General features: G+C 36.2%; 5 protein-coding genes across 10 annotated transcripts; 3 read left to right on the forward strand and 2 right to left on the reverse strand.

The window, feature by feature from the left end:
• Positions 1-2,222: 2,222 nt before the first annotated feature.
• LOC110625778 (epidermal growth factor receptor substrate 15 homolog) lies at positions 2,223-9,553 on the forward strand. Of its 4 annotated transcripts, none has more exons than XM_021771417.2 (17): positions 2,223-2,380; positions 2,548-2,713; positions 3,320-3,370; positions 3,446-3,682; positions 4,034-4,132; positions 4,213-4,268; positions 4,652-4,763; positions 4,949-5,107; positions 5,409-5,648; positions 7,124-7,336; positions 7,497-7,700; positions 7,785-7,910; positions 8,032-8,325; positions 8,414-8,512; positions 8,588-8,967; positions 9,077-9,109; positions 9,252-9,553. In XM_021771417.2, coding segments are annotated over exons 2-17 (2,424 nt in total). In that variant the 5' UTR covers positions 2,223-2,380; positions 2,548-2,593; the 3' UTR covers positions 9,253-9,553. The 4 variants fall into 4 exon arrangements, with proteins under 4 accessions (XP_021627109.1, XP_021627128.1, XP_021627119.1 ...); XM_021771436.2 differs by having other exon boundaries at positions 3,452-3,682; XM_021771427.2 differs by having other exon boundaries at positions 2,548-2,710.
• Positions 9,554-11,621: 2,068 nt separating this feature from the next.
• On the reverse strand, positions 11,622-13,907 carry LOC110620801 (GRF1-interacting factor 3). Of its 3 annotated transcripts, none has more exons than XM_021764680.2 (4): positions 13,707-13,907; positions 12,883-12,959; positions 12,250-12,334; positions 11,622-12,158 (listed from the first exon to the last, which is right to left on the reverse strand). In XM_021764680.2, the coding sequence occupies exons 1-4, from the start codon at positions 13,773-13,775 to the stop codon at positions 11,955-11,957; spliced, it is 435 nt and encodes a 144-aa protein (XP_021620372.1). In that variant the 5' UTR covers positions 13,776-13,907; the 3' UTR covers positions 11,622-11,954. The 3 variants fall into 3 exon arrangements, with proteins under 3 accessions (XP_021620372.1, XP_021620381.1, XP_021620391.1); XM_021764689.2 differs by having other exon boundaries at positions 12,824-12,959; positions 13,707-13,778; XM_021764699.2 differs by lacking the exon at positions 11,622-12,158 and adding an exon at positions 12,676-12,790.
• A 1,298-nt stretch (positions 13,908-15,205) lies between these two features.
• LOC110620620 lies at positions 15,206-17,443 on the forward strand. The gene is made up of 2 exons (XM_043954682.1): positions 15,206-15,402; positions 17,173-17,443. Exons 1-2 carry the CDS (start codon positions 15,280-15,282, stop codon positions 17,266-17,268), a joined length of 219 nt encoding a protein of 72 aa, XP_043810617.1. The 5' UTR covers positions 15,206-15,279; the 3' UTR covers positions 17,269-17,443.
• Positions 17,444-17,815: 372 nt separating this feature from the next.
• On the reverse strand, positions 17,816-22,012 carry LOC110622897 (leucine-rich repeat receptor-like protein kinase PEPR1). Its single transcript, XM_021767613.2, has 2 exons — positions 18,749-22,012; positions 17,816-18,636 (listed from the first exon to the last, which is right to left on the reverse strand). The coding sequence occupies exons 1-2, from the start codon at positions 21,789-21,791 to the stop codon at positions 18,314-18,316; spliced, it is 3,366 nt and encodes a 1,121-aa protein (XP_021623305.1). The 5' UTR covers positions 21,792-22,012; the 3' UTR covers positions 17,816-18,313.
• A 14,606-nt stretch (positions 22,013-36,618) lies between these two features.
• Positions 36,619-38,884, forward strand: LOC110621938 (growth-regulating factor 7). The gene is made up of 4 exons (XM_021766244.2): positions 36,619-37,227; positions 37,368-37,538; positions 37,662-38,028; positions 38,120-38,884. The coding sequence occupies exons 1-4, from the start codon at positions 36,918-36,920 to the stop codon at positions 38,757-38,759; spliced, it is 1,488 nt and encodes a 495-aa protein (XP_021621936.1). The 5' UTR covers positions 36,619-36,917; the 3' UTR covers positions 38,760-38,884.
• Positions 38,885-71,323: the final 32,439 nt, after the last annotated feature.

Here is a 71,323-nt window from a genome sequence, read left to right on the forward strand (position 1 = left end):
TTCTAACGAGTTAAAGCAAGCGAAGCTTCTCAACGTTCCTGAGAATTTAACTAAAATCGGAATTTTCAGTGGCATTGTTAGAAAATAAGTCTCAATGTAAGAATCATTTTGGCTTCAAATCATTGAAATTAACCAGAAACTATATAACACTCGGTTGACTAGCTAGTTCAATTCTGCAAAAATCATTGAAATTAACTAGAAACTATATAACACTCAATTGACTAGCTAATTCAATTCCACAAACTAGGGGGGAAAAGTGTAGTAGTAGTAAATAGTAGTATGTGCACCTTCCCTTTGGAAATGCTCTTGACAAATCGCAGCGACCGGCTGTCCTTTGAGCTCCCGTTTCTTTCATTTAGCCAGCAAGAATAGCCCAAACTCCCTCACCAACTCAAACTTCACCCGAAAATTCTTCGCGTGGCAAAAACTCTAATCCAGCTGCTTCTTGCTCCCACCTCCCTCTCTGTCCTCCGGTATTGGCACCTCCTTGGCGGCTTAATCTGCCCTCGGGCCTCATAATAGCCATAATCACCTTAGCCGGAGACTAAGGCGGCAACGACTTTCTTCCTGGATTACCTGCTAGACAAGGAGATGGCGGAACTTCGGCCGGAAAGGACTTTGGAATGCGCTGGCACGAAGGAGTTAAAATGTGGAAGGCGGTGTCTCCGTCGGTTACAGTCGGAGGTGGCGATGAAGGTGCTTAAAGTGGTTCGCGCGTGATTCCATCATTTTCATTTACTCCATCGTCGGACATGGAGGTGGTGCTAATGTTAGTTTGATCAATAAAAATAAAAAAGGTCAGTTCATCGGACGGCATAGAATTTAGCTAAGACAAAATTTACAATCCAAGTTTTCTACAGGCGAAACAATCAAAGGGCAGTAGAGAAAAGAAGAGAAGAGGAAGGACAAGGAAATAAAGCTAGCGTTACAGTGATTTTAACATTCATCAGAAAAAGGCTAGAAGCCGACGTGAAAAAAAAAATCCAAAAAAGAGTATAGCCCAATTAAAAAAAGAAAAAACAGAAAAAACGCAGCTCAAAGTTCAAAACCAGTCCTTAAAGAAAGGTCCACTAACAAAAAAAATCATAACAGGCAAGTAAAATCTGTCACCCAAAGGCATCCATACTATGTTTGGATGCCTGGAAAATAAGGGAGAAAAGGGAAATTTTAAAGATAATAAAATTGAGACATAAATGTAGTATGAATTCCAAAATTATATGGATTCAAATCTCAATGATCAAGATTTGGATGAACTCCATAAATTTATTTTTCATACAGTAAATGTGAACTTTGTTCAATACTATTACTTAGATAACATTCAAAATAATTTAAAATTTATTTTTATATGATGCAATTATGATGACTCCAAAAAATCTAATTATCCCATTTAAATTGTTTTTTAATATTAAAAAAATAGTTAAATATATATTTACTTAGTGTCAAATAATATAATTACAATCTATTAAATACATCAACTTACTTATGGCATAACAATTAAACAAAAAATTAACTATACAAGCAATGATGTGTCAAAAAAAATTTCCACTTATTATTAATTAAATTTTAAATTTTATTAATTATGCTCTATATTTTTATAAAAAAATAAAATTATTCTAGTCTAATTTTTTTATAATAAATAAATATTTTTCTGATAATAATTATAAATTATTTTCTATTTCATAATACTAAAGTAATTGTTTGATATTTTAATATTTCATAATTTGTTCTGATATTAATTTTTCTAATTTACTCACTCAATTTTTAAATACTATTATTCTAACTGAATTAAAATACAAAATAATATATTAAAAATATTACTAAATAGAGTAAAAAACAACTAATATTATCTTAGATCTGTAATTTTTTTATATAAATTTCTAGGTCTAATGAATCTTACTAAATATTAATATAATAATTAAAATAATAACAAAAATAATTTAATTTGTTATGAAAATACATTCCTTAATATATTATTAAAAATTTAATGTAGTAATTTTGTTTCCATATTATTATTATTATTATTATTATTTAAAAGATATACTTATCTATTAATTTTCAACCTCAAATAAATTTTTTTGTACTTTTCTAAAAACAAATCGAGGACATGGAAGAAAGACTTAAAGTTTGACCAGGACTGGCAAGCAAGCGAAACTTAGAACACAGAAACGTGAGATACACACGCAAGTACAGCGCGTGTAATCATCATGTCTTAGAGATGAAGTTGCCCTATAAATGGCGGGAGCCTCCCATGTATCGAAATTTCTTTCCCAATCATCTCTCTCATTCTCTCTTTCTCTCCACCGTCAACTTTTCACTATTTACACTCCAAGCCCCTGCAAAACCCTCCAATCTTACAAAACCCCACAAATCTTCACCTAAGGTACTCTCTTCCCCTCTCTCTCTATATCCCATTTTGTTTTCTATTTCTCTCCATTGTCTTTCATGGTCCATTCTATTGGTATTTTTTACAATTCTAGGGTTTCAGTTGATCTCTTCATAAAACTTAGGGTTTTTTTCTTTTTTAATTTTTTTATTCTGCGTGCTTAGGTACCGGAGGAGAATTGGAGTAGTATTGTTGACTTCTGCCGATTTAATGGAGGCCGCCGCCGGTGTTGTCGCCTCACGCGGTGGTTCTCTGCCGATGTCATCGTCTAGGAAGGAGTGGCGTGCCGTTTCTGACCACCATTCGGTTGGAACCGCAGGCGATGAGGTGGTAATCTACTTATTTTGTTTTGTTATGTTATGCGTTTGGGTTGGTTCGATTCCTGAGAAAAATGTTGGAAGTTGTAGAGGAACTGAATGTTTGTTGGCTAGGGGTTTTATTATTATTTAGGTATGGTACATAATTTGATGCAAAGTGTGTTTCCATTGATTTTATCAGCTACCAAACTTGGAGTTTGGGATCCTCATTCTTTTCAGTGATACAAACAGAAGGCTTGATGAGAACAATTTGGTTTTGATATAGCTTTACACCAGGCCTTTGAGGTAACCTGGTGTTAGGGTTTATTGGCTTATGTGTTCACTTGTAATTAAGTGGACAAATTTGAACTTTTTGATACGGGCATAATTAATTGAAATTAATTTACTGTGATGGAAAAATTAGTCTCCAGTTGGTTGTGGGAACTTAAGTCCGGTGTAGAGTTTCTTGTTAATGAATGTTGTCCTGTTATATTATATGATCAACATTGAAATTAACCAATATTTTATTATCAAACCTTGGTTGCTTTTTTAATCCATTTTCTGGGTAATTAGTAACGTTCCTAGGATGCATTACATGTATTGATTCTTTGTCATTAACTTAAGGACTTGTTAATCACAGGAATTGGACCGGCCAAATTTGGGGCAATCGGATGAGAGAACTATCTATGAGGTAATATCTTGTTGTTTTGAATGAGCCTTTGGTTTGATGGCAATGGAAAGTGAACATGAGTTTGATTTTATCAAGGTGCAGCGTGCAAGAGAACCTGCTGATGTGGACTTCTGCTCAATCAATGTGAATGGTAGCTTGGACAATGACATTATGCAGCAGCGAATTCATAGTATTACTAGGCAAAGAGAAGAGCTTCAACATGTGGAGATTGAACTTAAAGCTCAGTTGATTTCGAGATCTGAGATCCTGGAAATGCAGCACAGCTTTGATGCTCAAATCAAAGAGCATAAAGATGCTGCTGCAAAACTTAAGGTTGAAACTTTTATGAGTTTTGTTTTCTGAGCTGGATGTTCATAGAAAAGTGTATTGAGCTTAAAACTTGTTATTTTTGGAGTAATTTTCTTTCTGAAGAGGAAGATATTAAGTTGAAATAATAATTTTGTATTGACATAAACCGTTGGATCAGATGTGTGAATTTCGCTGCATATGCACTAAATCCTTGTGGTCTGCTGCATGAAATTTTGTAGCATGTAGCCATTGAGGTATATTACGGCTCAAAAGTTTCTTCCAAGTCTGTAGAGTCTAAATAGTGATAACTTGATTGTTTCTCTCTCACATCATTTTCACCTTATTTCTTCTTCTTCTTTTTTTTTTTTTTGGCAGGAACAACTTCATGAAAGGGAACAGGCCATACATGAATTGGAAAGGGGAATGGAAGAGAAAGATAGGGAATTGCATGCTATTAAATTGGATAATGAAGCGGTTTGTTCATGTGTACATGGTGATTTTAGATAAAGCGTTTCTGGTGAACTGTGTGAAGTATTATCTCATCTCATTTTCAGGCCTGGGCCAAGGAAGATCTTCTCAGAGAGCAAAATAAAGAATTGGCAACATTTAGGTATGCATAAGTGCAATTTCAACATCACTTTGATCCTTAGTAACTTTACATTGTTTTTTGGTAATTGAGGAAAGCCCCATCTTTTTTAGAGACTGTAAAGTAGAAACTGTACAACTGAAGTAAAGGTCCCCAAGAAGGCACCATTGTTGTCTATTTAGGGCTTTTTTTTTTCTCGTTTTTGTCTTCTTCTGTTGGTTGTATTTCTATTTTCATTTTTTGCCTTGGTTCAAACCTGTACAATAAAATGTTAATTTTCTAAATTCTCACATTTGGAGGTCTTTTTATATGGATATAAGGACAGTTTACAATAGACAGTTAATATCTATGTCGTAATAATCTTGTTTTAATCCTGTATGAATCAACTGGGACTGCTTCTTCTGCAGAAGAGAGCGGGATCATTCTGAAGCTGAAAGGGCACAGCATATACAGCAAATACGTGACCTTCAAGAACTTATTCAAGAAAAAGAGAGGCAGATTCTTGAATTGCAGGAACAGGTCTATTGATTGGAAGTTTACATACCTGGTTCTCCATTAAGAGTACATTTTGTGGTGTTCATTGAAAATTTTAACTATAGAATTATAATTTGTATTTTTCTTGGATTCTTTCATATCTAACTGCTGTTCATAAATTATTTAACAGTGGGGGGATCAGTTTGGCTAATATTGATGTTATCTTTCAGCATAGAGTTGATCAGGAGACCATATTTTTGAAGGATGAACAATTGAAAGTGTGGATCGCACGTGTTCAAGAGATGGATGCCTTGCAATCTACTTTACAAGTTGAATTACGAGAACGTACTGAACAATATAATCAGCTATGGATGGGTTGTCAAAGACAGGTTGATTTGCAATAAGATCTTTTGGCACTTACTCAGATGTTTGCTTTTTATCACATTTGTGTGTCCTGTTTGCTTGCTTCTATGCGTATGTCTATGAGCTTAATAGTTTTACTCTTTTTGTTGGCTGACAAATCAGTTTTTTCATTTTGCTTCTGATATTTGTTTTAATTTCTTGGCATACTCTAATATGCAGTGTAGAACTGATTAGTACTTGACTCCTTTCTACATGATAAACAAATGTGTGCTGCTAATCTTCTGGCCAAAGGTTTATTTATTTGCTTCTTTGGATTGTTGATGTCAGTTAGCAGAAATGGAGAGACTTCATTTGCATACTGTACAACAGCTTCATCTTGAGCTAGCTGATGCAAGAGAAAGGAGTGGACCCTACACTGAAGAGTCACGCATATCCCAGACAAACTCAAAGGATATGTCAAAGTTTGGTCAAAGCAATGGAAATCAACTAGATGTTAATGCTAATGGTGCAACAAGTGCTAATGATGGACCACTTCCAAATGGGAATGCAGATAATGCATCAAACCAGGTAATATTGCTTCGCATTGTGGTTTTTTTGTTGCCGATAAGTATCGGATGTCAATGTCAGTGTGAACCTCTGTGAAAATTTTAATAATGATTACGCATTTGTAGTGGGTATGTACAGTGAATATCTCCTCTTCTATTAAACATGACTGTGGTATATTGGCAGTTCAACATTTTAATGCATTGCATATCCTCTTCTTTTAGCGGGTTCCATTGCCATCCATGTTGTGTTGCTCTACAAGTACAAATTTAACCTCTTAATAAATTTGTTACTGGCACTGTCTAACCCGTGTGGAATTTGCAATATGTCCAAAAAAGAAGAAGATAAGCTTAGAGAGGTCCCACAATAATTGATATGAAAACCAGATAAAATGAAAAAATTTTCATCTATGTTATGCATCTTCAACCCATTAGCCAAACCATAAATTGTTGTTGCTGTATGAAAGATTACATGTTAGGATACGTTTTTATGACATGGGAGCATCTGTATTGGTGTACAAAAATTAGTTACCTCATTTCTGTCATTGGGGCTAGTGGCAATTGGCATTTATATTAGGCACCTCCCATGCTTTTTCTGTGAATTGTACTGGTAGTTTTGGTTATTTTCATGGTTTTTCGACAAACTTTGGTAACTATAAAATCTTATAATACTGTTATTATTGAAATATCGGTATGTTTTTCATGGAAAAATTCTGTAATATGTGTAAATGTAGCAACTGATATTAAGGCTATTAACACATCAAAGAAATACTAGTTGGGGTTTTCACGTTGCTGTAACAATGTCTTCAGTGTTCATGTCTGTTTGCACCTTATTTGATAAAAAATATTAAGGATGCAAGTCTAGAGATAAAGAGAGGGGGATGGGCTGTAGATAAATAGAAAGATACAGAAGGGGTTAATTTCATCAAATATGAGGTATGAAAGTGTGGACACAGAGATGTGCAATATAAAGTTAGACCATGGTTTACTCAATGTGTAAGTAGGAGAGGGTGAAAATAATTAGGAAATATGACCAAGTAAACCCTAAAGTATCTGAAGTTTGTTCCTTGATAGGATGTTTTTCCTGGAAAATTAGTAACCAATACTACATGTACATGTGAAAAACTTTGTTCCATTTGTTTTATGGAAATATGTTCCGCATTTTCTGACTTTTTTGCACTCAAGAAAATTGATCAATGAAAAATGTTTCTTGGTCAAAGAGAAATTAATTCATTACTCTTACTTTGAGAATCTTATTAATACCACTAAACTTCTTATATATAAATGTACTAATATCTTCATTTCTTTTTTTAACTTTGCTACCAAACAATTAAAAAAAATTATTTTTGCTGAAAATATTTTCCATGTTTTTTATGTACAAGCTATTTTCCATGAACAAGTGGAGGCTTAGTTGATAGACTACATGTCAGTAGCAAAGAGAATCCTAGTCTAGTGTAATGCTGTATTCATGATTTCCAATATTGTTGTGCTCTTTACTAGACCAACCATGTTGCTGGTGTCCCCATTGCCCCATCATCTTTGCTTGGGATGCCTACCTACCTTCCGCCTGGACAGGTTACTGCATTGCATCCATTCATTCTACATCAACAGGGAATTCCTCATTCTATGCCATCACATGTTCCTCAATCTCATGTTGGGCATTTTCACTCAATACCAGCAATGTCATCTCTTCCACAGTGGCAGAACCAGCAGGTACTACCAGATTGAAATATCCTTTCTGCCTACTTCTTGCATGATTTTGTGATATTAGTGTGTATTTCTTTCCATTTCTTATATGATGAATGTGTGATCTTGTGTAAGTTATTTTACCTTTGTTAATGTTTTGAATATTATTATTCCTCATTTTTCTCAGGTTGCATCTGAGGGTGCTCAATTATCTACACAGAATCCACCGACTTCTTCCCAACCTGATCATAACCTTATGGGATCAGATGCAAAGTATGAGTATGAAATGTCTGTCAACGGACAAGGGTTCCGTCCAGGTTATGTGGATGTCCACAATAGCCAAGTGACAGAGCCTGATCCTGTAATCTCATCGTCTACTGGGGAAGCACAGGTTCTGCATATTTACATTTGCTGTCATGTGATAGAGACTTGTGATCATCATTGATAGGGTCTACTTAAATGCTTTCTGTTGCAGGTCCTTGAGTCAAGAGATAGAAGTTACATGGTTGCCTCCCAGCCTGAGCAGCGCTTACAACAAATTTCTTCCCAATTTAATGATTCCTTAAGACTGAATACTCTTGATAAGAACAGTGAAGCAAAGGTTCAATGCTTTGTTGCTCTATATTCTCTGCTTTTCTGATACCGTTGGTTGCTTGTTTAATTCAAAAGAAGCTTGTGAGTCGGTCAGAGACCTGACTCAGGATGAACTTGAAATGTTGCAGGAGCAAAATGTTTTCAGTGATCAGGATTTAGATGGCCAAGTTTCAACAGAAGAACAACCAAGTCCTGCCAGTGCATCTTTGTCTGAAACATCAATGCATTCAGTTAATGTTGGTGAAGCCACAATCAATAATGGGACTGTAGTAGGTTTGTCTGAATCGTTGATCTCAACCGGGCAGGCAAATGTGGTTACTGTTGGAAAAACTTCAGAGACTTCCCTCCTTGATGAAAGATCTCTGTTGGCTTGCATAGTTCGCACAATTCCAGCTGGTGGTAGAATTCGGATCAATTCAACGGTTTGTGTCCATAAAAAATAAATTCCTCATCTTAACTCTTTTTTTATCCTCCCAAGAGTTGATATAGTTCCTTGGTGTCCAATTACAGCTACCTAATAGACTAGGCAAGATGCTTGCACCTTTACATTGGCATGATTACAAGAAAAAGTATGGAAAGCTTGATGAGTTTGTGGCTGGTCACCCGGAAGTGAGTGCCTGGAATTTGAAATTCTATATTAGACATCCTCATTTTATATCTGAGAATTCAAATTTGTGATTTCAGTTATTTTTTATCGAGGGCGACTACATTCAGCTTCGAGAAGGAGCTCAAGAAATGATAGCCGCGACGGCAGCGGTTGCTAAAGTTGCAGCAGCTGCTGCAGCATCGCATCCTTACTCGTCATTTTTGCCTTCTGTGGCTGTTACTCCAATGGCACAGTCTCATCGACTCAAGAAAGTTCCATCAATTGACTCAAAACAACTTAATGGTGTTAGTTTTGGCAATGCTGGGGGTGTCTCAAATGTAAAAATATTGAGTAAACCGAAAGAATCTCAGGAAATGAATGGACCAGATTTTGATAGATCAAGCATAAGCAGCAATCAGAGCAAGGGTTCACTTCATGGGAGGTCCAACTTGAATTTTGCTGGGAAGCAGCAGGGCAGGTATGTTTTCAATATTTCCAAATACTGGAACTGTTTTTGAGTGGGCATGAAGTTACATGCAGCTGTGGCTGAAGGGCTTATTAAGTTTAACGTTATTGAATCATTGCAGGACAACTGGAGCTGCATTAACCTCTGGAAGATAGTAAGTTTATTTGGCTAGTAGCTTTTCACATCAAACATTAGGGTTTCTATTATTATTATAATTATTATTATTATTATTTTATGGGCATGGATTTCTTAATTTAGTCGAGTACAACTAATAAAGTGCGTAATTTGTGGGACAGGAGGAAACGTGGAATCATATAGATAAAATATAAAAGAATGTTGAACAGGTGTTGTGATGGAGCGCGCACAAGATGATCTGCGGTAGAATGGGCGTACTGCCAATCGAAATTGCCAACCAGCTTTTGCTTATAGAATTCTCTATTGGACTGCTCAGTTATTCTCTTTAAATTTATGCCTTTTTGGAAAAGGGGAAAAGAAAACATTTGTTTGCGTGTGTTTTTGTGATCCAAAATAGAACATTCCGACTCTTTGCAGTAATATTCATGCACAAATTTGCATGTGCATCTGGTAGCTTTTTCAACCTTTGTTGGCTGTGGCTGATCTGAGTGATTTTCTTTTCTTCTCTCTTTTATTTTTTGGGGCCAAAAGAGTTGCATTAAATAGAAATAAGCTAAAGCCCAAGGTCCTTGCACAGTGGACATAAAAAGCCTGAGGTAAGAGGAAAAGGAGAGGCTATTGGAGGTTCAACAGCTTATCTAGACAAACGGCCCAAAGTTTCTAAATACAAAACCTAGTTGCCAAAAATGCATCCGCAAGGCTCGAAAGTAGCCGCCGTTTGGTTGCAGTAGAATCAACACTGCATAATTCTTGTATGTACCGGTGGCCTACAAGCAGAGAAACGACCATCGACACTGAAGGGGGTGGTGGCCAGGAGCTCTTTGGTACAGACAATCTGTCGGGTTGGTCACCATGAGGCTAGGGATATTGTTCATCAACTGAAAACTCAAAAACCTTCTCGCCAAAGCGGCATGAGCTCTCAGCCCAATGGATCACAGCTAGCCATTGTGCCAAGCCGTTGTGAGTCGGCCCCCGGGGGTGAGAAATATATCAGAGTTGTTGCTACTCACCATATAAAACTCAAAGCACTTTCTACCAAAGCGCCATGAGCTCACCTATGCAAATGGGGAGATAAACTCTCTAGATTAACTAAACTTCATCTTCAGGTCTCCGAAGGACTTGCAACTAAAAAAATTAAAACTATCTATATATAACCAACTCAGTAGTATGGAGGGAATAACCCACTAATCGAGCTAAGAGGAAAATCTTCACTGCGCAGAGGGATAGAGGAGGCTATAGAACTAGCAAATTTAGGGACTTGACCCCAAAAGCAAATAGAACACAAAAAGTGGAGAGCTTCCTTGTCTAAGAATACTTTGTAAAGAGAGAATTAGAACTAATGATGTAGTAGCAAGTGGTTTTCTGCTGAACTTTTCCTCATTCTATTTCCCTGAAGAGCCCCGCAATAGAATAACAACGCATAGGATATTATTTTGATTCGAAGATGTTCTGCCAAATTAATAAAACAAAATTAATTGATGTTTCATAAAATCGCACTTTTTCATTTTTATAATTGTGGGTATATGTCCAATAGTTAGCGCCGGTCTGATTTTATCACAAATTTGTCTATCCAACTTGTTACCTTACAGCAGGGTCTCTCAATCTTGATTTAAATTTTGGTTCGGGAAGTAGAAAATTTGTCCAATATCTTTTTATCTCAAAACTGAAGAAAGTTGAGTTAGACTCAAAACTTGATTGGTTTGCTCTAGCTGGTTGTAGTCTGATAGAAAAAAAAAAATTTTTTTATTCCAAATTAGATTTTGGTCTAATTTAATTTGGATTGTTTGGGTTTTAATTTAATCCAATGGTTGGTAAATCAATTGCACTAACTAGATTTAGTTTAATCGAAGAAGAAAATGGTTTGATTTTGATTCTGAGTAGTTTTGATCGACTTAAGATTCGAACAAGATGATGGCCAGGAGTCTATAGCTAAGGCCATATGTATGAACTTATTTAGATCAGAATTTCCCTCTATTTCTATCTAAAAGTTGTAAAAAGCTGCAAATCCAGTAATGTCAGTTTAGACATTTGATCGAACACTTTGAGTGAAAGCATAGCAATCACCTGCCTAGCTAGCGATTCAAATGGTAGGCTCCCTTCTCAGCCACATTATGAGCTTTTAGTGAAAAGTTTCTACTTTTGTCAAATTTAACTTAAATATATCTTTATATTAAGATATTTTTTATTTTTTTCTGATAATTTAATGATTAATTTAACGTAAAGATTTTAAAACGACATATATATAAGACAATTTCCTTTGCTACTAGATATAGTATAGTGTAGCAGAATTCTTATTGACATTATGCTAGGCTGCAACTTATATTAAATAAGTGGGATCAAATTTTAAAAAAATTGTAAATTCAGGTTTTTTTTTTCAATCATTAGGTATTTAAATTATTTGACCTAGCAATGCAAGTACAAAAGGAGGGATTGAAATATATGTATAAATGCAAAAACTGACTTAAACATGCAAAAGCTTCTAATTTCCTTTTAAGGAGAAGTAAATTAAAAAAGCACTTTGAAAACTAAAATGGCAAAGAGAATGATAGAATACCTTGTCCAGAAAAATAGGAAGGAGACCAAGCTTAGACTTGCAAAATCTCTGGACAAGGGATACACTATAGAAGATAACGATATTGAGGTTTTGTTGCTTACAATATAGCAGCTTAAGCATTTCTCCAGTGAGATTATGCTTGGAGATGAGGGGCAAAAAGAAGCTGCTTTTTCCCATGTACAGATACAACTAGCCTTCAGAGATGTACCAGTGCACTTGGAAGTCCTTCAAAACTATAAACATTCAAGAAAAATGGCCAAAGATGGCCATATGAGTTGGTATCGTCTGCTTTCATACGTCCATACCTCCATCATTCATGCTGGGCATCTCTCATCTGCCGCTGTGCGAGGTGCTGCTGATGGAGGTGGTGCTGCTGCTGGAGGTGAAGTGGCAGCTGCTGCTGATCATTGATCTGGAAAGGTAGTTTCGGAGTGAAATATATTGGTTGCTGAGACATTGCAACTTGAGATGGTTGAATGTAATGCTCTTGTTGCATTGTGGACTGAGGGGATGTCTGCAATTTTTGACAGAAGCAAATGTTGCAACATTCAAAAAGCAAAGAGAAAAAGAAAAGTACTTTGGGGTGCATTCATCGGCATTTTCACCTGAGAAGGCATTGTTGTCCCTTGTGGTTGGGCATCAGCTATTCTAGCTAGGTACATCAGGTTCTGCTGTAGCTGAGCTTGATAACTGGATCATTCGCAATGTCATATGGCCAAATATACCAATATGCACCATGTAAAGGTACAATGAAATTGACTAAATGCTACAAATATTTCTGATTTTAGTAGTCTTTAGATTTCTCTAAGCAAGAAAGGAGATTAGCATGCTTAAATGTCGTGAACATTTAGCTGAGAGGTTCTCTGCACTGCTCTTTCTTACATTATTCTACATTCAACTACATCTCAAATAAGTATAACAGCTTATGTATCTTCGAAACATCTAAATGAATAGTGACGGATCACAGGCTAAATTGAACATCTCAGTTAATAAGAACTTTTGCGCTAACATTCATATCAAACTCAACATACCAATATCTTCAACATGTGAGAATACTGGAAACAGTCACCACATCGATAAGTTGAACACGTGTTAGCACAATCGACAATATGAAAATCACTTGCTACTTTTAATGATGGAAAAGAACTGCAAATAAAGTCCAAAGTATGCAAATCATACCATTGGGTACCATAACGGAAACAAAGAAAAGTGAGCATTCTAGTTAGTTCATCACTCACGAGGCACATTCAGCAAACTTTCCCATATTTTGGTTCTCCAGTATAGCCATAATTAACTGCTTATTCTCGTCCAAGTACTGCATAAAGCATAAAGCATAAATAAAACATCATCATCTTAAAATAATAATCAAATTTGTGATTTACATTTCTCCTCAAAAAACTCTGATTTACATTCTCTCCAATATTAGACGTGGTACAAAGCAATCAAAAGAATTTGGCCAACGCTAATAGCTTGTGAGTAGTGCTATGACAATTGATATATTAATAAAATGTAACTGAGACCCACATCATATGAAATAAGGAGTTAAAGGAAACATCACACAAATAAATTAAAACCCAATACCAAAAGTTGAGAGGCCAGCCCCTGAAAAACAAAAGGGAAATGTTGAATCCCAGGGAACCAACATTCCTTGGCAAAACTTGCTTCTTACTCAAACAGTAGTACTATCCGATTCAGATGCTCCATTTCTATCAAACAAATCCTTGATCAGAAGGTTCACAAGTCTAATCAGTTCTTTTTCTTTTGCAAAATGGGTTATAATAAAAATCGCTTCTTTTTTTATTCAAAAAAAAATCTAGACGTTCAACAGCAAAGAATTAGGACTCAATAAATCAAGGAAATACCAACTTCCAATCAGAAAACAATTAAGAGAAAAGGGAAAAAAAAAGTTTTCTGAATTTAAAAACAAAATCTAAACGATAAAGGGATCCTACCACAATGCATGCAAAAGCAAAACCCATTATACAATATAACCAAACACAAAATCTACCTATGTGTAAAAGATAAAACCCATTACACAGCAAATGAGAAATGTTGTTAATACCTTTTGAATCTGCTCAGTAGTAATGTTGAGTGAAGGGTTCAACATCTGTGGCTGTGGTGTCTGTTGCATTCTTAACCTTCACAAACTAAAACCCAAGACCCACTAAAACCCTAACCCGACTCTTCTCTGTCTGCGAACGAGGAAGAAGAAAAACTAGACAGAAAGGAAAAAAAAACGTATGGATAGATAGAATCAGATAGAGACCAGTGCAGTGTGACTGACTATATAGGATACTCAATTTTGGTATATTTTGATTTTGGTCACTAAAATTTAATTTTTATTTTAAAACTTTTCAAATTTTAATTAAATTTTTATTAAATTTATTCTTATTTATAATTGTAGTTTTCAAATTAATATGAATTTTAATTAAAAAAAAATCTCCATCTCCTATTATTTACTTTTTTTTGTTATATATTTTCTATTTTTTTCTTTCTTAAAAATATAGAATTTTCTTTTTTAAAATATATAAAAATTTTAGAATTATATAAAATTATTATAGCTATCCATAACAAAAAAATAAAAATAATAAAATAATAAAATATTTTTTATTGATATTACTTATACATTAATTAATAAAAAAAATTAAAAATAATATCTTCTTTTTAATAATCATCGTTATTGTATTTTTTTAATAACATTAAAGGTATATAATATATAGGTTTTATTTTATTCTATTTTTTTATAATTTATTATTTTAAAGTATTTTAAATATTAAAATTTTATTCTATAAAAATAGAATAATAATTATTTAAAATTAATTTTGTTATAAATATATATAAAATTATGTGAATAACTATTTAAAAAATATCCATTAAACTTTAAAATAAAATTATTATTGATAAATAATTTATTTTTAATAAAATTTTATATTATTATTTTAAACATAAAAATGTTATATATTTAAAATAAATTAATAAATAATATACATAATATAATTATTTAAATGTGAAAATTTCATCCATAAAATTATCTAAATTAATATTTAAAAATTATTCATTAATATTTAAAATAAAATTACGTTTAATTAATATTTTATTATTAATAATTTTTTGTGTGATTTAAAAATAAAATATAAAAATATTAATTAAATTATTAAAATAAAATAATCAATAATTAATAAATTGTATGAATAAATATATAAAAAAATAAAATAAAGAAAAAGAGAATAAAAATAGAAAATAAATAATAAAAAATATTTGTTTTATTTATATTAATCTAAAAATTTATATAATAAATAAAAAAGAGTTTAATAAAAGTAAATTAAAATTTAAAAAACTAAAAAAAAATAAAATTGAATGGTGAAATTAAAAATATATACAAAAAATTGAATAATTTTGAATGAAAATTATCTGTCAAAAAACTTTGCGGAAGCTCGCGGAAAATAAACAATCCAAGAAATTTAAACGACGTCGTTCCTTCAAGCAAATAACGGGTAAAGAACCAACCGTTTGTCATGGCCATTCTGTAGTGGTATACTAAGCGGCGTCGTATTAGGAAGAGGTAAAAGCGAAGCTATGCGGAACCGTTTCTGCATCGAAGAGAAGAGACAGAGATAGAGACGGTGTGAAGAGAGATGGGTTACGTATTGAGGGTGAGAATGGCGTCATTCTTCGCCGGAGCAGCAACGGCGTCGCTTCTGGGATTCTACGTTCTTTACAAGGATTACAAGGTTGCCCATGAATCCATTTCTCAACAGGTTAGTACCCAAGAAGAAAAATAGAAAACCCATACTTTCTCTGCTCTTTTTGTTTTTAATCCTCAAACATCTGGAGAAAACATTAATAGACTAATATTTAGGATGTGGGGTTTTTGGATTTTTCTTGTTATTTCGCTTTTGAAAACGTAAGCAAGTACTTTTACCTTGTGATCCAAAGTTAACTTATCAATTTTATTGTTTCAAAATAATAATAGAACCTGTCGATTCTGTTGGGTTATTAATGGATTTCAATTTCTAGAGATGTATTTAACTTGGTGGAAGATTTCTTTTGTATTGGTTCAACAAGAAAAGTTAAGGTAAACCCAGAATCATAGTTGTAGACTGGTAGTTTTTGTTTTTAAATATATGTTTTCCCCTTGTAGTATAGTTTAGGCATTTGAGCTATTCTTGTTGGGAGTGATCGTTGCCTTGTGCACGTTTAGCCAGCAGAAATGAGGGTAGGCTTTAGGTTAGGGTGAGGCGTTGAATGGATTGTTTGTAATGTGGACGAATTGGATGAATTTGGTGAAGAAATGTGGAGATTTGAGAAACCTCAACAAAAGTGAACTGTTTTGTGGAATTCTTCTGAGCCACATTGCTTGATCTTATGTGCTTTTTTATGTCTGAACAGAAAGCCCATTTCTTTCAAGTTTTAATGTCTATGCTCAATTCCTGCTTTGATTTATTTGAACTTAGTATGCTTGCTGATGATATTTGAGTTTGTTTTCCCCCTTTTTCTGTGGGGTTAATCCACTTAAGTTATGGATCTTCTTGCTGCAATCTTGTTTTCTGACTTAATGTCTGATGGCGTTTCTTGTAGCCGCCTAGGGAAACTCTATAAGTTACAGCCTATGTTTTGCTTGGCTTAATTACTATGCATGTAAATGCCGAATATTTTATGGGGCAATTTGATTTTTTTGGTCTCTTATTCATTTTCATCATAAAATATTTACAATTAGTTATAGGCAAAGACACACATGAGTAGACTTCAGCATTCACAAATCAACTTGAAGGTGGCATTGTCTATTTGGATGACGATAAGGAATTTAGTAAACTGGGCTCTCTGTGCTGGTGAGATTGGCAATGAAAATGTGGTCCAATTTTATTGCTTTCTAGTGGTTATGTAACAAATTTTGCCTCTTTCCATTCCATGGTCAATCTTTTTCATTGACACGGTAATCCCACTACATATATTTACAAGGTTGCTTTGTTTTTTTTTGTATGGCGACAGATCCAATGTTGCATCTCTTTGTATTTCTCATATATCTATCTTTCTCTGTCTATAATTCATGTGAGTGTTTATCTCTATATGTTGCTCATTCAGATAGGGTATGATATATTTGGTAGGATGGAATCCTGGCATTGTTTGATGAGAATTATATGTTGCCCCATTTGAATTAGGACCTAAATATTATGTGCTAATACGTTGCCTGCTATCTAGCCCCACATAAGTGCAGGTGTATTTGATTTCTCCTTGCTACATGAAGAGTGAGATAATTGACTGAGAACAGAAACCCATTATTATTTGAATGTTAATGTCGACTTCTTTTTTTATTTTTTATCAATTGAATAATGAGAATGCAGTATTTTTGACAACCTGAACCATGTCTCCAAGGGTAGGACTTTGATTCCCTCCTTTAAGGGTTCCCCACATTTTTAAGGCTATATTGGGTTAGGTATTTATCTCAATGGATGAGGGCACATGGATGGTCTTTTTGTGTGCATGGAGAAGCATCAATATGGTACTTATTTTGTTTTATCTTTGATCAGGTGAAAGGCCTACATGATTCCCTGGATACAAGGATCTCTGCTTTGGAAACACTGAAACAAACTGAAGCTTCTCAACCTGCGCAGGCAACAGAGTAGATGTCTTGGGGCATTCTACTAGTTCTCACCTCAAACATGTTTTTTCTATTTATGCAATCAATTTCCATGTAGTTTTTCCCCCATCTTAAAAAATAATTATTACTTGAGATTCCCTGTATGAATTGCAACAATCAGTTGACAAGATCAACCTGAAAACACGAGTTTGCACTTTTTCTGTTGGTCGAGTGCTGCATTCAAGCGTTGAAGATTTTCAAATTTGTATGCTGTGGTGTAATTGCCAGGAGTTGGGAGTTGCACCATGTCATTGAATCTAGCCATGGCTGGTTATTAGTTTGGTGCATATAGAACTCCATGAGAACAAATTTTGGGTGGCAGATAACTGGACTTCAAATAAATTTAGGTTCTTTGAAAAAAATATTCATGTTGGATTCATATTTTGTGTCAGGTATTCGCTATCTAATTGGTTTATATAAATAATTTATAAACAGAAAATATATTTCATAATAAAATTTATAATCTTTGAATACTATATTTAAAAATATATAAATCATTAATATATTGTGGTGTTCGGATAATGATTATCAACTTAAATAAGTTTGGAAATTGAAATTATTAATCAGGTTGGGAATTGGGATGGTGTACATGTGGAGTAGTGGAAGAATTAAAATGCAAAATATAGAAATAGTGAAGGATTAAAGTGTAATTTGGCTAACCCCCCTAAAGGACTTTCATAATTATCCCAAGATCCTGTAAAGTAACGCTAGGAGCCTCAAATTCTAACCTGTTTTGATACAGACAAAACATCAAGCCTGGATCACATGGTATGCGTCATTCATCCCCAAGGTCGTAAGATTATGACAGGTTTGCTTATTCATTCCAAGGACTGATACTATGAGAGAAGATAAGATCATTAAAGATATTGATGGCAACTGAACTTGAAAAGAAATAGTTACAATATCTCTAGGCATTTTACTTTCATCAATTCATAATTTGTCATCTAACATCTTCCTGTTCTGCAGTGGAAATCACCTCAGTGACAACCAAAAACTTCTGGGTTTTTTCTATTATTTACACATGTTTCATGTCAATTGTTCAACTTGATAAGAGAAACTACCATGTCTCTCATGGAGGGTCTCACATCAGGCATTGGTTCAGTGCATTCAAGCCCCAATTCTAACAATCTCAAAGCCTTTTGCTGCTCATCTATTTCCCACAAACTGATTTGCTCATCCAGGAAACAAATGTACTCATCATTTTCTTGCAGCTTCTTCCTTGTCCAGGCGACAATATCCTGATCTTCTTCAAAGCTGGGGTCTACTGGCAATTTTCTGCAGAGAAGCTCAAGTAAAATGACTCCATAGCTGTATACATCAACTTTCTCCGTCAATCGGGTGGCATATGCATTTTCTGAATTGTGGATAAGGAGCAAGAAGAGACCATTTTAGAACTTAAGCTTCTACCTTGAAAATCTAACATAATGAAGTAAAAGCATAGTTTAATATAGTAGAATGCAGTGTACCTGGTGCAATGTAACCCAATGTTCCTACAACTGAAGACCTTGTGCTCAAATCAGATTCAGAACCAAGGATCAATCTTGCCATCCCGAAATCTCCAATCTTTGGTTCCATTTCGGAATCCATCAAAATGTTATCTGATTTAACATCTCTATGAATAATCTGTGGCAGACAGTCATGGTGAAGGTAAGAAAGGCCTTGAGCAATTCCAAGAGCAATCCGATATCTGGTTTCCCAGTCCAAAACCAAGCGAGGTTCGTGTTCGTGCAGGATATTGAAAAGTGTTCCTTCAGGCATGTATTCAGTAACAATGAATCCATATCCATCTTTGATGCAGTAACCAGCCATTCTAATTATATTTCGGTGCCTTACCAAGCTCAAGGTTCTCATTTCAAGGCTAAAGTTTGTCTCGGATAAATTCACCTTCTTGACAGCCCAATGCTTCCTGGTGTTCATAGATTCTGTCCGGTAAACTGTCCCATGCTTCCCCCTCCCTATTACATACTTCTCGTTCCAGCCTTCAGTAGCACGCATTATATCTTCAAATTTCAATTCTTCTGGTAAATCTTGTGTCACCGATTGACTTTCATGAAGTGATTGATCACGGTGGTATTTTTGCTGAAGGCCTCGAACCAGTATAACATAAATCAGAACACAAAGCAATGATACAGAAACAACTGCCCCAACAACTATAGCAGCCAGCTGATACCTTCTTGTATGGCCATCTCTAGCTTCTCCACAGTATCTTGCATCACTACCTAGCAAACAAAGTTCAGGATTTCCAAGGAAAGACCCTGGATATGAAACCATTATTTTCATCCATGTAGCTGGGAGTTTCCCTGAGAGTTGATTGAATGATACGTTTACAAAGTAAAGAGAGATCATGTCGTTCAGTACTGCCGGTATCTCACCAGAGAAACCATTGCTTGAGAGATCAAGAATCTGTAACTTGTCTAGATTGCCAAGGCAGCCAGGGATTTGACCAGAGAGCTTGTTATGGCTCAAATTAAGAACTGAACTAAAATGCTTAAGATTACTCAAACTACAGGGAATAGGACCTTCGAGCTTGTTATCAGAAAGCTGCAACTCAAAGAGATTTTGAAGGGAAGCAAAAATGTCCGGAATTACTCCACTAAGTTTGTTCTCTTGAAGGAGAAGGCTTTGTAATTTTACCCATGAAGTAATCTCCGTAGGAATTTTCCCTGAGAGCTCATTCTTACTTAGGTCCACTTTAATCAACTTTCTGCAACTACCAATGTCAGAGGGAATATTCCCTGTCAGTCTATTAGAAGCAACTCTTAAGATTTGAAGATTTTCAAGCTTTCCAAGCTCAGCAGGTATAGCACCAGATAGCCTATTTTCTGAAAAATCAATCATTGTTAGATTGCTCCAATGACCAAATACTGGAGGTATGTTCCCTTCGAGCAAGTTTCCGCGAACCACTAGAAACGAAACCCCAGAATTCCTTTCCAAATCGGCTGGTATACTCCCTTGCAGAAGGTTGTTACTAATAACCACCCTCCTAAGGGACGAACATGTTCCAAAAACAGTTGGAAAACTTCCATTAAACTTGTTATCCCCAAGGGCTAGAACTGAAAGATTATTGCCATTGCATATGGTAGAAGGAATTGGTCCATAGAGGTGGTTACCAGTTAGATCCAGTTTAACTAGACCTGGAGAACTTTTCCCAATATCAGAAGGTAACTCTCCAATAAGATTATTATGAGCTAATGAAAGAAAGTTGAGTTTTTTCAAATGGGCAATTTCTGAAGGGATTCTTCCAGATAAACTGTTGTTATACATGGCCAATTGGACAAGGTTACTCATTCTTCCTATCTGCCAGGGAATGTGGCCTCGAATTCGATTATTGAACATAAAAAGAACCTCAAGATTCTCAAGATTACAAATTTCAGGAGGGATATTCCCACCAATGAAGTTATTCTGAATCCTGAGTTCAGCAAGTGAAGTGCAATTTCCAAGCTCAGGAGGCAATGAGCCATTAAGCTTGTTATCAAAGAGAAATAGACTGTTCAGATGTTTTAGATTTCCAATTGACGGAGGAATCTGGCCAACTAGATTATTACCAGAAAGAGCAACAACAGTTATCTCAGAGCACTGACCTATCTTCTCAGATATGGTACCATTGAGCTTGTTCCCTGAAAGAACAAGCTCTTGCAAATTTTCAAGACCCCATAAAGTTTCTGGAATCTCCCCTTCAAATTTGTTATCATCAAGATAAAGAATTTCAAGTTGCAAAAGACTCTTGAAAATCTCTGGTACAATGACACTTTCAAATTTGTTTTGAGATGCTATAAACACGGTAAGATTTCGGCAGTTACTAAGAGAAAGAGGCAAAGACCCAGAAAATGCATTCCCATGAATCCAAAGATCATTGATTGCACAAGAAGGTGAGAAATCTGATAATGACCCAGTTAAGTTATTTGTGTTCAGATACAGAAACTTCAATTTTGGCAGTGAAAATACTTCACTTGGAACCTCACCACTCAAATAATTGTTATAGAATCCTATGTATTCAAGCTTGTAGCAAAAGCTTACCTCAGGAGGAATATTACCAGAAAGAGAATTATAACCCAAGTCCACCCGTAAAAGCTGCTTTGATTGAAAAAGCTCAGAAGGAATCAAACCTTCAAAACCATTGTCATTTAGAATAATGGTATTCAAATTTCCACAATTTCCAAGCAACTGGGGAATAACACCAGTGAAATTGTTTCCACTGAGGTCAAGAGAGACCAAATGTTTATGGAGGCAGAGATAAGAAACAGAGTTGCTCAAGATCCCAGATAGACCAAACCCAGAAAGATTCAAGGCCTTAACTTTAAAGTTCTTGGTGGAATAGCAAGTGATTCCGGGCCAATGGCAAGGAGAAGAAAGTGAATTTGAAAAATTCCATGGCAAGAGCTGCTGAGAATGTGGAGGAAGACTGTCACGAAACTGCAGAAGATAAATTGCAGAGGGAGGCAATGAGAGCGAAGAGGATAGAAAAGGGATAAGAGAGATGAAGACAAAATATGGAAACAGCAAGAACATGGTAAAGGATTTTGTTGCTAAACATGGCAAGGGAAGTGTGACATGTTTTGTTTTGATTTTCTAGATTGGTTTAGAAATTATTTGTTGCATCAGCCATTTGTGGGTTGAACAAAAATATCTCCAAATGGAGGTTTTCTGGGTGCTGCTGCCTGCTTCTGCTGTCTACTAACTGCATTCTGATTTTGTTCTTTTGCTGCTTTTGAGGAAGCGGTGCTTTGGAAGTGGAGATGGGCTATTAGCCTATGTAAAAAATATATATATATATTTTAAAAATTTTTAAAAATTTAATAAGATTTTATCTATATTTTTAAAGAAAAATTACTTTTTAGTCCCTGAGATTTAACGTAATTAACACTTCTGTCCATCTATTTTGGCGACCCAACACTTAAGTCCCTCACTTTCTCTTCCGTCCAAATTCGTAGTCCTTCCGTATATTTAAACCGTTTGGTCAAAGAGTTAAAAGTGAGAGGTGATAATTTTTTCCAAAAATACCCTTCTCTCAATGTGAAATTCCTATTTTTTTTTTCTTTCATGTTTTCTTCAGTTGAAGAAAAAGAAGAAGAAAAAGAAGAAAAAGAAGAAGAAAAGAAGAAGAAGAAGAAGAAGTTGCAGAAAGGGTAGAAAGAAGAAGAAGATGAGGCATTTGGGTTTGAGTTTAGTGAGGATTAATTTTGTCAATTCCCATATCCCAAACGGCTATTTTGGATGGAAGGACTACGAATTTGGACAGAAAATAAAGTGAGGGACTTAAGTGTTGGGTCGTCAAAATAGAGGGACAGAAGTGTTAATTATGTTAAATTTCAGAAACTAAAAAGTAATTTTTCTATTTTTAATAAAATTGTTAAAAGTATAAATTATATTTTATTTAAATTATATTTATTTGTAAAAAAAGAAAAAAAAAATCTTACCCATATTTTTTATGATGGTCAAATATTAAATAAGCTTACAACTTTACATTTAAATCTAAAAACATTTTAATTTATTAAAATATTAATTTTAAGAAATTTTTAAATTGTAATTCTTTTTTATTTTAATAAAAAATAATATATAAGTTTTTAATATTTAAACATTACATAAATAATATTTTATTATTGAATATAACATTTTATTATATTAGAATATATTTACCATTCAATCTAAAGTTGTGAGTCTATTTAATTAAAAAATTAAAAATAAATTTATTTATCTTTTGATAAAATATGAAGGTAAAGGTAAAACTTATTTTCTTATGAAAAATGCTTATATCGTTAAAAAAAATAAAAAATTTACATAATAATATATTTTTATTGAATAATTTAAAAATAAAAAGTATTAATAAATTTATATATAAAATAAATTTTATTATCAAATTTCAAAATATCTCTTTTAAAAGAAAGAAAATTATTTTCATAAAATTGAATAAAAAGAAAATTATTTTTATTAAATGACTTTATTTTCAATTTAAGTAGAAAAATATTTTTTGTAACAAAGGATAACTTTATTTTTAATAAAAAAATTTCAATTAACAATTTTTTAAGTGGTTTAAAAATTAAAAAATAGTTCTCAAATAATATTTTTATAAAAAAATGGAATTTAATAAAAGAAAAAGCAAACCCAATAGGATTAAAAATAAATTATTATTTAGTCTTTTTTATAATATAATATTTGTATTTTAAAATATATAATTTATCTTTTTATCATTAACTTTGTTAATAATTTTATTTTCTTTTAACTTTTAATTAATGAATTGAAAAGCAATCACTCAGACATAACATTTAAGAATAAAAATATTCATAAAGATAATCTTTTGAAATATAAAATTAAAATAATTAATTTCAAAACTAAATAATAATTTTTACACTTGGATTCGAAGAAAAGATATAGCTGCCGTGCAAGGATTACTTCAAGTTGGGGAAGAATGATGTTGCTCACTGCTCACCATAGGATTAATCACATGCTTATGGGCCATTGCCATTTGCCAATTAGTATTTATTGGTCTGTTTTTATTTCTATGAATTTATTAAAATATTTAATTTTTACTTTATATTTATTACCAATTAGTATCAACTGCATTTTTTTTTTATTGTGTTTCTCCACGACTTTTAAATGGGATTGTGAATAAATACATTTTTGTTGACTGATCGATGACTATTTAAGAGATTTTTTAAAATTTATCTTCCCTTTTTCTTTATTGCAGTTTAGTTGTGCATGGTAGACTTTCCTTTATCTTTCTATGAATTGTGGTTAAATTTTAGAATTTCATTTTTTTTCTGATATATAAGACACTAATTGTTGGGTCCTAGAATTTTAAAGTCCTAGAATTTTAAGGATCAAAACTGTAACTTTTTAACAGTGAAATTTTCGGAAAATAATATTGGAATAAATTAATGTAAAATATAAGTAAGTTAAGGGTCTATGGAAATTCTGAGTTGTGCCTTCACTCCTTGTAGACCGTCTCCCTATCTACAAGGGAGGTAAGAAGTATTGTAACGATTGTGTTGATGGTAATGTATAATTATTATTTTGCCATTGGAATAAAATAAGTAGTGTGTTCATGAATTCTCGTGTTTAGTGCTTATCTCTTGTGTCTATCGGGAGGCTTCTGATTGGATGATGCCTGTAGGCTTCGTTCTTCGTTTATATAATCTTGACTAATCAGGGTATTTATGTTCACAAGGTATCGAGTAATTCTTAAGTCTAGCTTGGCCAGAAGGTGTTCAAGCCAAGTGTCGCACGGTCCCAATTGGGTGTTGAAATGCGGGCCTGTGACAGTTCGTATCAGAGTTTGAACAATCTACAAGCAATGTGGAAGTATGATGAAGTTGGTCGTATGCATTGATGCCCTTGGGAGGAGGGTGGATGATCTTGCCCCATTGTCTAATACATTTGCCACCCAAAAAGGGATGGCATGAGAGATTGTTTCTGTTTGCCTGCGCATGGTGGTGCTAGAAGAGAAAATTGAGCAATTATTGGCTGTGATAGGCAAATTGTCCAGACGTGAGGGGGAGCCCACGATGGTGGAGCCAACCCAAAATCCAGCTTCTCGAAATGGCACTTGGTAAGGTGATCTTGAGACAAAAGTGAATAAGAATGAGGCAGTGGCCTCCTGAGATAGAATTGAGGCAGTGGTCTCTTTAAATAAAATTGAGACAGTGGCCTCCCTGAATAAAACTGAGTAGTGGCCTCCTTGAACAAAATTGAGGTAGTAGCCTCCGGTGTATTCTGCTAGAATTGTACCGCAACGTTGAATTCGATATGGGAGAAGCCTATGGGGATCACTCTAGAGATGAACTGGAGGATCAAATAGCAATGACGAGAGTTGTAGTCTAGTTCCTATGAGAGGGCTGATGAAGCAAGCCCAGCTGAAACCAATGGTAAAATTTGCTAGCTAATATTAAGATGGATGCCTATGAGGTAGGCAATATTGAAGGTCTAGAAAAATAAATATTGGCGCGATGCAAGAGATGTGTTGGAGGTAAGTGATTTCCTCTCCATTATAAATTTATTTTCTTTGGTGCTATTGAAGATTGTTGTGTAGATAGGTTGAAAGTTGTATCCATATGTTGGATCAACAAGACTTTCCGATATAGGAAGCTAAAAGGAAGATTTTATGGAATGGGATATATAACTTATACCCACGAGATAGCGAAGAGGATATGTAGATGCAATTTTACTCTAAGAACGTGACATTTAATCCTCGAGGGAGTTGGTAAACTCTAATATTGAGTTCATAAGTAAAAGTATGCAAGTGACATTTTCATATCTCGTTGGTAACATAAATATGTGTTGGAGCTTATTGGATTAGATGATTTTAGAGATGGTTGAACCCTGAGACAAAGAATGAGTGTTAAAGAAATGTAAAGAAGGATTGTACAGTGCTAGTGACAATTAAAAATTAGTCAGTTAGGCTAACACGGAGTCGAAGAGAAGTTCAACTCTCGACATCTCATTATGAGCACAATCCAGACAGAGGAGTTAAAGCGATAAGTGGAGGAGCCACCAAAAGTGTCAAACATGATATAAGGCATAATATGTGTTAATCAGAACAAGCTGGAGCGAAGGTGATAAAGGAAAATTTAGTAAACAAAACATTATGAAGGTAAAATCGTTAAGTATTGTGAAATGTTCTTCATGGAAAAGCTGCATTAGGTTCCAAATTGCCTATGTAGAAGTGCTTCAAGAGGAAGAAAAGACCTTGTAGAGAAATAGAGGGAAACTCGATAGGGAGAAAACATATAATAGGAATCAAAGGGTTATTCAATGTGGATGGCTTATGCATTCTTGTGTTCTCAGAATAGTGTTATTTGCGTATAAGAATACATCGAACTGCTAATATTGATGAGGGTGGAGCAGTAAAGGCTTTCACAAACATTATAATTATATATAATCCTAGGAGTGATACGATAGCTATAATGCTTATATAAAAGGGATGAAAAAAAAAAATATATATATATATATATATATATATATATAAGAGTTGAAATGAGCTTGTGAGAAGATTGAGTTATGTAGATACGAGTATCAAGGTAAAAGTAATAGAGGCAGTTGCAGGTACTAAGGTCGTTGACCAATGTGCCATGGGTACAGTCACATCAAAGCCAAGATTAAGGGTGCAATAAGATAAAGTAAGAGAAAATGATGTAGTCAAACTCGATACATTGAGCATTGTGATAGGTCCTTGAGGTATCCATTCAATTGGAGACTTAGAAAGGTGAAATAAATTTGATGAGAACCCTCTTAATGGTTTGAGGTGTTAACAACAGTGGATCTTTACAAGGACTACAAAGGTGATCTCCATTCCAATTAGGGAAGATCCTGTTAATGGAGAGAGTGTTTGGCATGGAGTAAGAAGAGCATAGTTAATGCATGCTTACATCAATAGTGGCTATTCAACACAAGTAGATCAAAAGTAAGCTTAACATCGATTATCAACGTGTAAGGCTGAACATTGGTATTGCTAGTTTCTGAGTAAATTTATTATTTTCTTATTATAGTTTCCTTTTGTAAAACAATATAAGCTTGATTTGTAAAACAATATAAGCTTGATACTTAACTTGTGCACAAATTTGTTTCCTTATGGTTGACATATTTAGCAATAAAGTGGTATTGGTGCTAAAGTGAAATTTCTATACCAAGGGAGAGCTCGGGTTACTAACTTTAAAAAAGGTAGAAAATGGGGGACAAAGAAGGAAGAATGGTGTTATACAATGACAATCAGAGACATGGTTTTCTATCTAACCAATGCGAACCGAGAAGCAGAACGAGTGCGAAATTCCAAGAGAGGGATTATTGTAAATATCTCTTGAATTTCTTGTAATGTTATATAAGACCAATTATTTTGCATGTCTTTGTGTGGTGAGAAATCAGATTCCTTGTGACCTACTTGATGAATTTATAGTAATTGAAGGTAAGAACATAATATGTTTTCTGGCTGTTTCAAATTGAGTTTGTGTCCCTTAGATAAACAGAGAAGAGAATGCTACTATTGTTCATGTGTAAATCAACTTATTGAAACTTATAATCAAGTACAAAAAGAATTCAAGAATACCAACGTAGAAAAGTACTGCGAAGGAATAAGAGGCAATTAAGGATAAAAGAGTATCGAATAATGTGTGCCAGTGACTAAGCAATCATGATGGTGGAAAACATGTTTACTTTTCAAAGAGTTAAAAGCAACCTTTCAAGTTGCAGTAGAAAGAAGCTCGTGTAAATTTGGAGGAGGCGGAAGATAGGAGGATCATCATGCCGATTAAAGTTTGGTTTCTACTCGGGGCGATACCTAGGAAAAATGTCAAAGGAGCTACAAATGAATCAAGTATCAATGGAAAACCACAATTGCGACAAAGCTAAGAAATCACACGATGAATAACAAAATAAAAATAGAAGATAATTAGAGAACAACGCAAGATATGACCTTGGAGCTAGACAACAAAAGTGTGGTATCCAAGGTGGTGATCATTAGTAAAGTCCTAGAGGTAACTTAGAGTGATAAAATGGTAATGTGAAGGAACCATCAACCTCTAATCTGGTATAATGTTTCCTAAATTTCTTGACACATTTCATTACATAAATTGTTCTTGGATATTTTGATAGTTTTTAGTTGAGTTCTTTGTGTGAGGGACTCGAGAAAATTTGAACTAACCGATATTGATCACATATATTGTGTAGCTATCTGTAAGGAAGGAAATGGAGTATAACATGGTTTTGTTAGAATTTAGTTGGGTTTCAATCAAGTGTTGAATAAGGCATAAAACCCATGAGACCAACTGAGATAAAAGAAGGGCGCCAACACAAAAGAATGTCAAAGAGGATTAAGGAACATACTTGTAACTTGAGACCAATGGTTATGGGGTTGCCACTGGCAGAACAAAGGAAGTGTCTCTTATCAATTCATTATTGTTGAGTTAAAATAGTGTTGTTATTTGTTTTGGATAACATGTTTAAGTAATTATTATCTTAGGAGGCTAATGACATATCTTAGGAGATTAATGATATTTCTTATGAGACTATTACAAATATAAAGAAGAAAGACTATCAACACTTAAGGAATAGGCATAACAGGACGTATGAAGGAGGAAACAGGGTAAATCAACGTCAAATCTAGCTATACAGATTTCTTATGGCGTAGTGCGTGTGGATGAGATGAGAACATCCTGCAATAGAGATTTCACAAACCTAGTCATCACTGAGAACCAACAGTCAACAGAGTTCAGTGCATAATTTCAAATAGAGGATTGAAGTATCCACCTCCAAACACATTTGCAGAAGATTGTGACACTAAAGAATAGAGCATCTAAGACCAAGTGTTCGATCAAATATCAATTTTTGTGCAAACAACATACAAAAGAACCTATGACAGCAACTCCAAATGTGATAAAGAATTAAGTGTCCAAGCAGAAGATTGAAGAGCTCCGAGAAGTTTAGTCGACAAGGACGTCGACCATTTAAGTGGGGGTGAGTGTTAGGGTCCTAAATTTTCAGGGACCAAAACTATAATTTTTCAATAGTAGAGTTTTCAAAAAATAATATTGAGATAAATTAGTGTAAAATAGAAGTAAGTTAAGGGTCGTGTCAGATTTCTATAATTCCCTTTAGATTATTTATTTAGAGGGATGTGTCATTTGAGACATATTGATATCTCCTCCTGCCACAAGCCAAGTTGTTCTTAAGACTCTTTAAGGGGGAGTGACTAGTCGGCCACCAGCAGGGGCCGGGCCCAGTTGGCTACTGTAGGCCTACGAAAATCCTGAGTCGTGCCTTCACCTCTTGTAGACCGTCTCCCTGTCTACAAGAGAGGTGAGAATTATTGTAACGATTGTGTTGATGATAATGTATAATTATTATTTTGCCCTTTGAATAAAATAAGCAGTCTGTTCATGAATTCTCGTGTTTAGTTCTTATCTCTTGTACTTACTGTGAGATTTTTGATTGGATGCTACTTGTGGACTTTGTTGTTCGCTTATATAATCTTGACTAATAAGGGTATTCATGTTTATAGGATATCAAGTGATTCTTAAGGTTGACTTGACTTGAAAGTGTTCAAGCCAAGTGTCGCACAGTCCCAACTAGATGTTGAAATGCGAGCCCATGACACTAATACTATCCATAATGTTTTTTAGATAATTAGTCTCTCAAAGATTGAAAGAATTAATGAGTTTTGTTCACTGGTTGTCGTTCTTGTTGACTCAAACCATTTTACTCTATATATGTTGTTTTATTCTTTAGCTCGAGAAGTTATTGTTTGTTAAGAAACTTCGTTTCTACTTTGAAGATCTAGTTTTCTCTAAATCTCCTTATCGCTCTAATAGTATTAAATGGGAATTAACTTTAACAAAAAACATTACATTTCTCATGTTTGAAACACATTTACATTTATTCATTTAATATAGTACTTTTTAATATAAATAAAAACTTTTCACAATAATAAAAAGAATATAATATTTTTGATGATTTAATTTTTATGTTTGAAGTTATTTATAAAATTTTCCTTTAATTGTAAAATTATTTATTCAATTAGTTATATAAATTTTTAGAACATTGTTCAAAGGTTCCTACTAGATTTGTTTTTAATTATTAAAATTTAACATGATATTTTTATCTTTTATATTTTTTAAGTAAATCAAATAGTAAAATAAAAAAACCTTTGTGAGTGAAGAAAATTACTAACTGAAAAATATGCTTTAGAGTTAAAATGATTTTCATAAAAATTATGAGAATTAATAAAGATTTTATTATTAATAATAAAAACGATAAAAATACTTTATAAATTAAGCATCCATAAAAAACAAGTTTGAAGTGTTTAAAACCTTTCTATTAAGTATTTAAAAAGCTTTTGTAATTAAAAAATAATTTTACAACAATAAAAAATAAATAATAAAATATTTAATATTTAATTAATTTAATTAATTTTTTACGTTTTAATTAATAAAATTTTTTGTATTAGTATAATTAAATAGTAATTTTTTATTTTAAGTAAAAAAATATTTTTTATTATTGTCTGAACTGATAAGCGGGCCCATTGAATGATTTTGTTGAGGATAAGATCTTCTCTTCTCAGCGGCTGCACCCTCTCTGGACATATGGTCACAGTCAAGTAGACAAGGGTTGGTGCGGGTTTGAATTTGAAATTGCTTAAAACTTTGGGTTTGACTAGAATATTATAAATTGAATTAGATTAATTCAAATTTAATTTTAGTTAAAAATAAAAAATTTCCTTTGAAAAATTGAAATATTAATTACTAAAATTATATTAAATTAAATAAATCAAATTAAAATTGCAATAAATCTTTTAATTTGATTTTAATATATAACTTTGTACACAATTCTTGAGTTATTCTTATATATTGAGAATAAAAAAAAATACCATACAAATCACAATATATTATATATTTATTATTTTAATTTGATTATTTCTTCATTAGTTATTATCTAAAGCACATACTATTTATAAAATATATTTATAAAATATATTTTAAATGTTAGTTATTATGACTGCTGCATTTGGATCACAATCGAATTCTTATAAAAGAGTTAAAGCCAAGATATATAAGAATTTATTATGCATACTGAACCATTAGCATACAATTCTATTTGTGGTTTCAAACATCTTGATCTTATTAAATTCATAAGAAAATCCACAAGAGAGGGATAGGTCAGAGTCTCATGACAATTTAACACACTGAAACATGATTATGGTTTGAAATGTTGAAATCCGGCTTATTTGATTGGATGGATCAATAGGACTACATACTGCTATGTATTTAGAATTAAACCCATGTAAGTATACGAATAAAATAAATAATTATTTTGTAATGAAAAAAAATATCCATACGTACGGCCTAATATAATGAGAACAAGCCGTTAGAAGATAAAAAAAGATATGTGAAAGAAAAAAGGAAAGTAGAGACCGACTTTTTGAAAAAAATTTATTTTTTCTTAGATTTTAGATTATTAATTATATATTTATTTAATTAATAAATTACATAATTAAAAAAATATAGATAATAATATTATTATTAGTGCAATTTTAATTTTATTATAAGCATAATAATATTATAATTTTGTGTTAAAGTTAATATTCAAATTGAAATTAAAATAAATTTGAAACAATAAACAAATGTACTAAAATTATTTAATATTTAAAAATTAAAGAATTGAAAATATAATTCAATTTCATAATTAAAACCAATAAAAATCGAAATTCAACACGGCAACACCTTTAATTTCGTTTGAAATTAAAGTGCATCTATGTCGCTGCACCGCATGTCGGAAGCGGTGCAATCGGTTATGCCTTTTGAAACATTTGACATTTGATATTATAACGAGACAAAAAGTACTTTGCTAACCCCTCATAGATTGGGGGTTAAATGGAATACGCTAGATTCATATACGGGTGAGCAGTATTCGGTTCAAATCGAAAAAATCGATCGAACCGAATCGATTTGAAAATTTAATTCAGTTTTTTATATATTTTAATTCGATTCGGTTTTTAATTTTAAAAATTTTGGTTATTTCGGTTCGGTTCGGTTTTGATCAGAAAAAAATCGAAAAAACCGAACCGAACCGAACCGATTAGTAATAATAATATGTTTTTTCAATAATATATAGAAATTAAATCATATTAAAATTAAAATATTTTAATTAAATTTTAAAATATTAAAAATAAAGTGTAAAAAATAAAAAAATTATTAAAAATCGAAACCGATCAAACCGAACCGAATCGAACCGAATCAGTCCGGTTCGATTCGATTCGGTTTCTGACCAAAATTGGTTCGGTTAGATTTTCATAAACACTCAAATTTCGGTTTTTGGTTTATTCGGTTCGATTCAATTTTGAACCGAACCGACCGAATGCTCACCCTAAATTCATAAGAGCTGTAAGTAAATTAAGTTATTTGTAAATTATTTAAAATTTAATTTTATAAAAATATGATAAAATTTAATTTAATTTTTAAATGAGTTGATTTTAAATTTAATTTTTGAATTTATTTATTAAACGAGTTAAATTTAAATTTATTAGTATTTAATTTATTAAAATTCGCGAGTTTATTTATTAAAAAATTTATGAATAAATTCGTTAAGAGATTCGTAAATATGTTCATTAAAAAATTTATGATCAGATTCGTTAAGAGATTTATGAACAGACTCGTTAAAATACTCGTTGAACAGGTTCATTAAGATATTCAATTCGATTCAATTACACTCTTATTTTATATGAATTAATTATATATTTTTTTAGTTATTTAATTCATTTATCATAAATATTATTAATTTATATATTTTTATTTTTAATTTTAATTTTATAACTATATTATTAGTTTATATATTTATTTTTTATTATATATTTTTTTTATTGATATTTTTTTAAAATTATTAAATTTTTTAATAAATTATTATTATTATTTTATATATATTTGTATAATTATTTTTTTATTTAATATTATTCATTTAATTTTATAAATTAAATTTTTTATAATTTAAATATAAATTAATATGATTCTATTGATAAAATTTAAGTATAATGTACATATATAATTATATACTTTAAATTAATTATATTTATATTTATTTTATGTATTATTTTATATTTATATTATATAAATAATATTTTTATATAATATAAAATAATTTAATATAAATTATATATTAAAATAAAAATAAATAATGATATATGAATAATCAAATAATAATATATCAATAATTAATTAATGATAATATATTAATAAATTTTATATAAAATTATCTATTGATATTAATAATAAAATTATATATATTTAATTAAAATTATATAATTTAAAAAAAACTTTCTCTTGTTTATATATAAATTTATATATTTATTATATATATTTCAATTAATTTTTTTATGTAATATAAATATTTAAATAAATAATTATTAAATTTAGTATTATATGGTTGATTTTATATTAAATACATTTTATAGAATTAATTAAAATTTTTATAATTAATTTTTGAATAATAAATAATATTTAATATTATAAATAAATAAATAAATATTTAAATATTAAAATTTAAATTAAAAAATTTAATTAAATTAAAAATTCACTTTTATTAAATTAGTATGCATTATTTTACATATAAAATATTTAAAAATTATTGAAATAATATCCTTTTCTATATTAAAAATTTGATAAAATTTATCTATAAATAAAAATTTTATTTTTTATTATATTTGAAATTAATAATTTGATTACAATAGACTTTAATTAAATTATATTTAATTTTATTAAAATTTCTTTTAATTTTTTAGTTTAAAAGTTTAATATTTAAAAATTTAAATTAATTAAATTTTATTAATGAATTTTTAATCAAATTTTTAATTTCAAGTTTAAATTAGATTTGTTATTAATTTAAATGAATTTTTCACGAATCAAGTTCGAGTATAGTATTTAAGTTTTAAATTAAATTCAATCTAAATATTAGAATTTGAGTTGAATTTGAATTTTTAAAATTTTTTAATAAATAAATTTAAATTTAAACTTTATAAAATTTGATCTGACTCGATTCGATTACGATCCTAATCGATTCAGAGAATTTTTTTAACCAATAAATACATCGCATTAAGCAAGGCCCATCGTGCTAAATACATCGATAATAGGCAAGAGCTGTATACAACAATTAGAAGTATGTCTAAGTTATTTTAGAATTCAATTTTATAGTATATATATCCATATAAATAAAAAAGCTCATCTATTAAAGTAAAATTTAAGGCCTGTTAAGCCAACACAAGCTTAACAATACAAGTCCATTCACTAAGGAGCCTTAAAAACCTAATTATCTTCAAATATTTTAGAAACTTTATTAAATAGTTACTACCATCACAATTCTACTGTTGCAGTTAGAGAAAAGAGAGGCCGAAGCTTCAAAATCCTTTTCTGTTAAGAAAATCAAAATGCTGAATACACAATAATATAAACCCTATTTTGACAAACCAATCCGTCTAACGTTTTAGAAAAAGCAAAAAATATCGATTCAACACAAATTTAAAAAAATATACTAAATACAATAGTCTTTCGTTTGAACTTTTTTTGTATAAACGCTAACTACTACTATTGATAACAAAAATAATTTCATAGCAGTTTCAATTTGTTACGGTCATAAAGCAGTCGTTAGAGTCGATTTATACTTCCATATTAGTTCACTGATCATCAAATTCACCCATAATAATTAATTAAAGTAAAGAATCAAAATTCAAATACCGTTAGTCTAGCGTATTGCAAATATAAATTTATAGTAATTTTCATTTTACTATACTAAATTTGTACATATAAAAATAACAACTGCAGCGAAATAAAAGAATACAATGAATGAAAAATATTTTAAAAGAACAATCAGAGTATGAGGGAAAATTTTGGCTTATGGAGGATTTTCCTTGTTAGCTGTGGTGAGTTTTACTAGCTAGTAGCTCTATAGATTTCTCTCTTGGCTAGGACAACGTTCTACACCTACATGTGCTTCACGAGTGAGCTACAGAAGACTCTTTTCTTGACTAAGGTTAATGACTTGATCTTTGATTTTGGTGCTTCAAAATGCTTTTTCATTTGCCTTGTGCTGCCACAAATGGTTCTCTTTGTTGATTTCACTCTAGGTGGAGATGAAACTAACCTGTTTTCTGTAAATTTGATTTGATTTATACTGAATTAACAACTTGCTTTACATCAGCAATATTATGCTCTTTCTTTCTTTTTTATCTTTTTTTGAAGATAAAAGATATTAATAGGTTCAACAATTACAATGCCAAAGAGATTTCTCGGCTCTTGCACCATGACATAAGCCCAAGTCTACAAGGCAAAGCTCAGCTTGAGGATCCCCTAATCCCTAGCTTGTAGAAAGAATTATGTGGATCATACCCCTTGAGACCATGTAGATTGAGGGACTAACAGGTCATCCAAGACAGAAAAGAAAAGACGTACAGAGGCACAAGACCTTAAGATTCAAAGGATTCAAAACCAGAGAACCTCAAAAACCATAAAACAAGCACATCATGGCCACGCCTTTGCCTAAGCTAAGGAAAGTGATAAATAATTCCATAAAAATCAACTACTTTGAATAGAAAAAAGGATGACCGTTTCCAATTACAGAAGACAAAAGACAACAAATTAACGGTCGTCTAAAATTAAAGATGGCAACAGATCAGATATTTTTAAATATCAGATCCGATCAAATCCTAATAGAACTGTTTAAAAAATAATATCTGTTGGAGGTTTGGATCGAATTCGATTTTTATGTATAGAGTATCCACTATTCAAACTCGTTTATATAAATAATTAATTTAATATAAAATATATATTTTATAATAATATTTATAAATTTTTTTATATATTTTTATTTAAAAATTAAAATTTAAATATTTTTTAAAAATATTAAATTTTTTAAATAAAAATTATTAATGAAAAATATTTTTATATAAATTATTAATTAAAATATATAAAATTAAACGAATCGAGATTTTATTCAAATAATAATAATCGAATTTAAAATGAATTGAGTTAATTTAAATTAATTTTTAATCGAATTCAAAAAAAAAATTAAATATTACTAATATAAATTAAATTTAATTTTAAATAGTTTAATTTTCACGAATATAAATATCTATTTATATCCCTAAATAAAACCAACTAAAGATTTACAAGTTTCTTTCTCAATTAAGGAGAGAAAGCAATTAGAAACTTTCAATAAAAAGGAAAAAATAATGAAATTATCTTTGGAAAAAGAATCCATCCATTAATCATTCAAAGAGTAATATTAAGGAGACTTCACATTTCCAATCAAACCTACCCTCCAGCAAGTGTACATTGAATTGTTTTGTGAATTGGAAAGTACGAGAGTTGACTTCACTTAATTGAGTTGCAGCAGCAGCATTCATAACAGCAGTAGTAATTCCTCAACTCTCACTGTCCACCCCCTCATTTAATTTTCTTTTTTTACTCTTGGTTTCAAATTGAAGAAAAAGTTTGCTTCCCAATTCTTGATCTTTTGTTGTTTTCCTAAATAATGCATCACTTTATTAATTCAGTCATTAAATGAATATATGAGTCATTTATAAATTACCCTTTAAATTATAAAAATAATATTTTAAAGTTTGATTGATGAAAAAATTTAAATTGATTTTATTTGGTTTTTGAATAAAAATACATTTTATTTATTAATTAAACATGAGAATTATTCTAGATATTTTTAAAAGGGCAAAAAAAAGAGGGGGGGGAAGAGAAGAAATCCAAGGTGATGGGGTTAGTACAAGTGTGTTGAGGTTCACATGCACAAGAAAACGATAGATGCCGCAATAATAATGAAAGAGAGTGTAGAAAGATAAGACTTGCTTTTGCTATTTTGTCTCGTACCAACTATGGTGCGAATGTTGGAAGCATGGAGGCAAACCAAATGGCTACAATGGCGGCAACCCATTCCTATATCATCACTGCCCATTCATTCACTCTCTCCCACCAACTAGAGAGAGAAACTTCCATCACTTATGGGTCTCAATAAGGTGGTCTCCTCCTTTAACAAAACCCCATAACCATAGAAAAGTTTTAGCTTCCTTTCTTCTTCAAGATTCAAGCAAAAAAAGAGGTTCATGGTTGGTTTGATGGGAAAGGCAGCAGTTTCCCAAGTTCAGAAAGTTTTTTCATTATGGCTACAGATGGCTTTAGCTTTGTAGACAAGGTAGAGAGAAATAGTAATAGTAGTAGTGATTGTGCTAGGACTGTGATGGTTGATCAATATGATCACTACCATCCATTTCCATCATGTGGATTAGGTGGTGGTGGTGGTGATGGTCCCACACGGTACATCAATAGGTGTATCTCTAGTGATATATACGATGTTGTTGTCGCTGGTGGAGGCGGTGGTGCTCCTGGTGGTGCAGCAGATGGTTTAAGAACTCTGCAGCCTTTTGACATCTCTCCATCTCAAACGGCTATCACTGCCTTCAAATCCCCAGGTGAAAAAAAAATAAAAAACCCTTCATTTTTTACTTCTCGTTACTTTTCTAAGTCAGAAAACAGATCAAGTTTGTTCTTAATAATAAGAGAAAAAGAAAGTGAACTGATTGAAGATGCTGTTGATATGTATAAATTTCAGGAATAATGGCATCATCTATGGGGTTTCCTTTTACAATTGCACAGTGGAAAGAGCTTGAGAGACAAGCTTTGATATATAAGTACATGATGGCCTCTGTTCCTGTGCCTTCACATCTTCTCTTTCCAAATCCAAGAAATCTCGACTCAGACCAGGCTGCTTGTCGTTCTTCTTGTAAATTACTCATGCCTTCTTTTTTGATTTTCTGTTTTTCTTAATCATTGGCCAGATGGGTATTCGAGAAAATCCCAAAAATTTCCAACCTTTATGCGTAATTTGTTATATATGGTTATGCAGTGGGTGGTGGTCTTAATCTCAAGTTCACAAATGGGGCAGATCTACAACCGGGGAGGTGCAGGAGAACTGATGGGAAGAAGTGGAGGTGCTCAAGAGATGTGGCTCCTGATCAGAAATACTGTGAGCGTCACATGCACAGAGGCCGTCCCCGTTCAAGAAAGCCTGTGGAACTCCAAGCCAACACCGATATTAACAATAGCAAGAAGAAGACTCGTTATACTCCTGCTATTTCTGCAGAATCTCCAGTTCCTGCTGCTGTTGGTTCTCAATTTTTAGGTACCATTTCGCATCCATACCTCCAGGCTAGTGACAAAGTTGCAAACTTTGATGCTTCTCTGTCCTTTGCTTCAGCATTCAAGGAACCCAGGTAACATTTTTCCCCCTTTTGAATGATAAGCCAATAGAAGAAAACTAAATATGCTGATTTAAAAAAAAAAAAAAATTGTTGCAATATGAAGGAGTTTAGAGTGGTTGATAAAAGGAGAACCTGCTGATCAACAATGGCACCATGGAGGAGAAGCTCTGAACTTGAACTCCTATGGGAATTTCAGTGCAGGAGATGATCAACAGAGCAATCACTCTACTTTATTTCTCAATGGTACACCTAGAGGTTTCATTGATGCATGGTCTAATGGAGCATCAGATGACCAGAGTGAAACCTCGAGAAACACTGGTTCTGGCGTTTCCTCAAATGGGAAGCTTTCACAATCCTCTCTGTCCCTTTCAATGGGAGGTTTCAACAGCATGGATGACGAAAAGGGTCAGATTCAAATGGGTTTAGGCCTAATAGAATCAGACCAAAATCGTGAATGTTCCACAAAATCGCTGGGTCTGGCCCCTGCTTCTTGGACAGGGGCTACGCCTGGTGGTCCTCTGGCAGAAGTCATACAACTGAGTTCGGCGAACACTGGTAGTCAGTCATCTCCAGCAGCTGAAAATGGAGAATCTGGGAGCCCTCCAGCAACTGCGGTTTCTTCGCCGTCTGGGGTTCTGCAGAAAACACTTGCTTCGTTTTCAGATAGTAGTAGCAATAGCAGCCCAGTAATGGCGAGTTCTCAAAAGGCCAAATCTGAGATTGGGCTGTTGTGGTTGAATTGATGAGACATTTTATAGATTAGATTTTCATGCTGCTTTTTTTTTTTTCTTCATGCGGTTGTTTAATGATTTTGGCTTGTGAACTTGAACTCTTCCATGAATTTTTATTCGGTGAATTTTGAAATCAATATATGCATATTTTATCTTCGTAGTTTGTATTTGATTCTTACAGCAAGTTTGGAAAAAAAGAACACAAAAAAGTTCAAGTGATTTTTTATAAAATTTATACATGAGTTCAATTTTTACAGTGAAAATTTTAAATTGAAAATAATTAAATTCGTTTATTTTTTAAAAAATAAAATATAAAAAATACATTTAATTAAGTTTTTGCTATACCCGCCATGTCAGTGAAGGAAAACCGATTAGGAGCCATCAATTTGAAAAAAAATATTAAATTTAATCATAATTCAAAGTAATTTATTTGTTTTATTTTATTTAAACATTGTTTAAACTCAAATTTTATATTAGACGTGCAATAAAATAGTTAAAATTACTATTACATAGAACAAAAGGAGGTTAGCTTGTCCACCCGTTTTTCGATTGATTATGTGAAAGTGATTTATTGATTTATCCATCTTTGTATTCTCTCTAGTTCTTTCTGATAAAATTTTTTAGGATTTATATTTTTGTATATTTTAATTTATATCCTGCTCGTCGCTTTGCGATATGAACTTAGCTTATTCAACCTCCATTTTTATTACTTGTTGTTTCTTTTCCTTTTTTATTTCTCTGCTTTGTTCTTTTTTTTTTTTTTTACTACACCATATTCATTCTTCTTATCCTTAGCTTAATTGAAAAAAAAAAATGAAATTCATATGAAAATATAAAAAGCTAACAAGAATTTATAGAATTCAAGATGCACCGAAGGGGAGCTAAAAGAAATATAAAAAATAAGAGATGTGAATTTTTAGTCGTTGGAACTATGTTACGTTAAAAAAAAAAAGAGCGTAAGAACTTTGTGTTGTATTTCATGTCAATAAAACATGATTATACTCTTAACTAAACATTTTAGCAATGTATTTTACATATTCACATAAAAGAGATGATGGTTTGGATTTTATTATGAGAGTATTTGTAAATTAGAAAAGTAAAAGATATATAAAAATAAAAGAAAAATGATATAGGTATTAATATTAATTTATTTGCACCTTTTCAAATCAATCAAGGATTTCACGACTATTTAATAATGACTAGACATTTCAACAATATATTTTACATGTTGACAAAGAAGAGATGATAATATTGACTTTAATACGAGAGTGTTTAAAAATTAAAAAAGTGAAAGATGCACGGAAGAATGAGAAAGAAATGAGATGGCCATTGGGATCAATTTATTTGCATCCTTTTAAGTTAATGAAGGATTTCACAACTATTTGAACATAATGTAAAAAAAACTAAATGACATATTGTATGATTTCAACAATAAAATGCATATCATAAGTGAGAAAGATAATTTTAAAAGATTCACAGTAAAGTGAAGAGCAAAATTCTGAGTTTTAACATGTATAGTTATTTCTCCATAGCAAAAGTAGTTTCATTCAATTAGTGAGGAAGTGAAATCTAAACAGTGATAAACCAATATCACAATAGATTTGGTTTAAATTTCATATTTGTATATTTTAAAACTTATCTTTTGTAACTGTATTTATCTTTGTACGTAGTTTATTTAAAGACAATTGCAATATAATACAAAACACGATTTCTCCCATCTATTTCTCTCTTCCTATTATGGTATCAGAGCTGTAAAAAGTATACTTGCTTTTTTCGATCCTAAATCACTTCCGCTTCTTTAATTTGTTTCTAATTTTTCTATTGCTCTCCATGTCTTCATCAAGTCCTATAAGTTTGCCTCATTCTAATGGCATAAACTTGATTTCTTTCAATTCTAATAAGTTTCCATTGAAACTGTCTGCACAAAATTATCCAACATGGAGAGCATAGGTTCTTCCTGTTCTTCGTGGTCAAAATCTTATGGGTTATGGGTAATGTGGATAGGTCTTTGCCACCTCCACCTGCTTTTACTCAAGTCGGTGAGAATGACACAACAACCTTCACCAATAAGTCAGCAACAAGAGTTTTATCTCTTCGTGAAAAGTTATCAACTGCTAAACATGATAACAAATCGATTTCTGATTACCTGCAACAAATAAAAAACGTCGCAGAAGCTCTTTCAGGTAATACAGTTTCTGATGTGGATTTGATTGTCTATATTTTGAATGGTATCAGATTAGAATTTCGTGACATAGCAATAGCAATTCAAGCTCGTGATACTGTGACAAGTTTTAAAGAACTTGACGATAAACTTTTGACTCATGAAATATATCTTAAGAGTACAGATTCCTCTTATGATCTTGTTCCATTAACTGCTCATAGTGTTCAAAAGGGTTCCTATCTCAAACAGAATTATCGATCTAATGGTCAAGATAGCTCGACTGCTTATGGAACCAGAACTGGTAATATCTCAAATTCTTCTAACAAGATTCAGCCTTCTGCTCGTTATAGTGTTCGTACGTCTAGTTCATCATGGCATCAACGATTAGGTCATCCAGCTACAAAAATTCTCAATTATATTGTGTCTCATTTTTCTTTATCAGTTTCTAAAGTTAATCAGATAAATTGTGATTCTAGTCGTTATAATAAGAGTTATCGACTCTCTTTTGGTGTTTCGTCATTGTCGAGTTCTCGTCCTTTATAATTATTATATTCTGATCTATAGGGTCCTGCTCCAGTTCAATCTAGAGATGATTATAAATATTATTTGATCTTTATTGATTATTATACTAAATATATTTGGTTTAATCCTCTTCGAGCTAAATCTGATGTTGCTATTATTTTGTCAGTTTTTCAGAAATTGGTTGAAAATAGCTTTTAAACAAAAATTGTGTCTATATATATAGATAGGGGAATGGAGCTTATTGCTTTAAAATCTATTTTTCAAGCTCATGGCATTAATAATCTTCAAATGCCCCCTTATACTCCACAACATAATGGAGCTGCTGAACATAGACATTGTCATGTGGTTGAAACTGGGTTAACTCTTCTTCATAATACTTCTTTACCTTCTGAATTTTGGGTTTATGGATGTCGTGCAGCTGTATATTTGATCAACAGGTTACCAACACCTACTCTAGATTGTTCTTCTTCATTTCTTAAATTGTTTGGTAAAGTTTCAATTTATTCTGATTTACAAATTTTTGGTTTTCTTTGTTATCCATGCATTCGTCCTTACGCAAAACACAAATTCTCTCTTAAATCATTTTCGTGCTTGTTTCTTAGTTATTCCTTAAATCAAAACGCCTATCTTTGCTTCGATTATAAAAATAACAAGATGTTTATTTCTTGACATGTCGTCTTTGTTGAGGATCAATTTCCTGGGCATTCACTTGATTTGTCTGCGTTAGATAATTCTGGTTGGTATGATTTTGTTTCTGACCAGTTTGTGTTGTCAAATTCTAGTACTTCTGTCTCATTTCAATTGCAGGAAAATTCTGGTGCAGCTGTTGTTCTACCTTTTTCTGCTGTAGTAGAACCTGTTTCAACGTCTTTAGCTTGTTCAGGTTCCACTTCCAGCTTCTCCAATCCATCTTCATCGAGTTCCTCATCCTCCAGTCATTCTCCATTACTGTTAGACATTCCTGGTCAGTCTTCTTTGCCTACGAATATTGTAAGTTCTCCTCCAAATACTGGTTAGTCTACTTCGTCCAATGATGATGCTTCGGATACTAATGTCAATATTGTTACTCCTATCCAGCCCCTTGTTCGAACCTATTTGATGGTTACTAGGTCCCATAATGACATATTGAAGTCGAAAAATCGTAATCTAGTAACTAAGCATCCAATTCCAACACTTTCTGAACTGACATGTGTTTCACAGGCTTTTCTTGATCATCAATGGTGTGCTGCCATGTCTGATGAGTTTAATGCTTTGGTAAGGAATGGAACATGGGTATTGGTACCACATGATCTGAAACATAACTTGGTTGGTTGTAAATGGCTTTTTCGAGTTAAAAAGAATGTTGATGGTATTATTGACAGATACAAAGCCCATCTTATTGTGAAAGGATACAGTCAACAACTTGGAATAGATTTTGGGGATACTTTCAATCCTGTTTTAAAACCAGTGAAACACATGTCAGTTCAGAAGTACTAGTAGATTGCATAAAACTAAGACGACAGAAGTACTAGTGATCACTCTTTATTGTCTATAACAACGATAATACATTATGTTATTTTCTTGTATATGTTAACGACTTTCTTGTTATAGGAAGTTGCAAGGCCTTCATACAAAAATTCATTGACAAGCTTGCTATCCATTTTTCATTAAAGAATTCACATAATTTCAATTTGTTTCTTGGTATTGATATGCAACAAACTTCGAAGGGAGTGTTCTTATCTCAACACCATTATGTGCATAAATTACTTGCTACTCATAGCATGGAAGTAGCTAAGCCGATTACCACACCCTTTGCAGCTTCTGCGATACTCTTGAAGAGAACAGAAACTGAAGAAATTGTTAATGCAACTAAATATAGAAAGGCAGTAGGTGCACTCTAGTATTTGACTTGGACAAGACGTGATATTTGTTTCTTAGTAAACAAGCTTTCTCAATTTATGCAAAGCCCCACAAAGTTGCATTAGGAAGCCTTGAAATGACTCCTTCGTTATCTCAAGTCCACTCTTTATTATGGCATTCTTATTAAACCGTATTCTTCTCTTAAATTTCATGCTTTTTAAGATATGGATTGGGCTGGGAATCATATGGATAGAACATCAACTGCGGGGTATATCTTGTATCTTGGCAATACTCCAATTTCTTAGTCTTCCAGAAAGCAAAAATCCGTTACTCGGTCATCTACGGAGGTTGAATATTGTGCGGTAGCAATAACAACTTCTTAGGTAATGTGGGTCAACTCTCTATTATTTGAACTTAGGAGTTCAGTTGCAAGACAATTCACTGCTCATTTATTGTGACAACATTTCTGTAATACCCGGCTAGAGTCCGGTATCGGAATTCCTGTAGTCTGGTGGAATCTCGGGAGTCGAAATCCTCTAGAAGGATAATACATATGTGTGCTAAAGAATTTTACCTTGTTTTAATGTTTTAAGTATAAAGGAAAATGAGTTTTTGAAAGAAAAGAGCCAGGGGAGAAAATGGCAAGTTCGGCCGTCGAAAGTGAGTTTCGGCCGCCGAACCTTGCATGGTTTCGGGTTTTACGTTTGGCCGACGAAGGTGGTCTGGCCAGCCACCTATAAAGGGCCCTAAGTCGGTGGAAGGATGATATTTTGCTTCCACCTTCAGCCAGAGGTGAGTCCAAACCCTTCCCAAGTTGACTTTCATGATTTTATTTAAATCTTTCAAGTTTTTTAAGAGTTTTGATGTTGTTTTGAAGTTTTTGAGCAAAAGAGCTAAGTTTGGAAGCTTGGAGCCTTTGAGAGAAGATTTCTCCATATCTCCACGTTGGGATCATTTATTCTCTTGTTTGGAAGAGGTAAGTAAAGATCCTGAACTTCCTTTCTTGATTTTGAAGGTTTTATGGAAGTTTTATGGGTAGTATGCATGATAGGGTTTAGTTGAGGTTTTTGGATGATTTTTGTGTATAAGCATGTATATGTGTTATGTGTTATGTTTTTTGGGGCTATAAGTTAGTTGTAGACCCTTTTATGCATGTTATATGGTATGTGCTAGTTGGGAGTAGTTGTTTGCATGTTGAGGTAAGTTTGGGGGACAGTTTGCATGAAACAGAGCAGGGTTCTGCCCTTCGGGCAGAACCAGATTCGGCTGCCGAAGGAAGGTTCGGCCACCGAACCCTTGTGGAGGCAGTTTCGGCTGCCAAAGCTTGCCTCCGAAAATTGGGACTTTCATCTCTGGAGGGAAGGTTCGGCAGCCGAAAGTGCCGCCGAAGGTTGAGTTTCGTCTCTGGACGAGACTTTCGGCTGCCGAAGGTGCCGCCGAACATGCATGAGTTTCGTCTCTGGAGGGGGGTTTCGGCCGCTGAACCTGCCACCGAAAGTGCCCTGTCCAGCTTTCTTTAGCATGTTTTATGTGATTGTTTTAGGATCTTTTAAGGGGGGGTTTTGGGGAGTTTTATAGAGATATTCTTGTGTTAGTTTGGTCCCTCATTTGAGTCCACCTGTGTAGGAACGGACCAGAGGAACCAGCGAGTTCAGCAGTGAGCACTGCTTCAGAACCTGCAGAGTAAGTTCAGAGTCAGCCAGAGGTGAGTGGAACTAAACTTAACCATTTTAATATGAGTAACCAAATGCTTTGAGCTTGTTTCATGCATCATGACCATGTTATAGGTTGATCGCATTAGATATCACGAATATGAAGCATTGCATACTTTGTTGTTGATGTGGGTGATCTGGATGATCCAATAGTCCCTGAGAGCCAGGTGCCTACCTCTACGCCCTGGCATAGATGAGATAGTCAGGTGCCTACCTCTACGCCCTGACCCAGATAGATGAGATAGTCGGGTGCCTACCTCTACACCCTGACACAGATAGATGCCGGGACTAGTTGGTGACAGGTTTACCCTTGCTGTGGCTTGTTTGTGCTGTGATGCATTCTACGAGATCATGTTTTTAATAACATGTTTTATTGTTCTGCTCACTGGGCTAGTATAGCTCATCCCTCTCCCTTAACCCCAGCTTTGCAGGTACAGAGTCCAGAGAGAAGTCAGCAGAGTATAGAAGAGTAAAGAGATATGTAATAGCTAGTGTGGACATGTAATTATAAAGAGATAGTTTATGTTGTATAGTGTATAGAATTGTGCTTGATCATTATAAGAGTTGTAATTCCTTTGTATACATGATCTTTTTATGTAAATGAGTTTACCTTATGTGTTTAAAAACCAGGCTTAACATAGTATGAGTTTAGCCCACCTAGAGCAAAGATGAGAGCTCTAGTAGGGGTTTACAGTACAGAGTTAGTGCATGCACAGGTTAAGCCTTGGTACAGAGAAAGGTTTTAATTTTTACAGAAAATGTATGATCATGTATGGGAATTCACAGGTACACAGAGTTCACAGCAGGCTTGCTACGGGTCCCGGCGGCCTTAAGCCGATCTGGATCCTAGCGCCGGTAGCAGTTCGGTTTCCAGGCTGTTACAGATTGGTATGAGAGCCCTAGGTTCATATGGTCAGATCTATATAGAGAGAGTCGGGCTCATAGAGGTGCTAGTTGGTCAAGCACAATAGGAAAACATGTCCACGAGGATAGGATGTTAGTCCTGTTTATATGATGATGTGAAATGCCATGACTTGTGCATGTGCGTTATTATATGTGATGTATGCTTATGTGCTCTGTTATGTGTTGTTTTTAGAGAGTTAAGATGCGAGGAACTCGTCGATCCGCAAGATTGACTGGAGTCCCACCAGAAAGTGAGGGTACAACTGCTCGTCCTCCTGCTTTGCCAAGGGCAAGGACTCACAGGTCAAGCGGGGAGGGAACGTCAAGAGACCCTAGAAGGTCTTCTGACGAGAGCAGAAGAGGAGTAGACAGAGGGGGAAGGTCAGAGGAAGAGAGAGATGCTATGGATGCTGACCAGAGTAGAGATGAAAGCATGGGTATGGGAAGGTCGGAGGAAGGTATGGGCGAGTCCCAAGGAGGCGCACAGGCCTCGGGGTTTGGCTATCCACCCTTTCCACAGGGCCCCGGGTATCCGATGGGAGGTACGTCGGAGTACTCCAGCTTCACCCCATATCCACCCTATATGCCTTACATGCCTTATCCATCCTTTTATCCACCATATCCCATGTATCCACCCCCACCTTCTCATTCAAGTCCAGCACACCCTGAACCTAGAGAAACAGTACCTCCACCTCCACCACCAGAACCAGTAGCCCCTGTTGTTGAAGCACAACAACCTAGTTCCTCAGGGGGAAGTAAAGTGAAGATGACTGAGTACTTAAAGTTAGATGCTCCTAAATTTAACACGAGAGATGATCCCTTTGAGTATCTCAGTGCAGTCAGAATGATAACTAGTGAGTTGGGAGCTGATGATAGCAGAGCCATTGAGATGGCAGGGTTCACATTAAAATGCAAGAAAGCCAGAGAATGGTTCAAGAACTATGTGGACCCCAGGATAGACAGCATGTCGTGGGAAGAGTTCGCCAATGAGTTTGCTGGGTGGGCTTTTCCTGACAGTTCCAAGGAGATGAAAGTGGTAGAGTTTGAACAGTTGAGATAGACAGAGGAGATGAGCGTTGATGAATATACAGATAAGTTCCTGGAATTGTTACCTTACGTGGGTCAGGCATATGATACTGACCAGAAGAAGGCAAAGAGATATGCCACAAGGCTTCATCCCAGGTATTTCTCCTTGATCCTTCCAGCAGAGAAAGAGAGTTTCCACTCTATAGTGGACGCAGCCAGAAAGATGGAGGCCAGTGCCATTGTACAGGGAATAGTGAAACAGTCTAAGGCACAATCTTCTAGTTCTAAGCCAGTTTCCTCCTCACAGAGTACAGCAGGTGCAAGCAAGAAGAGATGGGATAGAATAAGAGGTAAAAAGAGTAAGTTCTGGAACAGGATTAGATCTGGTCTGGGAATGGGTAGTGGCTCCAGCTCTGGCACAGACAGTTCAGTATGCAAGAGATGTGGGAGACCACACAGAGGAGTTTTTCTGATGGGATCTACAGCCTGCTATAGATGTGGGCAGGAGGGACATATTGCACGGGAATGTCCCCAGGCGACCTTAATGGCACCATCCCAGCAGATGACTTCAGGCAGTGTGGCACAGCCAGCAGCTTCAGCCGTACCTCTGAGCAGTGGCAGAGGAAGAGGAAGAGGGTCAGCCTCTTCATCAGGGATGGATTCCCGAGGTGCAGGTCCGTCAGCCCCAGCACGGATTTTCACCATGACTCAGCAAGAGGCAGACACGTCGAACACAGTGGTGTCAGGTAATCTCATCATTGGGTGTTCCGAGGTGTATGCTTTGATGGACCCCGGTGCTTCTCACTCTTTCATTGCTTCGAGAGCCGCAGAGAGTTTGGGTTTTATAGTCTCCGAGTTAGAGTGTCCTCTTTGGGTTAGTGGACCCAAGTGTGATCCATCTTTGGCAGAGTCAGTCTGTCGGTTCAGTCCAGTGTGCCTAGAGAGTAGATACCTTCCAGCTGACCTTATGGTTCTAGAGTTGACAGATTTTGATGTCATTCTAGGGATGGATTGGTTATTTACGTATAATGCTACCTTGAACTGCAGAGACAAGGTAGTTAGTTTCAGAGACCAGGATGGGTCAGAGTGTGTCTTCAGAGGAGACAGGAGAGGGACACCTAGGGGTGTGATATCAGCCCTTCAGGCTCGTAGGTTGTTGAGGAGGGGTTGTTAGGGGTTCATAGCTCATGTGAGGGAGCTAGATAGTCAGGTTAGGGAACCATCCTCAGTACTCATTGTTAGAGAGTTTCCAGACGTGTTTCCTGAAGAGCTTCCAGGACTACCACCTGATAGGGAAATAGAGTTCGAGATAGAGTTGATGCCTGGTACCAGACCGATCTCTATTCCTCCCTATAGGATGGCACCAGCAGAACTGAGAGAGTTGAAAGAGCAGTTACAGGAATTGGTAGACAAGGGTTTCATCCACCCGAGTACCTCACCTTGGGGTGCTCCAGTACTTTTTGTCCGAAAGAAGGATGACTCTCTTAGACTTTGTATCGACTACAGGCAGTTGAACAAAGTCACTACCAAGAACAAGTATCCTCTACCCAGGATCGATGATCTATTCGATCAGCTGTCAGGAGCAGGTTGTTTTTCTAAGATAGATCTGAGGTCCGGATACCACCAGCTGATAATCAGGGAAGAGGATGTACCCAAGACAGCTTTCAGGACCAGATATGAGCATTATGAGTTCCTAGTAATGCCGTTCAGGTTGACTAACGCCCCTGCCGCATTCATGGATCTCATGAATAGAGTTTTCAGAGAGTACCTGGATCGCTTTGTGATTGTCTTTATAGATGATATCCTAGTGTACTCCAGGAATGCAGAGGAGCATGCCCAGCATCTGAGGATAGTCTTGCAGACCTTGAGAGAGCATGGCTTATATGCCAAGTTCTCCAAGTGCGAGTTCTGGCTGAGGAGCATTTCCTTTTTGGGGCATGTAGTATCAGATGAAGGTATAGCAGTGGACCCCAAGAAGGTAGAGGCAGTAGCCAACTGGCCTACACCCACTACAGTAACAGAGATCAAGAGTTTTCTGGGTTTGGCAGGCTACTATCGGAGGTTCATTCAGGACTTCTCGAAGATAGCTGCTCCTATGACCAGACTGACCAGAAAGAACCAGAAGTTCGTATGGTCTGAGGAATGTGAAGAGAGTTTTGAGGAGTTAAAGAGACGGTTGACTTCAGCACCGGTGTTAGCTCTGCCGATCAGTGATGAAAACTTCACAGTGTTCTGTGATGCATCCCGAGTGGGATTAGGTTGTGTGTTGATGAAGAAAGATAGAGTGATAGCTTATGCTTCTAGACAGCTGAAGAAGCACGAGCTGAACTACCCGACACACGATCTTGAGATGGCAGCTGTTATCTTTGCACTCAAGATGTGGAGGCATTACCTCTATGGGGTAAAGTATGAGATCTTCACGAATCATAAGAGCCTGCAGCACATCTTGAGCTAGAAAGAGTTGAACTTGAGGCAGAGACGGTGGGTAGAATTGCTCAGTGATTATGATTGCAAGATCCAGTATCATCCGAGTAAGGCTAATGTTGTAGCTGATGCCTTAAGCCGGAAGTCACTAGGCAGTTTGTCCCACATTACCGCGGAGAGGCGGCCGGTGGTGAAGGATTTCTATAGGCTTATGGATGAAGGGCTACAGTTAGAGTTATCTGGTACAGGTGCTTTGATTGCACAGATGAGAGTTACACCCATGTTTCTGGAGCAGGTGGCTCTGAAACAGCATGAGGATCCTGAGTTAGTGAAGATTGCCAGGACTGTTCAGTCAGGCAACAGTACAGAGTTCAGATTTGACGGTGAGGGGATTCTTCGGCATAGGAAGAGGTTATGCGTACCAGATAACAGCAGTTTGAAAGAAGACATTATGAGAGAAGCTCATAATGCGAGGTATAGCGTTCACCCTGGAGCCACCAAGATGTATCAAGACCTAAGAAGAGTGTATTGGTGGCCAGCGATGAAAAGAGAAGTGGCACAGTTTGTGTCAGCCTGCGAGATATGTCAAAGGGTGAAGCTAGAGCACCAGAAGCCAGCTGGAATTCTTAACCCACTGCCGATCCCAAAATGGAAATGGGAGAACATAGCTATGGATTTTGTAATACCCGGCTAGACTCCGGTATCGGAATTCCTACCGTCCGGTGGAATCTCGGATGTCGGAAGCCTCTAGTAGGGTAGAATCATGTTTTCATAAAATGTTTTAAGGTATTTCATGGTTTTAAGTAAAATGGAAATGAGTTTTTGCATAAAAACAACCTTGGAGGAAAAACTCAGGTTCGACCGCCGAACCTCAAGTTCGGCCGCCGAACATGCATGCCTTCGGGAGCGCCTTTAGGCCCCCGAAAGCACAAGTGAGGGAAGTCCAGGTTCGGCCGCCGATACATCGGACCCTTTGAAATCTTGCAAAGGATTGGGAATGTGTCGTACAAGCTGGATTTACCTGATTCAATGGCAAGAATCCATCCGGTTTTCCATGTTTCAATGTTGAGGAAGTTTGTGTCAGATCCGAGCAAGGTTCTTAGTGAGCCTGATGTGGAGGTCCAAGAGGACCTCACCTATGTTGAACAGCTAGTACGGATCATAGACACCCAGATCAGAAAGTTAAGGAACAAGGAAATCCCGATGGTGAAAGTCCTGTGGAACCACCACAATTTGGAGGAATGCACTTGGGAGACACGGGAGTCTATGCTCCAGCAGTACCCTCATCTCTTTTAAGGTTAGATCTCTATGTGTTTATGTGCTATGTATGTATGTATGTTATGTTTTATGCCATGCTTTGTGCTAGTTGAGGAACATTCGGGGACGAATGTTCTTAAGGGGGGGAGAATGTAATACCCGGCTAGACTCCGGTATCGGAATTCCTACCGTCCGGTGGAATCTCGGATGTCGGAAGCCTCTAGTAGGGTAGAATCATGTTTTCATAAAATGTTTTAAGGTATTTCATGGTTTTAAGTAAAATGGAAATGAGTTTTTGCATAAAAACAACCTTGGAGGAAAAACTCAGGTTCGGCCGCCGAACCTCAAGTTCGGCCGCCGAACATGCATGCCTTCGGGAGCGCCTTTAGGCCCCCGAAAGCACAAGTGAGGGAAGTCCAGGTTCGGCCGCCGAACCTCAAGTTCGGCCGCCGAACATGGCATGCATGCGGAGGCACGTTCAGCCCCCGAACGTGGCCTGGCCAGCCACTATAAAAGGGTCCCTTAGCCGAAAATGGGCAAGCTTTCTCCCCATTTCCGGCCAAGGTGAGCTCTCCGCCGCCCCTCACCGATCTTGAGTTCTTTCCTTCCCATCTTGCTCGATTTTCATGAGTTTTTACTTGGTTTTGAAGATTTTCAAGCCTTGAGCAAAGTTTTGGAGCTTTGAGGTTCAAGAACTCAAAACCTCCCACCTCCGAGTTTAGGACGTCTCTCCCTCGATCTACAAGAGGTAAGAGCCGATCTTAAGCTCATTTTATGTTTAAAGTAAGTTTTATGCTAGATCTATGGGGTTAAATGCATGTTTAGCTCATAGTTAGGTTTATGGGTTTTATATGTGTTTTTGAGCAATGTGAGTTGCTTGTGTGTTGTAGTTGGGGTTTTTGTTGGTTTGATGCCCCTAGAAGCTTGTATGTTTGCTTGTGAATGCTTGGGAATGTTGTAGAATAGGTTTATGCATGATTGGTTAGTTTTGGAGTCACAAATGCATAGGGGAGCCAAGTTTCTGCCCTTTGGCAGAAACCAGGTTCGGCAGCCGAAGGAACTTTCGGCCGCCGAACATGGCTGGGGAGGCAGGCCTTTCGGCTGCCGAAGTTGCCCCCGAAAGGAGACTTTCGTCTCTGTCTGGGACTTTCGGTCGCCGAAGGTGCCGCCGAACCTACCTGACCTTCGGCTCTAGAGGGACTTTCGGCCGCCGAACCTGCCGCCGAAAGTGCCCTGTTCAGCCATTTCTTGCATGTTTTTATATGATTATTCCATGATGTTTTAGGGGGTTTTGGGGGATAGTTTAGAGTTATGTTCTTGTATGTTTGGTCCCTCATTTGAGTCCACCTGTGTAGGTTCGGACCCGAGGAACCGAGGACCCCAGCAGTGAGTCTGTTGCCCCAGTGTCTGGTCAGAGCTATCCAGAGGTGAGTGGAATAACTTATTATGTTTTAAAGTAAAGAATGAACTTTTTAGCATGTTTCACGCATCATGAATGCCATGTGATGAATTAGGTTGCTTGCATTAGAATTCACGAATATGTTGCATTGCATATTTTTATGTTGATGTGGATGAATGTTGGATGATCCATAGCCCTCGATCTATGATATGACGATGTGATATGTACGGTACGGAAAGTAAGACCAGTGGGACCCATTCTACGTTCGCTGGCACTATGTAAGAGAAAGACCAGGACCCATTCTACGTTCTGGCACAGTTGGACACTGTTATGTTATGATATGTAAGGGAAAGACCAGGACCCATTCTACGTTCTGGCACAGTTGGACCATGTAGAGGGCTATTGGTGACAAGTTCATCCTTGATGTGATTAGCTGTGATGTGATGCATTCCATGATCCATATGATTTAAATGTTTTTATTATTCTGCTCACTGGGCTCTAGTAGCTCATCCCTCTCCCATCTTCCCCAGGTTTGCAGGTACAGGGTAGACCAGGAGGTTTACAAGAGTAATGAAGTCACGTGTATGTAATAGTTAGTGTGGACATGATAAATGTATCAATGCTATGTAAAAGTATAAGTTTCAGTCATGTAATGATATTGAGGTTTATATATTGTGCTTGACATTATGTATGAGGTATCCCTTTTATTACATGATCAAAAATGTTTTATAATGTTTATGAAAGCCAACTCATCTCATGTTGTATCGCCTGTTGGGGCATTGATGAGATCCCACAGAGGGATCATAATTATGATCATGACTATGTACATGCATGTTCAGGTTGAGTTGGATGTTTGAAGGAAAAGTTTTAAATTTTTATGTATGTTGTTGATCATGTATGGGATTAAACAGGTTTTCAGGATGAATGTCAGGCTTGCTACGGGTCTTGGCAGCCTTAAGCCGACCCGGATCCTAGCACCGGTAGCGGTCCGATTTTCGGGTCGTTACAGAATGGTATCAGAGCCCTAGGTTCATAGGATCGGACCTAGAGTGTCGGGCTCATAGATGTTCTAGAAGGTCAAGCACAATAGGAAGATCATGTCCACTAGGATAGGATGTTGAGTCCTGTCTTGTATGATGATGTGAAATGCCATGATTATATACATGTGCATTGATGCTATGCTATGAATGACGTATATGTGATGAGGGTTCATGTGTGCCCACATGAACCATATGATGCTAATGTTTGTATGATGTGTACTATTTTTCAGAAAACAGGATGAGAGGAACTCGTCGATCTGCACGATTGACTGGAGTGCCACCTGAGGATGAGGGCACGAGCGCCCGTCCTCCTACATTGCCTAGGGCAATGTCTTGTAGAGTCAACAGAGAAAGAGTGTCAAGGGACCCTAGAAGGTCTTTTGATGCTAGCAGAAGGGGGACTGATAGAGGAGGAAGTTCTTCAGATGTGAGGGAGGTTATGGAAGAGGATCAGAGGAGGGATGGGAACCTGGATGTTAGCATGGAGGAAGAAGGGACAGGGGAGTCTCAGGGAGGCGTTCAGGCCTTGGGGTATGGTTTTCCACCCCACTATCCACCCTTCCCGCAGGGTTCAGGGTATCCGATAGGAGGTACATTGGATTACTCCAGCTTTAACCCCTACCCTACCTACATGCCTTGTCCACCTTTCTATCCACCTTACACACAGTACCCAGCTTATCCACCCTCACCCTTCTATCCAAACCCGGCAAACCCCACCTCGGGTAATGCTGCACCCCCACCTCCACCACCTACAGAACCAACAGCCCCAGTTACTCAACCTCCTAGACCTAGCTCAACTGATGGGAGCAAGGTAAAGATGACAGATTACCTCAAGCTGGATGCTCCCAAATACAAGTCAGGGGATGACCCCTTTGAGTATCTGAGAGTAGTGAAGACAATAACTGATGAGCTAGGGGCGAATGATAGCAGGGCCATTCAGATGGCAGGGTTCACTTTAAAGTGCAAAAAGGCACGGGAATGGTTCAAGTGTTATGTGGACCCGAGACTAGACGGTATGACATGGGAGGAATTTGCGAATGAGTTCGCTGGATGGGCCTTTCCAGACAGTTCCAGAGAACTGAGAATGATTGAGTTTGAGCAACTGAGGCAGTCAGAGCATATGAGTGTAGAGGAGTTCACGGATAAATTCTTGGAGCTATTGCCTTTTTCAGGGCAAGCTCTAGATACAGATACGAAGAAAGCCAAGAGATATGTTATGAAGCTGCATTCTAGGTACTCCTCGTTGATTCAGTTAGCTGAGAGAGAAAGTTTCCACACTGTGGTGGATATGGCTCGAAGAATGGAGGCGAGTGCTATAGTTGAGGGGTCAGTGAAACAGTCAGTGACCCAGTCTTCAGGGGTTAAGACCCCAGGCAGAGGAGGACCAGGTTTCTCTTCTCAGAGCTCAAGTAAGAAGAGGTGGGATAACACCACCAAGAAGCCGAAGAAGAATAAGTTTTGGAATAAGTTGAAATCCGGTCTGGGATTTGGCGGTGGCTCGAGCTCAGGCTCAGATGGTACAGAATGCCAGAGATGTGGAAGACCACACAGGGGAGTGTGTCGAGCTGGGACTAATACATGTTTCAGATGTGGACAGGAGGGACACATAGCTCGGGAGTGTCCTAGAGCGCCTTTTATGGGCCAGCCCCAGCAGACAGCTTCTGGTAGTGTGGCACAGCCAGCAGTTCCAGCCACAACTCAGGGCAGTGGCAGAGGTAGAGGGAGAGGGGCAGCCTCTTCTTCTGGTTCCCGAGGTGAAGGTCCATCAGCTCCAGCCAGGATCTTCACCATGACTCAGCAGGAGGCTAACACATCCAACACCGTGGTGTCAGGTAATCTCATCATTGGGTGTTCTGATGTGTATGCATTAATGGACCCGGGTGCATCTCATTCATTTATTGCTCCGAGAGCCGTTGAGAGGTTGGGTCTGATAGTCTCTGGGTTAGAGTGTCCCCTATGGGTCAGTGGACCCAAGTGTGACCCGTCAGTGGCAGAGTCAGTCTGCCAGTACAGTCCAGTTTTTGTTGAGGGAAGATGCCTCTCCGCCGACCTGGTGGTTCTAGATTTGACAGACTTTGACGTCATTCTAGGGATGGATTGGCTATCTACCCATGGTGCTACCTTGGACTGCAGAGATAAGGTAGTCAGGTTCAGAGATCAGAACGGGTCAGAGGTCGTCTTCAGAGGAGACAAGAGGGGCACACCTAGAGGTCTGATATCAGCTCTTCAGGCTCGTAGGTTGCTTAGGAAGGGATGTCAGGGGTACTTAGCTCATGTGAGAGAGCTAGACAGTCAGGTCAGGGAGCCAACCTCGGTGCCAGTTGTCAGAGAGTTTCAGGATGTTTTTCCAGACGAGCTTCCAGGTTTACCACCTGCTAGGGAGATAGAGTTCGAGATAGAGTTGGTGCCTGGAACTAGACCGATCTCTATCCCTCCCTACAGGATGGCCCCAGCCGAGTTGAAGGAATTGAAGGAGCAGTTGCTAGAGCTGGTAGAGAAGGGCTTCATCTGACAGAGTTCCTCACCTTGGGGTGCTCCGGTCTTGTTTGTGAGGAAGAAGGATGGATCCCTTAGACTTTGTATCGACTACAGACAGTTGAACAAAGTCACTACCAAGAATAGGTACCCTTTACCAAGGATCGATGATCTATTCGACCAGCTAGCAGGAGCTGGTTGTTTCTCCAAAATAGATCTAAGATCGGGGTACCATCAGCTAAGGATAAGAGATGAAGATGTGCCGAAGACAGCTTTCAGGACCAGATATGGGCATTTTGAGTTCCTTGTGATGCCGTTCGGGTTAACCAACGCCCCTGCAGCATTCATGGACCTCATGAACAGAGTATTTAGCCAATACCTGGATCACTTCGTTATTGTCTTCATAGACGATATCTTGGTGTACTCCAGGAATGCAGAGGAGCATGCCCATCATCTGAGGTTGGTTCTACAGACTTTGAGGGAACATGGCTTGTATGCCAAGTTCTCTAAGTGTGAATTCTGGCTGAGGAGCATTTCGTTCTTGGGGCATGTAGTGTCAGAGAATGGTATTGAGGTGGACCCCAAGAAGACAGAAACTGTGGCTAACTGGCCTAGACCCACTTCAGTGACGGAGATCAGGAGTTTCTTGGGTTTGGCAGGTTACTACAGGAGGTTCGTTCAGGACTTCTCAAAAATAGCAGCTCCTCTGACTAGACTAACCAGGAAGAATCAGAAGTTTCTGTGGACCGACCAGTGCGAGGAGAGTTTTGAAGAGCTTAAGAAGAGGTTGACTTCAGCACCAATTTTAGCTCTGCCATCTAGTGGTGAGGACTTTACAGTCTTTTGTGATGCGTCCCGTGTGGGACTGGGTTGTGTACTAATGCAAAATGAGAGGGTGATCGCTTATGCTTCTAGGCAACTGAAGAAGCATGAGTTGAATTACCCCACACATGACCTGGAGATGGCAGCAGTAATCTTTGCACTCAAGATGTGGAGGCACTACCTCTATGGGGTTAAATGTGAGATCTTCACGGATCATAAGAGCCTACAGTACATCTTGAGTCAAAGAGATTTGAATTTGAGACAGAGGAGATGGGTGGAGCTGCTGAGTGACTATGATTGCAAGATTCAGTATCATCCGGGTAAGGCGAATGTCGTGGCAGACGCCTTAAGCCGGAAATCACTCGGTAGCTTATCCCACATATCGGCAGAGAGGAGGCCAGTGGTGAAGGAGCTCTACAAGCTCATTGAGGAAGGTCTACAGATGGAGTTATCTGGTACAGGTGCCTTGGTGGCCCAGATGAGAGTGGCACCCGTGTTTCTGGAGCAGGTGGCTCAGAAACAGCATGAGGACCCGGAGTTAGTAAAGATTGCCAGGACTATTCAGTCAGGCAATGACGGTGAGTTCAGATTCGACAGCAAGGGGATCCTCCGCTATGGGAGCAGACTATGTGTACCAGATGACATTGGGCTAAAAGGAGACATTATGAGAGAGGCTCATAATGCAAGATACAGCATTCACCCCGGAGCCACCAAGATGTATCAAGATTTGAAGAAGGTTTATTGGTGGCCAGCTATGAAGAAAGAAGTGGCACAATTTGTGTCAGCCTGCGAAGTGTGTCAGAGGGTGAAGCTGGAACATCAGAAGCCGGCTGTAATGCTTAACCCGCTACCTATTCCAGAATGGAAATGGGAAAATATAGCTATGGACTTCGTAGTGTGGTTACCGGCAGCGTCCAACAGAGTGGACTCCATATGGGTGATTGTGGACAGACTCACCAAATCTGCTCACTTCATTCCTGTCAGGAGTGGCTATTCTATGGACAAGTTGGCGCAGGTGTATGTTGATGAGATCGTCAGGCTGCATGGGGTTCCTGTTTCGATAGTGTCAGATAAAGGGCCCCAGTTCACCTCCAGATTTTGGCGGAGTCTGCAGAATGCCATGGGTACTAGGTTGGATTTCAGTACTGCCTTTCACCCACAGACGGACGGACAATCAGAAAGGACCATCCAGACCATAGAGGATATGCTCAGGATGTGTGTGCTGGACTTTGGCGGTTCTTGGAGGCAGCATCTACCTTTGGTGGAGTTTGCCTACAATAACAGCCATCATGCTAGCATCGGGATGGCTCCATATGAAGCTTTATATGGAAGGAAGTGCAGATCACCTGTTTGCTGGGAAGAGGTTGGAGAAAAGGCCTTGGCAGGGCCTGAGCTAGTAGAGATTACCAGCAGGGTAGTACCCATAATCAGAGAAAGAATCAAGACTGCTGCAAGCAGACAGAAGAGTTATGCAGACGTCCGCAGAAGACAGTTAGAGTTTCAGGAGGGGGATCTGGTATTGCTCAAGGTGTCTCCTATGAAAGGAGTGGTTCGCTTCGGGAAGAAAGGTAAACTAGCCCCACGATACATCGGACCCTTTGAAATCTTGCAAAGGATTGGGAATGTGTCGTACAAGCTGGATTTACCTGATTCAATGGCAAGAATCCATCCGGTTTTCCATGTTTCAATGTTGAGGAAGTTTGTGTCAGATCCGAGCAAGGTTCTTAGTGAGCCTGATGTGGAGGTCCAAGAGGACCTCACCTATGTTGAACAGCCAGTACGGATCATAGACACCCAGATCAGAAAGTTAAGGAACAAGGAAATCCCGATGGTGAAAGTCCTGTGGAACCACCACAATTTGGAGGAATGCACTTGGGAGACACAGGAGTCTATGCTCCAGCAGTACCCTCATCTCTTTTAAGGTTAGATCTCTATGTGTTTATGTGCTATGTATGTATGTATGTTATGTTTTATGCCATGCTTTGTGCTAGTTGAGGAACATTCGGGGACGAATGTTCTTAAGGGGGGGAGAATGTAATACCCGGCTAGACTCCGGTATCGGAATTCCTACCGTCCGGTGGAATCTCGGATGTCGGAAGCCTCTAGTAGGGTAGAATCATGTTTTCATAAAATGTTTTAAGGTATTTCATGGTTTTAAGTAAAATGGAAATGAGTTTTTGCATAAAAACAACCTTGGAGGAAAAACTCAGGTTCGGCCGCCGAACCTCAAGTTCGGCCGCCGAACATGCATGCCTTCGGGAGCGCCTTTAGGCCCCCGAAAGCACAAGTGAGGGAAGTCCAGGTTCGGCCGCCGAACCTCAAGTTCGGCCGCCGAACATGGCATGCATGCGGAGGCACGTTCGGCCCCCGAACGTGGCCTGGCCAGCCACTATAAAAGGGTCCCTTAGCCGAAAATGGGCAAGCTTTCTCCCCATTTCCGGCCAAGGTGAGCTCTCCGCCGCCCCTCACCGATCTTGAGTTCTTTCCTTCCCATCTTGCTCGATTTTCATGAGTTTTTACTTGGTTTTGAAGATTTTCAAGCCTTGAGCAAAGTTTTGGAGCTTTGAGGTTCAAGAACTCAAAACCTCCCACCTCCGAGTTTAGGACGTCTCTCCCTCGATCTACAAGAGGTAAGAGCCGATCTTAAGCTCATTTTATGTTTAAAGTAAGTTTTATGCTAGATCTATGGGGTTAAATGCATGTTTAGCTCATAGTTAGGTTTATGGGTTTTATATGTGTTTTTGAGCAATGTGAGTTGCTTGTGTGTTGTAGTTGGGGTTTTTGTTGGTTTGATGCCTCTAGAAGCTTGTATGTTTGCTTGTGAATGCTTGGGAATGTTGTAGAATAGGTTTATGCATGATTGGTTAGTTTTGGAGGCACAAATGCATAGGGGAGCCAAGTTTCTGCCCTTTGGCAGAAACCAGGTTCGGCAGCCGAAGGAACTTTCGGCCACCGAACATGGCTGGGGAGGCAGGCCTTTCGGCTGCCAAAGTTGCCCCCGAAAGGAGACTTTCGTCTCTGTCTGGGACTTTCGGCCGTCGAAGGTGCCGCTGAACATGCATGAGTTTCGCCTCTGTCTGAGAGTTTCGGCCGCCGAAGGTGCCGCCGAACCTGCCTGACCTTCGGCTCTAGAGGGACTTTCGGCCGCCGAACCTGCCGCCGAAAGTGCCCTGTTCAGGCATTTCTTGCATGTTTTTATATGATTATTCCATGATGTTTTAGGGGGTTTTGGGGGATAGTTTAGAGTTATGTTCTTGTATGTTTGGTCCCTCATTTGAGTCCACCTGTGTAGGTTCGGACCCGAGGAACCGAGGACCCCAGCAGTGAGTCTGTGCCCCAGTGTCTGGTCAGAGCTATCCAGAGGTGAGTGGAATAACTTATTATGTTTTAAAGTAAAGAATGAACTTTTTAGCATGTTTCACGCATCATGAATGCCAAGTGATGAATTAGGTTGCTTGCATTAGAATTCACGAATATGTTGCATTGCATATTTTTATGTTGATGTGGATGAATGTTGGATGATCCATAGCCCTCGATCTATGATATGACGATGTGATATGTACGGTACGGAAAGTAAGACCAGTGGGACCCATTCTACGTTCGCTGGCACTATGTAAGAGAAAGACCAGGACCCATTCTACGTTCTGGCACAGTTGGACACTATTATGTTATGATATGTAAGGGAAAGACCAGGACCCATTCTACGTTCTGGCACAGTTGGACCATGTAGAGGGCTATTGGTGACAAGTTCATCCTTGATGTGATTAGCTGTGATGTGATGCATTCCATGATCCATATGATTTAAATGTTTTTATTATTCTGCTCACTGGGCTCTAGTAGCTCATCCCTCTCCCATCTTCCCCAGGTTTGCAGGTACAGGGTAGACCAGGAGGTTTACAAGAGTAATGAAGTCACGTGTATGTAATAGTTAGTGTGGACATGATAAATGTATCAATGCTATGTAAAAGTATAAGTTTCAGTCATGTAATGATATTGAGGTTTATATATTGTGCTTGACATTATGTATGAGGTATCCCTTTTATTACATGATCAAAAATGTTTTATAATGTTTATGAAAGCCAACTCATCTCATGTTGTATCGCCCGTTGGGGCATTGATGAGATCCCACAGAGGGATCATAATTATGATCATGACTATGTACATGCATGTTCAGGTTGAGTTGGATGTTTGAAGGAAAAGTTTTAAATTTTTATGTATGTTGTTGATCATGTATGGGATTAAACAGGTTTTCAGGATGAATGTCAGGCTTGCTACGGGTCTTGGCGGCCTTAAGCCGACCCGGATCCTAGCGTCGGTAGCGGTCCGATTTTCGGGTCGTTACAGATTTTGTAGTGGGGTTACCGGCGACGTCCAACAGACTAGACTCCATATGGGTGATTGTGGATAGACTGACTAAATCTGCTCACTTCATTCCAGTCAGGAGCACCTATTCTGTGGACAAGTTGGCGCAGGTATACGTAGAAGAGATAGTAAAGCTGCATGGAGTTCCAGTGTCGATAGTATCGGATAGAGGCCCACAGTTCACCTCTAGGTTTTGGCGGAGTCTGCAAGCTGCTATGGGCACGAGGTTGGATTTCAGCACTGCTTTCCATCCACAGACAGACGGACAGTCAGAAAGGACCATCCAAACTATTGAAGATATGCTCAGGATGTGTGTGTTAGACTTTGGCGGTTCTTGGAGGCAGCATCTACCTTTGGTAGAGTTTGCTTATAATAACAGCCATCATGCTAGCATAGGGATGGCCCCTTATGAAGCTCTGTATGGGAGGAAGTGCCGAACACCTGTTTGCTGGGAAGAGGTAGGAGAGAAGGCTCTAGCAGGGCCAGAGTTAGTGGAAATTATCAGCAGATTAGTGCCTATCATCAGAGAGAGGATCAGAACTGCGGTAAGCAGACAGAAGAGCTATGCAGATGTCCGTAGGAAGCAGATGGAGTTGCAGGAGGGGGATATGGTATTGCTGAAGGTGTCTCCAATGAAGGGAGTGGTTCGGTTTGGAAAGAAGGGTAAACTAGCTCCGCGGTACATTGGTCCCTTTGAGATCTTGCAGAAGGTCGGGAATGTGTCGTACAAGCTGGATCTACCTGCATCTATGGAAAGAATTCACCCGGTGTTCCATGTTTCTATGTTGAGGAAATTTGTGTCAGATCCGAGTAAGGTTCTTAGTGAGCCTGATGTAGAGATCCTAGGAGATCTCACCTATGTGGAGCAGCCAATGCGGATCCTAGACACCCAGATCAGGAAGTTGAGGAACAAGGAGATACCAATGGTGAAAGTCCTTTGGAACCACCATAACCTAGAAGAGTGCACCTGGGAGACACGGGAGTCCATGCTCCAGCAATACCCATATTTGTTTTGAGGTTAGGTTTTTCCCCTTTTATGTGTGTTTATGTGTTTAGTTGTTTGAGGAACATTCGGGGACGAATGTTCTTAAGGGGGGGAGAATGTAATACCCGGCTAGAGTCCGGCATTGGAATTCCTATAGTCCGGTGGAATCTCGGGTGTCGGAATCCTCTAGAAGGGTAATACATATGTGTGCTAAAGAATTTTACCTTGTTTTAATGTTTTAAGTATAAAGGAAAATGAGTTTTTGAAAGAAAAGAGCCAGGGGAGAAAATGGCAAGTTCGGCCGCCGAAAGTGAGTTTCGGCCGCCGAACCTTGCATGGTTTCGGGTTTCACGTTTGGCCGCCGAAGGTGGTCTGGCCAGCCACCTATAAAGGGCCCCAAGTCGGTGGAAGGATGATATTTTGCTTCCACCTTCAGCCAGAGGTGAGTCCAAACCCTTCCCAAGTTGACTTTCATGATTTTCTTCAAATCTTTCAAGGTTTTTAAGAGTTTTGATGTTGTTTTGAAGTTTTTGAGCAAAAGAGCTAAGTTTGGAAGCTTGGAGCCTTTGAGAGAAGATTTCTCCATATCTCCACGTTGGGATCGTTTATTCTCTTGTTTGGAAGAGGTAAGTAAAGATTCTGAACTTCCTTTCTTGATTTTGAAGGTTTTATGGAAGTTTTATGGGTAGTATGCATGATAGGGTTTAGTTGAGGTTCTTGGATGATTTTTGTGTATAAGCATGTATATGTGTTATGTGTTATGTTTTTTGGGGCTATAAGTTAGTTGTAGACCCTTTTATGCATGTTATATGGTATGTGCTAGTTGGGAGTAGTTGTTTGCATGTTGAGGTAAGTTTGGGGGAAAGTTTGCATGAAACAGAGTAGGGTTCTGCCCTTCGGGCAAAAAAAGGTTCGGCTGCCGAAGGAAGGTTCGGCTGCCGAACCCCTTGTGGAGGCAGTTTCGGCTGCCAAAGCTTGCTTTCGAAAATTGGGACTTTCGTCTCTGGAGGGAAGGTTCGGCCGCCGAAAGTGCCGCCGAAGGTTGAGTTTCGTCTCTGGACGAGACTTTCGGCTGCCGAAGGTGCCGCTGAACATGCATGAGTTTCGTCTCTAGAGGGGGGTTTCAGCCGCCGAACCTGCCGCCGAAAGTGCCCTGTCCAGCTTTCTTTTGCATGTTTTATGTGATTGTTTTAGGATCTTTTAAGGGGGTTTTGGGGAGTTTTATAGAGATATTCTTGTGTTAGTTTGGTCCCTCATTTGAGTCCACCTGTGTAGGAACGGACCAGAGGAACCAACGAGTTCAGCAGTGAGCACTGCTTCAGAACCTGCAGAGTAAGTTCAGAGTCAGCCAGATGTGAGTGGAACTAAACTTAACCATTTTAATATGAGTAACCAAATGCTTTGAGCATGTTTCATGCATCATGACCATGTTATAGGTTGATCGCATTAGATATCACGAATATGAAGCATTGCATACTTTGTTGTTGATGTGGGTGATCTGGATGATCCAATAGTCCCTGAGAGCCGGGTGCCTACCTCTACGCCCTGGCATAGATGAGATAGTCAGGTGCCTACCTCTACGCCCTGACCCAGATAGATGAGATAGTCGGGTGCCTACCTCTACGCCCTGACACAGATAGATGCTGGGACTAGTTGGTGATAGGTTTACCCTTGATGTGGCTTGTTTGTGCTGTGATGCATTCCACGAGATCATGTTTTTAATAACATGTTTTATAGTTCTGCTCACTGGGCTAGTATAGCTCATCCCTCTCCCTTAACCCCAGTTTTGCAGGTACAGAGTCCAGAGAGAAGTCAGCAGAGTATAGAAGAGTAAAGAGATATGTAATAGCTAGTGTGGACATGTAATTATAAAGAGATAGTTTATGTTGTATAGTGTATAGAATTGTGCTTGATCATTATAAGAGTTGTAATTCCTTTGTATACATGATCTTTTTATGTAAATGAGTTTACCTTATGTGTTTAAAAACCAGGCTTAACATAGTATGAGTTTAGCCCACCTAGAGCAAAGATGAGAGCTCTAGTAGGGGTTTACAGTACAGAGTTAGTGCATGCACAGGTTAAGCCTTGGTACAGAGAAAGGTTTTAATTTTTACAGAAAATGTATGATCATATATGGGAATTCACAGGTACACAGAGTTCACAGCAGGCTTGCTACGGGTCCCGGCGGCCTTAAGCCGATCTGGATCCTAGCGCCGGTAGCAGTTCGGTTTTCGGGCTGTTCTATTATTTGAACTTAGGAGTTCAGTTGCAAGACAATTCACTGCTCATTTATTGTGACAACATTTCTAATACTTACACTTGTCAAAACCCAATATTTCATACGAAAATGAAGCATATCGAAATTGATGTTTATTTTGTATGAGACTTGATTCAAAATGGAGAAATACGAGTTGCTCATATGTCCTCTAAGGATCAATTGGTTGATTTACTAACAAAGGCATTGGTCAAAATCAGTTTTACTTAGAATAGACCCAAGATTGGTGTCCTTAATGGTACCTCAATCTTGTGGGGGAGTGATAAACCAATATCATAATAGATTTGGTTTAAATTTCATATTTGTATATTTGTAAACTTATCTCTTGTAATTATATTTATTTTTGTACAGAGTCTATTTAAAGACAATTGCAATACAATACAAAACACTATTTCTCTCATCTATTTATCTCTTCCTATTAAACAATAGTTGTTTGTGGCGTAGGGGGAGAGGTTTTGCACACTATTTTCAAGATATCCTTTCTATAATTACTTTTGTAGTGTAATAATTTCTGTTGTCTTACTTTTTAAAGGTTTATTTATTTTTAAACCCTTCATTAAGCACATGTATATTTTTTTAATCATTTCATTCGCGAGGAGCTGGATGAGAAGAAATTCTCATGTCTGTTCTGTAGTGGAGATGAAATTGAAAACGACCATCAACTATAACCCCGAAAGGACCCAATTCCATAAACAACATAGAGGACTTTGCATTTTCCATGCGAACAGTCAGCCAAAATTTAGTCTTTTCGATGTCGGAAATTTATAGATTTTATATCTTCGACTTCGGGAACTAATGTCATAAACAATGATTTGAGACCCTCTTGTGAGCACGCTTGATGAGTTGGATTTCTCTTATTTATACAATAGGTTTTGCCCTTTATTTCCATGTACCTTTACTTTCATTTATTAGGTTTATGTACCTTTACTTTCATTTATTAGGTTTTATTGCTTATCAATTACTATTTTCTCTCTTTTAATTTATTTAGCATGTTTTAATAGTCTTTGCTTTTTGTTAGGTCAATTTTCAAAAGTTTTTCAATTTTTCCTTCTGCTTTTATGGAGATTCTCATCTTATTTGCTTTGATTGGTATGCCATTTATTCCCTTTTTTTACTACTTTCAGTTCTTTCTTTTATGGCATTATTGTTAACATTGAATATCTTTTCTTTACTTTCTCTGTAGCATTGCTTTGTTGGCCTCCTTGTTTTTAATGTATCTTTTTTGTTAACAATATGATTGATGATAGTGTGTAGGAGGCAATTTGTGGTCTTTTTTAAGCCGTTGGATATGTTAGGTTGGAACTATATTTCTCCTTTTAGCTTTGAATATTTCAAGTATTTTAAAGTCTTTTATAATATTTTACCTTCTTTAATTTCTTTTTGTTGTTAAAATTATTTATTTTTAAGATAATTTATGAATATATCGTTAGATGAGGCATATTTTATTCTCCAAGTCATCATCTATTAATTGAATGCATTGAGACATATTTAATTCAAGCAATGGATTGATTTAAAAACGTATTCACACAAGTGTAACAAGGTAAGTAGGTAAACCAAACAATCCACATTAGCAGCTAAACGCAGAATAAAATTTAAACAGAGTTAAATTACAAAATAGAATTAATACAGATTATATTAGCAAAACAAGTAAAATTAATATGTGCTATATCAATAAATTAAAGCATGAATAAAATTTAAGATATAGTTAGTATGCAACTGTATTTTATATTTTTTTTCTTAGCAACAAGATTTAAAAAATTAGAATTTTAATTTCAATACATTAATTGAATGATCAAGGAGTAAAGAGAGTAAAAAAAAGATAATTTTAATGCCATGCAATTTTTACTTAGCTTTGAAAGCGTTTGCTTAGCCAATTGGTATTATGGTGTGTTAATCACAAGCTGCATGGATCATTTAAAAAAAATATTATTTCTGCTGTAAATACAGGTTGCATGAGTGTTTTTTAAAAAAGAATTATTATAAACAGAGCATGCAATATAGTAGTACTGTAAAAATTTAAAATTAAGAAGTTGTAGACCAAGCGCTTATCTTTCGATATTCAAGAGCAAGACAAATGAAAATTAAGAAGTTGTAGACTAGATGCTTATCTTTCAATTTTTGAGCTTCGTTGTTTTGTTCCGGCGAATTTGTGGCCGTTAATGGGAGCAATGTCTTTAATTTTCGTCCATTATGATATTGGCTTGTAATGATGCACTAAGTCGATTGTTGTAAGGGTTATGGCTTGCTTCAGTTTGTTAGCATATGAAGGAGAACTTGGAGTGCCTTTTCCTTCAGTAGTCGCGTGTGAGGGGAGGTTCGAGGAGAATTGGTGGGCGTGAGGAAAGGCAGACGAAAGATCCGTGCACATAATGGGGAATGGCAGGAAGATTGGTGCCAATATCGTTTGTGAGAGGAGGCAGGAGAAGGATCGATTATTTTTTGCCACTGTCGTGCACAGAGAAGGTGGAAGAAGAATCAATTAATTGGAGGAGAATTGGTGCGCGTGAGGAGAGGCAGATGGAGAATTGCTGTGCTCCGCGAATCTATGGCCGTCAATGGAAGCAATGCCTTTAATTTTCATCCATCATGATATTGGCATGTAATGAGGCACTAAGTTGATTATCGTAAGGGTTATGACTTGGTTCAGTTTGTTAGCATATGAGGGACAACTTGGAGTGTCTTTTCCTTCGGTAGTCGCGCGTGAGAGGAGGCAGGAGGAGAATTGGTGGGCGTGAGGAAAGGCGGATGGAAGATTGATGCGCATAACAGGGGATGGAAGGAAGATTGGTGCTGATGTCGTTCCTGAGAGGTGGAAGATTGGAGCCGATGTTATTTTTTGCCGCTGTCATGCACTGAGAAGGCGGAAGAGGAATCGATTAATTAGAGCAGAATTGGTGCACATGAGGAGAGGCGGATGAAGGATTGGTGCAGAGGGCGGAAGGAGGATCAGTGCCGATATCGTTCGTGAGAGGAGGCAGAAGAAGGATCAGTTATAAAAAGGTAGAAGAGGTATCGATTAATTGTTAAGATTTGGTTTTCCTTTTATATGAGTGTTATAGGCGGTGCATATTAAGATAAAGATGTAATGGACCATTAAGATGATATTTACCTCTTTAAAAAGCAAATTGAATTGAATTGTCGTCTAGAAGCAGTAGACCATCAGCCCACATGCGCAACTGGATTTATTTATTGGTTATAGGAATTTTTAACCCCAATTCAGTTATAGGAGTTTGTTGAGTTGAGAATTTAACAATTACACTATCTAAAAATAAATATAAAAAGAATGCATTAAAAAATTATTATATATTTATATAGTTAGAGAAAATATAAAAAAAATAAAATAGCATTCAAATAAGATACTAAAATTTTTTTATTTTTCTATGAATTTTAGCGATATTTATGACAGTTAGAATTATTTTATTTTATTTTTAGCTAGATTTACAATAATAGAGTATGGTTTACAATTTATAATATATTATTAGACTTTATATCTTAACATGTTGGCCCATTACCATAATAGCTGACCTTTTATTATCTTGGAACTTAACTGCAATTGTTTTTTAATTTTTTTATTTCATTATTGTGATTTCTGTATTGCTAAATATGTTAAATTTATTTATTTAATTTTAAGTTTGAAAAAAGACATGTAAGAATTATTTTCGGTGGTGCAGTTTCGCTATAACTAATATATATTAAATTTTCTTACTAAATTTTAATTATTAACCATAAACTTATTATTTGTAATATGTTACATTAAATAAAGACGATACTTATAAATTATTTTTATAAATAAATAATTTTGCTAAATAAATAATTATTATTATAATATTTTTTAATTTTTTACAACCGTATATGTTATCGTCATTTTAGTTTTTAATATACAAGATTTATAAATTATTATTACTTATAAATTTTAAAATTAAATTTATTTGTGATCATATTAAATTAATTTATTGTAACTAATTTTATGTTATAAAGATTTTAAATTTAAATGTATTCACATGTTTAACCTGGTGGTAAGTGCATCCGAGTAAATTTGAGAGTTCTCAAATTCTACTCTCTCGGTTTCCAATTCTCAATCCTTATTTTTTTAAAAAAAAATTCAAATTTAAATAAATAATTTGAATGTTTCATTATTTATATATTTTAATTATAATTTATTATATTATGGAAGATTAAATTCATCATTTATTGTAGACGTGTAATACCCGGCTAAGCTCCGACGTCGAAATTTCAACCCTCCGACGGAATCTTCGTTGGAGTTTGGAATTCCTAAAACTGGAATATCCTTAGACGGTTAAAATAAGGTTTTTATAAAATGAATTTGAAGATTTTAAGGTTTTGAGTTAAAAAGAAAGAAAAAAAAATGTTTTGAAGGAAAACCCCAGGTTCGACCGTCGAACCTTCAAGTTCGGCCGCCTAAGGTGGTGCCGCCGCGGGACTTTTTCTTTCGGCCCCCGAAGGTAATTTATCCAGCCACCTATAAGAGACCTTTCAGCCCGAAAATGATAGAGCTTTCTCTCCATTTTCAGGCAGAGGTGAGTCCATGCCTTCCTTTTTATGATTTTGTGGTTTTTTCTTCAAATCTCTTAAGAAATTCATGAGTTTTGCCTTGTTTTTTAAAATTTGAGCTTGAATCCAAGTTTTTAAACCTTGGAGACCTCCGGAGACTATTTTACCTCATCTCCAAGTTGGGGTTGCTGCCACCCTTAGATCTCCAAGATGTAAGTCTAGATCTTTGTTTTTACTATGTTTTAAATAAATTTTAAGAAGGGCTTAAGGGTTAATAAAGCATGAAAAGGCTAGATCTAAAGTTTTAGGGTTTGAATTGGGTTATTAATGAATGTTTGCTTTTGTGTTATTTTTGTTATTGCTTGTTGGGGGATTAGACTAGTTTTTAAGCCCCTTATGCTTGATGAGTGAGTATGCATGTTATTGAGGAGTTGGGTGTGAGGATTGGAGTGTTTTGGTGGCTGTGTACATAGGACAGAATCGGGTTCTGCCTTGTTGGAGAACCCAGGCTCGGCCGCCGAATCTGCCAGTGAAGGCAGCCTTTTAACCACCTAACCTGCCCTCGAAAGCATGGACTTTCGGATCTGTGAAAGGGTTTCGGCCATCGAACCCGCCCCTGAAAGTCCCTGACTTTCGGATCTGTGAAGGGTTTAGGCCACCGAACCTGCCCCCTAAAGTCCCTGACTTTCGGATCTGTGAGGGACCTTCGGCAGTTGAACATGCCGTTGAAAGTCCCCTGCTCAGCATTCCTTTGCTTGTTTTATATGCATGTTTTGATATGTTTTAGGGGATTTTTGGGGAGTTGTTTAGAGTCATGTAATAGTTATGTTAGTTCTCTCATCTGAATCCATCTGTGTAGGATCGGACCTAGGAGACCCTAGAGGCTTGCAGTGAGATAATTGTGTCAGTGTTAGGCAAGCGTCAGCCAGAGGTGAGTAGAACTGAACTATCTTTTCAAAGTAACTAAACTTTTTAAGCATGTTCATGCATCACGAATGCCATGATTATATATTAGGATGTTCGCATTAGAATTCATGAATATGATGCATTGCATAATTTACTGTTAATGTGGATGGATATTGAATGACCCATTAGCCCTCGAGTATGATATGATATGATATGATACGGAAAGACCAAGGCTGCCCATTCTACGCCCTTGGCACGATGTAAGGGAAATACCAGGACTGCCCATTCTACGCTCCTGGCATTATGGATATGTTATGTTATATTTAAGTGAAAGTCCTGAGAAGCTCCGTCGAGCGCCGGGCACATTGGAATATGTAGAGGGTTACTGGTGACAAGTCCATCTTGATATGAATTGTTTGTGTTGTGACGCATTTCATATGAGCATATGTTTATTAAACTGTTTTTTTTTTATGTTCTGCTCACTAAACTCTTGTAGTTTATCCCTTTCTCCTAACCTCAGGTTTGCAGGATCAAATATAGCAGGGGAGTCGGCATAATAGTTGGTATAGCCTAATGTAATAGAATAGTTGTAGACATGTATTGTTTAATGGATTAGAATTGTGCTTTGTCCTAGTTTTTATTCTTGTAATCTCTGTTAACATGATAATTATGTAAAAAATTTTAATTATGAGTATGTTTGAACCAAACTTGAGACATGTAATGTTTACCATATTAAAGCATTTGATAAGGGATCTAGTATTGAGTTTTATGTTTTTGATACATTTTCACAGGTTGAGTCATGGTTCATAGAATGTTTATGTTTATATTATCTTGTGTGATCATATATGGGATTTTATCAGGTATACAGGATGTATAGTAGGCTTGCTATGGGTTTCAACGATCTTAAGTCGATCTGAACCCTAGCACCGGTAGCGGTCCAGTTCCAGATCGTTACAAGACGTGTTTAGTTTCTTTTATTGCTATTTTTATGTTAAACTAATTGATTAATTATTATATATTTCGTAAGTTAAATTATTTTTACGGTTATTTTTTTTTTCAGAAAAAAGTGAGGGAAGAAAGTTTAATAAGCAGAAAATAAATTTTACTTTTTCTTCTTTATTTTCTTCTCTATGTTTAGATAAGCAGAAAATAAAGAAAAATAATTTTTTTATTTAAAAAAGAAATGAATAAAAAGAAAATAAGTAAAAATATTATTTTTACTTTTATTCTATAAATTATATATAATAATTTTAAAAAAATAAATAATAATATGATAAACCTATTAAATTTAACATAAAAGATAATTTTACATAATTAAGGAATAAAATTAATATTACAAGAGAATAAATTTTATATAATCATGGAATAAAATTAAAGATCACATGAGAAAATATCTAGAAAAATTATAAATAAAGAAATATTCTATAAAAATAGTTAGCGTGGAACTCAAATATGCTGCTGGATTGGTCATACCAAATAATCATAAAGAATGGCATTTGGTCGTGACGGTGAAGATACGAATAAAAATAAGAGTTGAATGAAAAAAAAAAAAGTTTTATTTTTTATTTTATTGTAATTATATTTTATTTTTTAATATTTAATTAAATGTATTCCAGATGAAAATTTATAAAATTATCAAATTTTTTTATTATTAAATATATTTAAAAATTATTATTATTATTATTATTATTTTATTTTAATTTTTATTAATTATTTTATAATAATAATTTATTTTGAATTTATTCCATTAAAATTATTATTAACTGATTTTTTAAAAATCTATTTAATATACTTTCTATTTAATATTATTTTTAAAATTATCATTAAAAAATAATTTTATTAAATATATTAGTTATAAAATATTAAAAAATAATTTTAAATAATAATTAACATAAAAAAATTAAAAATAATAAAATATTTTTTAGATGTTTTTTAAAATTATTCTTTTAATTCTAA

The sequence above is a fragment of the Manihot esculenta genome, chromosome 1, assembly GCF_001659605.2.
Source record: "Manihot esculenta cultivar AM560-2 chromosome 1, M.esculenta_v8, whole genome shotgun sequence".
Classification (NCBI taxonomy): domain Eukaryota; kingdom Viridiplantae; phylum Streptophyta; class Magnoliopsida; order Malpighiales; family Euphorbiaceae; genus Manihot; species Manihot esculenta.

Bases quoted from the DNA above. Each gene is read 5' to 3' on its own strand.
- LOC110620801 (XM_021764680.2), bottom strand. From the start codon at position 13,775: ATGCAACAGACACCACAGCCACAGATGTTGAACCCTTCACTCAACATT. The intron at 12,960-13,706 runs GTATTAACAACA...TGCTTTATGCAG, and splicing joins CTACTGAGCAGATTCAAAAG to TACTTGGACGAGAATAAGCA. The intron at 12,159-12,249 runs GTGAAAATGCCG...CAAAAATTGCAG, and splicing joins GGACAACAATGCCTTCTCAG to ACATCCCCTCAGTCCACAAT.
- LOC110621938 (XM_021766244.2), top strand. From the start codon at position 36,918: ATGGCTACAGATGGCTTTAGCTTTGTAGACAAGGTAGAGAGAAATAGT. The intron at 37,228-37,367 runs GTGAAAAAAAAA...TATAAATTTCAG, and splicing joins CACTGCCTTCAAATCCCCAG to GAATAATGGCATCATCTATG. The intron at 37,539-37,661 runs GTAAATTACTCA...ATGGTTATGCAG, and splicing joins GGCTGCTTGTCGTTCTTCTT to TGGGTGGTGGTCTTAATCTC.
- LOC110622897 (XM_021767613.2), bottom strand. From the start codon at position 21,791: ATGTTCTTGCTGTTTCCATATTTTGTCTTCATCTCTCTTATCCCTTTT. The intron at 18,637-18,748 runs GTACACTGCATT...TCCACAATTCAG, and splicing joins ATTGGGTTACATTGCACCAG to AAAATGCATATGCCACCCGA.
- LOC110625778 (XM_021771417.2), top strand. From the start codon at position 2,594: ATGGAGGCCGCCGCCGGTGTTGTCGCCTCACGCGGTGGTTCTCTGCCG. The intron at 4,269-4,651 runs GTATGCATAAGT...CTTCTTCTGCAG, and splicing joins AAAGAATTGGCAACATTTAG to AAGAGAGCGGGATCATTCTG. The intron at 7,911-8,031 runs GTTCAATGCTTT...GAAATGTTGCAG, and splicing joins ATAAGAACAGTGAAGCAAAG to GAGCAAAATGTTTTCAGTGA.
- LOC110620620 (XM_043954682.1), top strand. From the start codon at position 15,280: ATGGGTTACGTATTGAGGGTGAGAATGGCGTCATTCTTCGCCGGAGCA. The intron at 15,403-17,172 runs GTTAGTACCCAA...ATCTTTGATCAG, and splicing joins ATGAATCCATTTCTCAACAG to GTGAAAGGCCTACATGATTC.